This window comes from Ustilaginoidea virens, chromosome 5, assembly GCF_000687475.1.
Source record: "Ustilaginoidea virens chromosome 5, complete sequence".
Taxonomy (NCBI): Eukaryota; Fungi; Ascomycota; class Sordariomycetes; order Hypocreales; family Clavicipitaceae; genus Ustilaginoidea; species Ustilaginoidea virens.
In genome coordinates this window covers 1,646,149-1,718,237 of record NC_057320.1, presented here as the reverse complement: position 1 = coordinate 1,718,237, position 72,089 = coordinate 1,646,149, and the positions used below count along the sequence as shown (strand labels likewise).

At 37.6% G+C, this 72,089-nt stretch overlaps 4 protein-coding genes across 4 annotated transcripts; 2 read left to right on the top strand and 2 right to left on the bottom strand.

Annotated features, from left to right (window-relative positions):
• Positions 1-42,949: 42,949 nt before the first annotated feature.
• UV8b_06354 (uncharacterized protein) lies at positions 42,950-45,510 on the top strand (the record flags this gene model as incomplete). Its single annotated transcript, XM_043143851.1, has 4 exons — positions 42,950-43,119; positions 43,206-43,317; positions 43,376-45,402; positions 45,456-45,510. 4 exons carry the CDS (start codon positions 42,950-42,952, stop codon positions 45,508-45,510), a joined length of 2,364 nt encoding a protein of 787 aa, XP_042999786.1.
• Positions 45,511-45,791: 281 nt separating this feature from the next.
• UV8b_06353 (uncharacterized protein) lies at positions 45,792-46,938 on the bottom strand (the record flags this gene model as incomplete). Its single annotated transcript, XM_043143850.1, has 2 exons — positions 45,792-46,837; positions 46,914-46,938. 2 exons carry the CDS (start codon positions 46,936-46,938, stop codon positions 45,792-45,794), a joined length of 1,071 nt encoding a protein of 356 aa, XP_042999785.1.
• A 645-nt stretch (positions 46,939-47,583) lies between these two features.
• On the top strand, positions 47,584-51,853 carry UV8b_06352 (uncharacterized protein; the record flags this gene model as incomplete). The annotated part of the gene is made up of 8 exons (XM_043143849.1): positions 47,584-47,646; positions 47,703-47,792; positions 47,875-48,083; positions 48,160-48,525; positions 48,637-50,493; positions 50,559-50,983; positions 51,040-51,263; positions 51,413-51,853. 8 exons carry the CDS (start codon positions 47,584-47,586, stop codon positions 51,851-51,853), a joined length of 3,675 nt encoding a protein of 1,224 aa, XP_042999784.1.
• Positions 51,854-52,143: 290 nt separating this feature from the next.
• On the bottom strand, positions 52,144-54,076 carry UV8b_06351 (uncharacterized protein; the record flags this gene model as incomplete). Its single annotated transcript, XM_043143848.1, has 5 exons — positions 52,144-52,577; positions 52,670-53,691; positions 53,785-53,884; positions 53,948-53,992; positions 54,055-54,076. The coding sequence occupies 5 exons, from the start codon at positions 54,074-54,076 to the stop codon at positions 52,144-52,146; spliced, it is 1,623 nt and encodes a 540-aa protein (XP_042999783.1).
• Between the last annotated feature and the right edge of the window lie 18,013 nt (positions 54,077-72,089).

Genomic DNA, 72,089 nt, shown 5'->3' with positions numbered 1-72,089 from the left:
TTTTTTTAGACTTCTATAATACTACTATTCTAGCCTCCTAAAATTAGGCCAGGTAGTACCTAATGCGGTATATTTCGTTAAAGAGGTATATTAAGGTTTAAACGAGTAGAAGGCTATATATTTTAAAGAATCCTGCCGGGAGCCTATCGGGGCCTAATGCTTTCTAGCCTATTATATTATATAATGCGGTATATACCTCTTTATAGGTAAAGGAGTCTATAGAGGGGAATATAGCGGTAGTAAGCTAGGGGAATATTAGATCGGGGATATTATTATAAATAGCCTAAGAGGTAGGGAAGAATTATTAGGCGAGTACTTATGCCTTTTCTTTATGCGTTATTGCCTTTAGGCTTAGACTGCTTTATTTTAGTAGGGGGATCTCTTTTAATTTAGGCGGGAGGCCGCTATATAGGCGAGCCTATTTCTCTAGAGACTATAAGTCGGCATTTTATATAGTTATTTTATTAAGGGCCTTTTGTTATAACTAGCGCTATTCCTTTTAGATAATATAAGATTAGGTCGCTCCTACTTCTTAAGCGGCACTAAGGTTCTCCGGGGTATAGCATACTACCTATTTTCAGTAGGCCTTTTTTACTACTATTTAGGCTATCTTAGCGCGGGAATTCTACTAGGGCTCTATATTAGGAGCTTTAGGTGCCCTTTTTAGTGCTGCGATATCAGTAATACTTTAGAATTAGCTGGTAAGCCATTCGGCGTATATATCTATCTTAGCGGGGGAGCAGAGTAAGGCCTTAGCGTAATAGGTAGTAAGTCGGTTTTTTACTTCAGCTTAAGTAAGGTATTAGTTAAAGGATTTTTAGCCATTCTTTAAGGGGAGAGCTTTTATACAATAGTTATTAGTCTTAATGCATATAAGCTAAAGGATATAATTAGACTTAATAAGGTTAGTATTTTTAAGATATTTAATTATAATATCTAGTATAACTTATGCGTAATCGATAGTACTATTTCTCTTTCCTAGGGCCTTTTTTATTACTTTACTATAGGGAGTAACTAGCCTAAGCTACTATTATATTATAAGTTTAAAGAGAGTATTAATATTAGGCAAGGTCTAGTCTAAACTATTTTAAAGAGGGTAGTATATATTAAAGTCCCTAATAAAGGCATTATAGGGGCGGGGTAGGAGTTTAGTAAGCATAGTAAGGGGGGTTATTTAGTTTAGCTTATAGCCTAGGGAGTAGATAGAATAGATATTAGTACTTAGTAGGGAAATCTTATACTAATTAGTCCCTTTTTCGCTAGACTATATGCCGGGCCTATGCCGCTTATAGATATATATTGCTATTCTCTTACTATATACTACTAATATATATCTTCTAAGGCTAAGGCTTAATAGGGTCTAATTAGGCATAACAGGTTTTTAGATCGCTATAATATTAGGCTCGCGCTAATAATAAAGTGCTAGTCTTATAAGGGTGGTTTTCTTCTATATATTCTAATAAAGGACTATTATTATATAAATAATTGCAAGGGGGTTAATAGCGGCGGTATATTAGAGGTAGCTATAGGTTAGGCATCTAGGGTAAGCGCGGTCGCACTATAGTCTTATATAGGGGCGGCTTAGAGGAAAGCGGTAATACTACTATCGGCCCTAATGTAGGGGGTCTTATTAATACTTTTTACTAGTTAGCCTTATTTCTAGGGGGAGGGCTCGCGCGGGGGAGATCTACTAGCTATATAGCGGCGGCCCCAATCTACGATTAAGATAGTATTAGCGTCTAATACTATATATAAGGCAAAGAGCCTCGGTCTATTACTATAGGAATTTCTAGCTTTTTCCTATTATTCATTCGCTACTTTATAAAGGTAGGACTATACTAAATAGGATCTATAGTAATTAAGGCAGGATTCGCATTAGTTCTATATAATAGTTAGGCAGCTTTAATCGCTATCTAGGTGGCATTTAGATCTATACCGGCTATAGCGGGCTGCTACTGCGAAGTATATAGCGATATAGCCGAATTTAAAGTAATTAAAGCACTAGCGAGGGTATATAGCATCGTTATAGGGTTCGGCTTTAAATATCTCTATTTAGTATATAATGCCAGCTTTATAAAGCTTATTTATAAGGTCGATAGAGTCTATCCCTATAATTAAGGATACCTATATTACAGTCCCCTTAGGGCGATAAAAGGAGACCTTAGTGAAGCCCTCTCTATTAGCCTTAGTTAGGTTCGATTAGATATCCTCTATCGCAGCATTTATAGTATAATAGGTCGGGAAGCTTTTAATAATAATACTAAATAAGCATTAGTTAGGTTCTGCCTTCTAGCTAAAGGCGGGGTATATTTAGGTCGTATCTATAGTATACTTTACTTTTTCCTCTTTAAAGGTGACGATTATATTGCTATTATAGAGCCTATAGGCCGCGACTACTACTCTTTTAGCGGTAGCCCTATTAATTATATTAACGATTTCGATTAGGGTATAATTTTAGAGGATTTTATTAATAGTATTTCCTTTAATAAGGACTTTATAGTAGATATAGGGGGGTACTGTAAGGGGAGCTAAGCTGCATTAGGGTGGTATAGCAGCTATAAGTCCTCATGCGGCAATAGATACCCATATAGTAGGGGCTACAGTAGGTTTTAGGAGATTCTATATAGCCTTATTAACTGCGGTCTCGATCGTCTATATAAGGGTTCCAATAGGGGTATAGATATTACCTAGGTCGGCCTCTTGCTAGGTAGTCTTTACTATAAAGTTTATAGCCTTTCGTATTCTTCCTAGCACCACTAGGGGAATATAGTCCTAAAGCTCTTTTATAAAATCTATAATAATATTGGCTATTAGTCGCTTCCGCCCCTAGGCAGGTTTAGTCTTAATCTAATTATACTATATACTATTCGCAATCGTAGTATTAGGGTTGTAGCGGCTATATACTATACCGCCCTTATTCCCTCTATTAATATCTATTATTTCGTCCGCGCCTATTGCGCTTACTCTTTAGATGCAATGCGCTATAAGTGAGGGGGGTAAACGGATGAGAAAAAGCGATTGGGAATATTAGAATTGATTTTAGAGGCGGTTCTATGCCGCTACCTGGGTGCGGGCGAAATCGCGAAAGTTTTTTTTGTCTTTTATAGTATAGTAATAATTATAATAGGAGACCCTAAAACTAATAATCTTATTAGCTATACGAGTATTAAGCGCCGATTAGAGATATTCTAGTTTAACCTTTTTAGGCTAATTAAGGCCGCTAATAAGCGTAAGTTTTTCCTTAAATTATATAAAAAAAGCGGTAAAAGGCTCCTTTAGGCCTTAGCATAAAGAATATTTATACTTAATAATAGCGCGGTCTTACTAGTGTAAGTCTTTAAAGAGATATTAAAGGTATTTAAAGAACTTTATTATATTATAATTATAAGTTATACTATTCTTAAAGAAGGCGGCGACCTATAATTAGACTATAGACGATAGGGTCTAAAAGATAAATATCTACTAAGTCTTTTCGTCTCTAATAAAATCCCTATCGACCTCGAGCTTATATTATATAAAGGTCTGTTAGGCTATAAATATAGCCTTTTTGCTATTAAAAGGGTCCCCTATCGGGATCGGCTTATACTTTAGCTAGGTATTTTAAGCAATAGGGAGGGGGTCGTTCTATTATATAACCAGGGCCAATTAGGTAGCATTTTAAGAGCTATTTAACTAATTCGCAAAAAGAGTCTATAGCGAGGCGGTAATAGCAGCAAGATGCTACGCATTAGTCTATATTTGCGCCTCTATCTATTATAACCCTATGGCAAGTTACTCCACTCGGGTATATATATTATATTAGGGGCATTATAGTCTCGGGTTATTTAGACTCATTTCTCCAGGTGTACTTATCTCTATATCTTATATAGCCTGCATCATTAGCTCCATAATATAAGGTTATAATAGTAAGGCTGAGAGAGTCTATTTAAATATAAAGGACTAGCTCTAGGGCTACTATAAATAGGCATCGAATAGATATATTAAATAGATTAAGGAGGAAAGAGAGAGGACCCGAATAGGGGCCTCTTAATAATCTATTTAATTGTGCGTTAGTACGGGTCGAGGTCCTGGCGTAGTCCTATAACCCTGTGCCGTTAACTTATATAACCCTACCTAGGCTAGGCACGGGCGTAGCCCGAGTCCTAGCCATATTGTGGCGCGGGCGTAGCCCGAGCCCGTGATATTCTATATTCTTAATAGTAGCATCCCCTTCCTTTATTCTGTTACGGATATAAATAGGATGGGCGTAAAGCTTAATAATATTAATAACCTATTAATCTAAGGGGATACTAAGGTTCTAATTATTAGGAAATAGGGATATCTATAGTAGACTCTCAATACTACGGATACTACAGCCTTCCATCTATCGTTATAGGAAATCTATTAGCTATATTGTCGATTCGGGCACCTATCCATCAATAGGCTTACCAAATTGCTTTAATAAGCCGGGTATAATAACGATATTAACCGCAATATCATCAAGAGGATCATCTATATATGCTATTAATGCTAAATGAACGCAAAGGCACCTAGCCGATTTAAACTCACGCTTAAGGATAACAATACTAGCCAATTTAACTATAAGATTATCGTTAATATCCTTTATATTAATAATCGGCCGGTATTATATATTGTGGATGCCGCTATATGCTTCTAAGCAGCTAGGTTCCTTAACCTATAAAGATAGAAGGCCCGAGATATTTAGAATACCCTTAAGGAATACTAGATCGATATATACCTTAGCCCGCCGGATTGGATAATTCATAATGCCGGACTAAACTTTACTTCTACCGAATTCCGTTATAATGCCCGGCTTTTATCTATTAATATAGATAAAATCCCTGTGAAAGCCCACAATAGTATTAGCAAAGTCGAAAGATATCACGCCCTATTACGCAGAGCCTATACCATTATCAATAATAAAGTAGGCGACCTAATAATAAAGGAACAGAAGTTATAACTTACTATAAAGGCTGTTAACGATTCCGCTAGACCTAACGGTCTAATGCCTACATTATTAGTCTTTAGAGCATATCCTTAACTTACAGATGATTCACCGCCTAGCTTATTAGTATTATAACGCGCCTTAACATTACGAAAGGCTACTAATAAAGCTAGGAAATGCCTCGCTAGGCGCCAAGTCCGCGATACCCTCACCCAACGGAACGGCCTAGATATACAGCCTATCCACCAACTACCCCTATAATCCGACGTATAGGTATAGCGAGAGAAAGGTAGCTGGCACGGCCTATACCGGCTAATTAGCCTCGAAGGTAAGACCTATATCGTATAGATACTATATAGCCCGGTTAAGTTCCGGTTAACGGTCGTTAAGCTATATAACTACGACCCCGACTATAATATTAATCCCGGTGCGGATGATCCCAAAGATATTATCTATACTGAAGGCCCGGCCTGCCCCGGCCGAGTAGAAGTTAGGATACCAGCTACAGCCGCACCTCCAGCCGCAATAATACCTACAGCCAAAATATTATCGACGATACCTATAGCCGCGGCATCATCGATAATACCTATAGCCGCGATATATCTATTGCCAACCACTAGGTCTGATTAAGCTAGGCAACTATCACTATCACCAGTAAGGGTAGTATCTAACGTTATAATCAATAAGGACTAAAAAGAAGCTCTTATTAATGCTATAGCTTCTAATACCGTTATTAACGTCTCTTTTCTAACCGTAAAAAAGTAAGCCGACCTATAGCTTACTAGCTAATTATGCCGGGAAGGAAAGATTATAACCCCTAGAGCCCTTTTCGAGCAGTCTGACTATATAGAGATTAAAACATTATAAGCCCGCGATATATTTAGATTCGTCACCTTTAATATCGGTCAATATAGAACCCAGCGCCTATTTAACTTACGTATAATACGAGAAATCAAAGGCAAAGGCATAGATACCCTATATAAGAAGTCTAGGCTTATTATATAAGGGTATAGTAATAACGAAAAGCGATTAATATTAACTCAGTCCCCTACAATCTAACGGGCTAGTCAACGGTTACTAATATTGTTGCAAAATGGTGATTCAGAACACTGTTGGAAATGTACTGGATACCGATAGTGGCGTATAAGGCGTTGCAGAATAAAACAAAGAGCTGGTTAAAGATTTAAAGCGTACAAGAAGTTGACTAGAGCAAAGATGTCAGGGAAATCTGATTCTAATTGTTAGTGACTATTCTAGCTAGAAAGAAGGAATTTTAGGCATATTTCTACTATCTTGAAAAAGTGGTTGAAAATAATGAAAAACCGCAAAAATAGCGAAAAACCCGACGAAAAGTCGGTCTGCCCAACCGTGCCCAGTCTATGCCCAATATCCTACCCAGTGCCTACCCAACCAAGCCTAATAGCTTATAGCGGTATGCCGGATGCCCTATAATAGCCTGCCGTATGGGCCGGAATCCCTATATCGGTGTGCCGTAAAGGCTCGATATAGCGGGTGACTATATATAGAAGGCCGAAAGTGCTGATTTGCCCATTTAGTAATCCCGTAGAAATGCGCCGCCTGTTGTGGGCCCTATAGCCCACTATAACCGGCCGCTGTGGCCGGATGTGGGTCGCTATGCCGGTGCTGTGACCGGCGCTGTGGCCTACTATAATCGGCGTTATAGGGCGCTGTGCCCCACTATAGCGCCTAGTATAGCCACCGCGATATCTCAACGTAGAGACGTCGTACGGTAGCGAGACCAGTACTAAAATACAGCTAAAAAGGCGCTAATTTTAACACCCCCTCTGATTAGCAATATGGCTAATCCTAGCGTTAAAATAAAAGAAAGAAATCCCGTAAAAAATCAAGAAAAAAAGTTAAGCTATAGGGATTGCAACCCTAATAGCTGCCGAAATATAGGGAATTTCAGGCTTAGAAGTGGTTTAGTTAGTCTATCCGCAGGCATATCTATTGTGGGTAAATATAATATTTTTACCAGGCCATCGTAGGCCTTCTCACGTATATACCAGAATTTAAGCAAGGTGTGCTTAATGCGGGTATACTAATTTAGGTTATTTGCGTTAGAAATAGACCCTTAGTTATCGCAGTATAGTGGTATTGGGCATTAAATATCGACCTAGATTTCTTTAAATAAATTAGATATCTACTCTACTTCGTGAATCGCCTTAAGTATTGCATCAGATTCGGCTTTAAGCGTTAACAAAATTATAGTTGAAGACCGTTTTAACCTCTAGCTGATCGGTCCACTATTTAAGGTAGTAAGATAACCACCAGTAGACTTAGAAGTTAGCCGGCACCTAGCAAAATCGCTATTAGAAAATGCAGCTAATACTATAGTAGCTTTAGCGGCTTAGTAACAAATGGCTGTATTTATCGTACCAGCTAAGTAGCGAAAAGTGCCCTTAGCAGCATTAAGCTGTATAGTAGAAGCCTATTGCATATATCGTGATAGGTATTATATTAGAAAGGCAAGGTTAGGTCTTAATATTATTATTAACCATATCGATATTCCTATTAGCTGCTAGAATAAGTATTAATTATTAGCCTTAGACTTAGCAAGTATACCGGGCTATAGTAGAATTAGATATAGTCGTGCGTCCTTAAGGTTGAATTTCTTAAGGACTTCCGCAATAAATTGCGATTAGTATAGCTATAATAGGCCCTTTTCTCTATCCCTAATAATCTATACTCTTAGAAAGAAAAAGGCAGGTTCTCAATCTTCTATAGTATAGACCTTATAGAACTTGGCCTTAAGCTAGTCAATATAGCTAAGGTCTAGACCGATAATCAAGCAGTCATCTACATAGGTCACAATAAAGGTATACATTCCTTTATTATAGAAGACGGCAGTATTAGAAAGTAATAGCTTAAAACCCTCTTACACTAGAAGGTCTTTTAACTATAACTGCCACTCGCGAGGGCCTTATTTTAACCTATATAAAGCTTTATTTAATAGAATGACCTATAATGCAGAGAGGTTATATCTAACCTTAGTAAGTAAGGCTAAAAGTCGTTAATGCTGCTGGTCAGACTATAAGGCTGGATTAGGTAAAAGTAGGCTTTCTGTAAATTCTAGAAAACCAACTGGAATCTCTATATAAATCGTCTCTAGTAGTTCACTATTTAGAAAGACATTAATAAAGTCGATTTACTCTATTTCCTAGTTATTTATAGCAGTAAGAGCAAGGATGATCCTTTATGTTAATGGGATTAAAGTAGAGGCATAGGTTTCCGTAAAGTCTTACCCAAATACCTGCATAAAGCCTTTAATAACTAATCGTGCTTTATATTTAACTGGATTATTATTCGCATCTTTCTTTATACAAAAAACAGGCCGGTTACATAATATCTTCTTACTAGTAGGAATATTAGTCTTTAGAATAAATTGGAAGATATTTAAATCGATTAATTGCTTAAATTCCGAAAATAAGGCTTTAACCCAGCTATCTTTTTGTGGGTTATATAAGACTTTATTCCAGCTATTAGGCATACCTTCTGGGGCCCATTTTACAGCCTTTACCTTATAGTAGATATTGTGCATTTATTGGTAAAAGGCATAGGAAGGGGGGGAAATCCTATGTGGAAGCCTCTAAAGGGCTGCCTAGGTATTCGAAAATCTAGTCGTTTTTTAGCTGGGTGGGTAGGAAAGCACCCTATTGGTCAGTCTGTGGGTCAGACTATTGGTCAGACTATTAGTCAGTCTGTGGGTTAGACTGTTAGTTAGTCTATAGGTCAAGTGACCTATAGTATCTGTAATTTAGGATACCTTATACGTCTCGTATCTGTGGCTGCATTCTTCCTCGCATTTTACCCCTAGTAGCCCTAACCTGGTATAAGAAAAAAAGCTTATTTTCTGATACTCGAAATATTTCCTCCTACAGTCTCTTATTTAAAGCGATATCTAGACTCTTGAATTTTAGATATTCTAATATAAGCAGCGTTTTACTATAGCAAAATACTGCATTTACTAGAAAGCCGGGCGAAAAGGCAGAATCTATTATATCGGAAAGTCGCAGAAAATCAGTATATATAGGGCTTTAAGATTCGGACCATTGAAAATTTGCTATATGGGGCGAGTTAGAATTTTCATATATATAGGGTATGCCTACTTTTGTAATGGATTCGGAAAATCTCTATAGTTAAGATTCCTAGTGACGAGCGCTTTCTGCATTTCTTAGTATTTACAGCCTTTTTGTATAGGAAAAGGCTGCATTTTCTTTAGCCGGTGAAAAAGGACCGTCTTGCTTAAGCTAAAAAGCTGAGTTAGGCTAAAGTGATTTAGAATCGAAAGACGGCGAATTGCTAGGAAATATTGCAGAGTGCTATAGCGGGCCACTTGGTAGGCCCACTAGTTGTGGTGGATCCGTGTGCTATATTAGGCCTATTAGTTATGGTAGGCCTGTAGGCTGTATTAGATCTGTGGCCTGTAGTAGGCCTATGCCTTCAACTAGGCCTATACCGTCGGTCTTAGACGAAATAGGTATATTTAGGCAAGGCGATTTCTAAATAGGCTCTTCTAAAGCAATTTAGTCGTTATTTACATTAGTATTTACCCCCTCTAAATTAGAAGACGGTTAGAAATTAAAAGTGCCCTCTAGGCCATTTAAAATAGGGCTTATACCTTCATTTTAGTAGGTAAAGGTAATAAAAGAGGTCTTAGTGACGACCCGGCGATATAGAATATAGATGAGGTAGGTGCCGTTACCTAGTATAGCTAATAATCTACCTGATTCGGTCCGGGGGGCTAGCTTATAACTAATGACCTATTTTTCTGGAGGGATTAGTACCTCTATAGCCGCACTAATAGCCCTAAAGCTAGTAAGGTCGGGTAGGTAGTAGTGCGTAATTTCCGGAAAATCCTTCTTTAATTCCTCGAAAGGTAACAAGGAATAGTTTAAGACTGCTATTAGATTTACTAAGGTAGTAATACCAAGAATTACTGCAGACTAAAGGTAAAAAGGTAACCGAGACTAAAGTATAGTAGCTCTAAGTCGGTTAACGATAACCCGTATAGAGCGTTCTACTAACCTATTTTGCTTATAAATATAAGGGGAAGAGGTTAAAAAATCTATACCCTTAAGAGCTAGCTAGGCTATAATAATATCGTTAATTTCCTTACTACTATTATAGTGGAATTATGCAATTCAGCCTCTTTAAGTAGCTTATTATACCTTTTAGCCAACTTTCGCGATTTCGCCCGCACCTAGGTAGTGGCACGGAACCGCCTCTAAAATCAATTCTGATATTTCTAATCGCTTTTTCTCGTCCGTTTACCCCCCTCACTTATAGCACATCGCGTCCAGGGAGTAGGCATAGCGGGCGCAGATAAAGTAATAGATATCGACAGAGGGAATAGGGGCGGTATAGTATATAGCCGCTATAACCCTAATACTATAATCGCGAATAGCACGCAGTATAACCAGACCGAGACCGAACCTGCCTAAGGGTAGAAACGACTAATAGCCGATATTATTATAGATTTTATAAAAGAGCTTTAAGACTATATTCCCCTAGCAGTACTAGGAAAAGTGCAAAAGGCTATAAACTTTATAGCAGAGATTGCCCGGTAAGAGGCCGACCTAGGTAATATTTATACCCCTATCGGAACCCTCATATAGACGATCGAGACCGCAGTTAATAAGGCTATATAGAATCTCCTAAAACCTATTGCAGCCCCTGCTATATAGGTATCTATCGCCGTATAAAGGCTCGCAGCCGCTATACTACCCTAATGCAGCCTAGCTCCCCTTATAGTACCCCCCCGTATCTACCGCAAAATCCTTATTAAAGGAAATACTATAAGCGAAATCCTCTAAAACTATACCCTAATCGAAATCGTTAATATAGTCAATAGGGCTACCGCCGAGGGAGTAGCAATTGCGGCCCGTAGGCTCTATAATAGCAATATAATTATTACCTTTAAAAAAAAAAAAGCAAAGTATACTATAGATATAACCTAGGTATGCCCTGCCTTCAGCTAAGAGGCAGAACCTAATCGATACTTATTTAGTATTATCATTAAAAGCTTCCTAACCTACTATACTATAAATGCCGTAATAAAAGATATTTAGTCGAATCTTATTAAAGCTAATAGAGAGGGCTTTACTAGGGTCTCCTTTTGCCGCCCTAAGGGGACTATAATACAGGTGCCCCTAATTATAAGGGTAGACTCTATCGACCTTATAAATAAGCTTTATAAAGCCGGCATTATATACTAAGCAGAGATATTTAAAGCCGAACCGTATAACGATACTATATACTTTTGCTAGTACTATAATTGCTTTAAATTCGGCTATATCGCTATATACTATATAGCGGCAGCTCGCTATAGCCAGTATAGCTCTAAACGCCACCTAGATAGCGATTAAAGCTGCCTAACTACTATATAGAACTAATGCGAATCCTGCCTTAATTGTTATAAATTACACCCGGTATGGTCCTACCTCTATAAAGTAGCAAACGAATAATAGGAAAAAGCTAGAAATTCCTATAGCGATAGACCGAGGCTCTTCGCCTCATATATAGTATTAGACGCTAATACTATCCTAATTGCAGACCAGGGCCGCCGCCGTATAGCTAGCAGATCTCCCCTATATAAACCCTCCCCCTAGAAATAAGGCCGATCGGTTAAAAGCATTAATAAGACCCCCCGCATTAGGGCTAATAGTAGTATTACCGCCTTCCTCCAAGCCGCCCCTATATAAAACTATAGTGCGACCGTGCTTGCCCTAGACGCCTAACCTATAGCCACCTCTATTATACCGCTACTACTAACCCCCTTATAATTATTTATATAATAATAGTCCTCTACTAGAATATATAGAAGAAAACCACCCTTATAAGACTAATACTCTATTACTAATACGAGCCTAATATTATAGCAATCTAAAAACCCGCCGCGCCTAAATAGACCCTACTAAGCCTTAGCCTTAGAAGATATATATTAGTAGTATATAGCGGGAGAATAACGATATATATCTATAAGCGGCATAAGCCCGGTATATAGTCTAGCGATAAAGGAACCGACTAATATAAGATTTCCCTATTATATACTAATATCTACTCTATCTACTCTTTAGGCTATAAGCTAAATTAGATAACCCCTTTTACCGTATTCGCTAAACTCCTACCCCACCCCTATAGTGCCTTTATTAGGGACTTTAATATATACTACCCTCTTTAAGAAAGCTTAAACCAGACCTCGCCCGGTATTAATACTCTCTTTAAATTTACAATATAATAGCGGCTTAGGCTAATTACTCTTTATAGCGAGGTAATAAGGAGGGCCCTAAGAAAGAGAAGTAGCACTATCGACTATATATAGGTTATACTAAATATTATAATCAAATATTTTAGAAATGCTAACCTTATTAGATCCGACTATATCCCCTAGCTTATATATATTAAGACTAATAACTATTACGTAAAAGCCCCCCCCTTAAAGAATAGCTAAAAGTCCCTCGATTAATACCTCGCTTAAGCTAAAGCAAAAAACTAACTTACTACCTACTATACTAAGGCCCCGCTCTATTCCCCTACTAAAATAAATATATATGCCGAATAGCTTACCGGCTAACTCTAGAGTATCGCCAATATAGCGGCACTAAAGAGGGCACCTAAAGCTCCTAGTATAGAGCCCTAGTAGAACTCCCGCGCTAAAATAGCCTAAATAGCAGCAAAAAAGGCCTACTAAAAATAGGCAGTATACTATACCCCGGAGAACTTTAGCGCCGCCTAAGAAGCGGGAGCGACCTAATCCTATATTATCTAAGAGGAATAGCGCCGATTATAGCAAAAGGCCCTTAATAAAGTAACTATATAGAATGCCGACCTATAGTCTCTAGAGAAATAGGCCTGCCTATATAGTAGCCTCCCGCCCGAATTAAGAGAAATCCCCCTACTAGAATAAAGCGGTCTAGGCCTAAAGGCAATAATATATAAAGAGAAGGCATAAATATTCGCCTAATAGTTCTTCCCTACCTCTTAGGCTATTTATAATAATATCCCTAACCTAATATTCCCTTAGCTTACTACCACTATATTCCCCTCTATAGACTCCTTTATATATAAAGAGGTATGCACTATATTATATAATATAGCAGGCTAAAAAGCACTAGGCCCTAATAGGCTCTTAGTAGGATTCCTTAAAGTATATAGCCCTCTACTCGTTTAAACCCTAATATACCTCTTTAATGAAATATACCGTATTAAGTACTACCCGGCTTAATTCTAAAAGGCTAAAGTAGTAGTACTATAAAAGCCTAAGAAAAGGCCTAAAGAATACTTAAAGGCAGGAGGATAAAGACTAATATTATTACTTAACCTAGTAGGGAAGGTTATAAAAGCTGCGATCGTAAGGCGGCTTACTACCGCCCTTAAGGAGGGTAACCTCCTTCCGGATCTTTAAATAGGTAATAAGGCAAACCGGTTAATTAATATAATACTAAATATACTAATAGAGATTATTCGTATAACCTAGCATTATAATAGGATTACCTCGCTCTTTTAATTAAATATATTAATAGTATTCGATATAATCAATTATACTTGCTTTATCTACCTACTCTTTAATAAAGGGCTCCTGCTATAGCTTATAATATAGGTATATAGCTTTACCGATTTGCAAATAGTATAAATCTATTTTGAAGGATAGCTTATAGAGAAATTGCCGATTACTACCGGGGTACTATAAAGGTCCCCTTTTTCCCCTATCCTCTTCCTTATTTATATTATACTACTTTATAAGAGGCTATAAAAGGTAGCCTTAATTATTACATTAGGCTTTACTGACGATATAAATATTATAGCCTACGGGAGAGATATAGGGGAGATAAAAGCACTATTTAAGAAAGTATAGCTTATCTGCAATAGCTAGTCTAAATAAGCCAGACTTAATTTTAACCCTAGTAAAAGCGAGCTTATCTATTTCACCTATATATATAAGGCAGACAAGATTATAGTATAGCTTAGGACCGTAATAATCTAGCTAAAGTAGTATGCTAGATTCTTAGGAGTCGAAATCTACTATAAGCTAAAATAAAGGGAATACTATATTAAGATTATAAAGAAACTTAAGTAGTAGTAATTCGCGCTTATAATAATAGCAGCCTTAACCTAAGGCTGCTAATACCGGGAAGTATACCTAATCTATATGTAGGTTATCTAGACCTCTATTGCCTTTAGCGCGGGGGTATAGTATACCCCTATTGCCCCTAGAGGGGTAGCGAAAGGCATCGTAAAATCCTTAGCTATAAAATAATTAACCTACCTCTGCATAGTTACTAGGGCCTTTAAGGCTATACCGCTAGATACCCTTAAGACTAAGGCAGCTATACCCCTAATTAACCTCTATCTTAACTATATCTACTAGTAATTCTTTAAAAGAATAGATAAAATAGGTATAACTAATAGGATTAACTGTATATTAGTAGCGGTAGTGGTAATACTCTGATGCTAATAAAGGAAAGGTTACTAAAGACCCCTAGCCTATATACTATTCCTTGATCCCGACCCTAGCTAGCTTTTAGCTAAAAAGCAATTAGCAAAAGATTAGTATAACCAATAGTAGAGTAATTAAGTAGCAATAAGGGCAAAATGCCCCTAGCATAAGACCCTAGCAGCCAAAAGGGCACCAGACTTTTAATCTATAGCGAAAATAACCTAACTATATAAAAGTCTATAGAAGTATAAATCGGCAATACTTACCTAACTCTATATAGAAAAAATCGGCCTTAATTCTTTCTTCTACCTCTAATAAGTTCCCTTAGTGTTATTACCTCTCTATTGCTATAGGGAAGGCCTAGAAGACCTCTACTATATTATCCTCTCCTATCTAAAGTACTATAAATAAAGGTATATACTCCTTAGGTCTAGTCTTAGCCTTAGTTTACTTTACGACCGATATAGTATATTTATTATACTTAATAAACTATACTTCGTATAAACGATTGCTTATTAGATATTTAGTATCGACCGATTCGACTAATTTTAGCTCATTTAATCCTTCTAATATAGTATAGCTAAAGGCGCTACTAAATACCCCTATATAGCCCCTATATAATATTTATAATAATCCTAAAGTGTAAATAAAGAGCCCTAGGAATAAGTAAGTCTCTTAAGCCCTATAGGCTAAAACTAGTCGATGATTATTATTTTAGTATTAGGGGCATCCTCCTTCCCCTCCCCCCCCTTACTCCCCCTATTGCCCTCCCCCCCTTTATCCCTATCGTCCCTATTTTACCCCCCCTCTAAAGCCCCCTCCTCCCCCTCTTAGGCTAAAAAAACCTATAATAATATAGCGATATCCTTTTAGGTATAGGCCTATTATTCTAAAGTAAAGACCTTCCTCTCTTTAAGGTCTAGTATTTTTTAAGTTACCTTAGGAGCGCTAAGGCCCCCTATTGCCGCCGCTGCTACTATTGCCGCCGCCTAACTACGCCCCTAAGAAGTAGATGCCTATTTAGCCCTCTACTAAAGAGCCTTATAATCGTCTACCTAAAAGGCAAAGTTAGTTAGTTGGTAACCCGCACTATATACGAATCTAAAACGCACCTTTATCCCCCTAGTAATAGTCTCTTATACGTTTAAGAGTTCTTATACTAGGACCTGGTTCTTAGGGGTCCTTTCTAAAGGTATATATATTTTGCCTACTAGGGCGTAGGGATAGTAGGCCGCACTAGTCCCTGCTTATATTAGCCTTACTAGAGAGTAAATACGATCCGGTCTATACTTTATTAGCTGTGGTATCTATATTCGGGATCTTCCGAGCGCGTTAGATATAGCCCGTAAGGCTATATGCGTAGTTCGCCGGGCTACTATATAAGGGTCAACTATAGTTCCGCCGCATATAAGATCCGTACTCACCCCTTTATCTAGTATCGCCAACCGCTTAGGTATTATTATTTTTGCTATTATTATTCTTACTATTATTATTATTGCTGCTGCTATTATTACTGCTACTGCTGCCGTTCTGCTAATAGGGTTAGTACCGGCCCTATACCGTAATAAAAGGGTCATTATATATTTTAAAATTAGCGCTATAGAGGAAAAAAAGAAAGGAAGAAAAGGCACCAAATCGGGGGGTATTACTAACCTATATACTGATATAGTGCCTAAGGCTGCCTACTTTAACCTTTAGAATCGGCTTACTTTCTCTTCCGACTAAAAAATTAATATATACCGAGAAGCGCCTAGGCTACTATAGATACGCGCCCGATAAGAATATGCCTATCGCGAGCACGCCGCTAGCCCTACCCCCCCCGGCCTTACCCTCCCCTTACCTCTCACCCAATAAGACTACCGACCTAGACCCGATATTCCGGGACTTCTTACTCGCACTCTTCCTATATAATACCGCCAAATATAGTCCTAAGCGGTTACGCACCCTACTCTCTTACGCACCGGATACCCGCCGCCCCTACTGCGGGGCGACAAAAAGTAGAAATTAAAAACGCAAGAAGGGTTTTCCTCCCGGCTACTAGGTTTTTCCTTTCCGAATTATCTTTATAGAAGTACTAGATAGGTTATTTAGCTCTAAATAGCCTCTAGCGTATTTTAATAATAATAATTATAGTGGAATTTAATAGCTGATTTGCTATAGCGATTCCTAAGACTTTGGAAGAACCCCTATAATACTGGGAATACCATAGGTCCTTCCTTATTAGGTAGTAAATGCACCTAATAGAAGCGTGATTTCCGGTCTACTAAGATGAGGCAAATAGGGCGTTTATTATATAGTAAAGGGTTAATTTAGAAGATATCGCCCTCTATGATATCTAAATAATGCATAAGGTTTAGTATAGCCCCTGATGTAAAACGCCGTACTGACTTTGCCCTTTTATAGGCGATGCAGTTAAAATCAGAATCCTTTACCTTACTAAGGTTAGGTAAGCCGGCTGTAGCGGCGCAAGTCTTCTTGAGAAGTTAGATTCCGATATGCCCTAGCCTAATGTGCTAAAAGCCGGCTAGTAATAGCAGCTTTTAATACTCGATATTAGCTGCTGATATTAGGGCAGGGTTAAGGGCGACCGGGGCCCTCTATAGTGGTTGGGCTGTATTAGGAATAGCAGCCTTTATTGGTACCACCGAAAAACCAGGACTAGCTAGTAGGTCAGCTAGTAGGATTTCTTGCAAATTAGCTGGTGGATATAAAAGGTCCGAGTCAGCTAGTAGGGTAGGTAAATCCTTTGGCAGGGGATATTCCTTATATTCTTCTGGGTTGGCTAGAGCGGGTATTTTGACCGAGATATTATATAAAGCCAGGTGGCTGGTATAGTATAAAAACGGCGAATCTACCCCTTTCTATTATAAAAAAAAGCTATACTTCTTAAAATTAAGAAGCCTAATACACTTATTATTGCTATTAATTAGGCTTTGGCTCTAAATACTGCTACGATTTAGATAGTGTTTAACGCCGCTAAAGATATTAATGTCAAAAGCTGGTATGAAAAGGGCGTTGGTAAGCTCTAAGGTGCCCCACTAAGGTGGGTTAGTACCCTATAGTACGGTAAAATACGCTGTGCCCCACTTACTAGGCTTAATTGGGCCACCACCTATACTAATGATTAGTCTGTTTCCGGTATAGTATTAGAAGTAGGTAAAGTGCTTTTTATCGTTAATGATATGCACCATAGAACTAGTATCGTAGAGCAAAGAATCTATTAGCGTTTTCCTACCGGATTATACACTATAGCTAATAGCTAGAAATTGCATATATTCGTAGTCCTAGAAGGAAGAATAGGCTATCTCACTAGGTATAAGACTTATAGTATTATAATTTCCTAGTATAAAGGAATTAATAGTCTTTTCCTTTTCGTCGGTTTTTTATAGGGTATCTACTTTATTAGCTAAATCTTTCTTTTCTTTATTCTTCTTTTTATTTTCCGGCTTGCCCTATATAGCTAAAAAAAACCCTTATTGGGTAGAAGACCCCTATTTCTTTTTATTAGCATTAGTAGTAGTATTTTTACCACCCTTGCTAGTATTGTTACTAGCTGGCTTACTACTATTATTAGTAGCGGCACCTTTGACCTTTGCGAGGTGAGTGGTAGCCCTTATTACTAATAATCCTTTAATATATTATTCCTCTAGTAAATCGACCATATAAAATTGCAGGTTAATATTTAATATATTTCCCTAAGTATAGGCAATTCTTATTATTATACGGTGCCGTTCTGCCTACTGAAAAAAGACCCTTTCTATAGTATATAAATACTAGCTGATTTGGTCGAAAGGTTATATATAGGAGCCTAAAATTTGCAGCCTAGATAGGTAGCTATTAAAGGAAGCGTTAAAAGATTCTAAGGTACCTTTATAGCCTATAAAATTTAGTTGATAGAAGGCAGAGTATAGGTGGGTCCGCTGTATATCTGATAAGTGAGAATACTATTTGGTGAGTAACGTAAAGGCTGACTCTAGGTTAGTACACTAGTTAATAGCGGCAGCTGGTCCTTCTATACAACTATTTTTAATAAGTAATAGTAAAAGTGCTTGCTTTAAATCGTTGAAATTGCTAGCAATAGAAGGTTCTTCGATAAATTTAGCAATATTAAGTACCCTAAGTTGAATTATAAGGGCCTGTTTCTATTAGTCGAAGTTGGATGCCCCCTCTAGCTTTTAGGATTCCTAGAATCTATTGGCTGTTTTGGCTAGTTTCTTAATAGCTATAGCGCTAACTTGGCTGCTAATACTGGTTAGGACCGGTAGGGGTTACTGCTAGGCTTTAGTTAGTAGCGTATTTCCTTTACCCATAGGGGTTTAGAAGGTATCTATATCCATTATGTCTTATAATAGTAGGCTAGCAATAGGCTTAGCTAGTCTGTCTACTAAAGTGCCTATTTTATCAGCCAAAAAATCGATTTTAAAATTTATTCGATTAAATTTATAGTTGAATTCTTTTCTCATTTCCTATTGTTCATCCCTAAGCTAGGCAATTTCCTAGTTATTATTAGATTCTTCTACCTCTGCCGTATAGCTTGGGTTATCAGTAGGAACATTCTGACTAGCTATTATAAGAAGAGAAAAGGTGCCGGAATATCTTAAAAATGCGAAGAAAATTAAGACTGAAAATCTAGATAAAACTAGAAGAAAGCTGCGTTAAGGAATAACCTTAGAAAATCCTTAGAAAATCCTATTATAAAGGATGTATTGCAGTTTGGTATAATAGCTAGGTTCCTAAATCTGGGATGATTAGTCCCTTACTGCCGATTAGTAATATCATTAGTTAGATTTCTAGAAGGTTAGCTGCTAAATGCATTAAAATCCTAAGTTGTAAAGGACTAGCCCTAGGGCTACTACGATTAGGCGTCGAATGGATATATTAAATAGACTAAAGAGGAAAGAGAGAGGACTTAAATAAAGGCCTCTCGATGGTCTATTTAACCATATATTAGCATAGGTCGAGGTCCTAGCGTAGTCCTATGACCCTATACCGCTAACTTATATGACCCTACCTAGGCTAGGCACAAGCGCAGCCTAAGTCCTAGCCATATTATAACGCAGGCATAGCCTAAGCCCGTAATATATCCCCCTCCTCTACCTCGCAATCGAATTAATTGCATTCCGAAACCTGCCTATCCTCTACATAGGCCTAATCAAGTCGCCTAGGTTATTATCGCAATAACCTTAAGTCTATTCGTCGGGTCTAGTTTATATAAGTAGGGGATATTATAGAGTATCGATTCGGGAAGGTAGTATAGTAGAAATGTATAGAAGGCCGGCATCGCATCGCCAGCTGGAAGCTATTTATAGTAGCTATTAGTATTGTAAAAAATTTTTCGCTAGCTATCGGTAGGTAATCCCCTTAGGTAAAGGTGTGTTTTTTTTCGCGCTTTTTCTATTACCCTTTTTTTTCTTTTCCTCTTCCTTCCTATAGCTAATTTAATTATCATTAGCATCCTACCGTAAGTATTATCCCCTTTGCTTAGGGTCGTAATAAATACTAATATTAATAGACTAATTACCTATATATTCTCCAAAAGGCTATATCCTATCTCTGCCTATATTTAATATATATATCGGTTTAAGCCTAATACGATTCTATATTCCCCTAATTAACCGTATTAAGACCCTAAATATATCCAAGCCGAACCCTAATGGCGGCTAAGCCGTAAGTAATATAATGACCCCTATGGAACTTAATATTATAGAAATCTTACGACCTATAAGCGGTCTAACCGCCCTATCTACTAAACGCTCCGGCCCTTTAAAGCGCAAATATAAGCCGCAATATACCGCAAGCGATTATTTATTAGAGGGTAATTCCTCTAATAAAGAGTATAAATATGCCTACGATAAAGAGTTTTTATATAAGTAATATGACCGAAAATTATAGGCGATTAGTATTCTCCCCATCTATATGCGAAAAGGCAAGAGTAAGAGCTATTTTTACTACTAAGATGCGTATAGCTTATGTATATAGCTCGACTTTAAGCTTACTAGTAATTTTAAACTCTAGTAGATCTACTAGGCGTAGATTAAGGCTTATAAGGAGGGCACCTCTATTATTAAACCTATATATCCTGCGACCGAAATAACTAAAGCTTAGGCTACTATCCTCTCGCCCTATTTTCGGGCCCTTAATAATTAATAGTAGCATACTATAGCCGCCGACTAAATGACTCCTTATATCTTATATCTTACTTTTAGTCTTTATAGTGCTATTAATAAAGCGTTAATCGATATCTCTTAGGCTATAACTCCCTCCTACTATTAAGCTAGGTTAGTCGTTAATCTAGCCCTTATATTAAGTATAATATAAGATATATAACGAGAGGCCTAAGAGTATTACGCCCGGATAGAGTAGTATTTAGCGGCTCCTATTTAGCCCTATCTAGCCCCCCCTTTTGCCTGCCCTTTACTAACCTATTACGCTAAAGAACCGCCTGCCTATAAATAAAGTGTATAGGTTCCCCTAAAGGCCTAATAGTACTATCTGCCGCAAAATACCCTAATGCTATAGCAGCCCTAGCCGGCACTACTACGTCTCCTACTACTACTACTATAAACCCTATGGCGTCCTTAATAGGCCCTATTATAGCCTCCCCTATATTCCCTATATAGTATATCCCTTAGAATGCTATTATGTTAGGGTCGTATAGGCAACTATTTATACTAGGCCTACTCGCCGTATATACGCCCGATCCCCTATAGATACTACTATAGGGGTTATATATAGCCGTCCCTATTACTACCGCCCCTATAGTAGTAGCTGCCGTAAGGGTATATCGATCCTAATAATGCCGAAAAGGGCCTATATAACGATAAGTATAATAGTTATAATATAGGAGAGGGGGGAGGGTAGTACTAGCCTAGGAGAGGGATAGACAAGCTAAGTATTTTTTTTTAATATTTTAAGGGTTTTTTTTTTTTTATAAGTAGGCGTTTTAGCATTATTTATAGGTCGAATTAATTTCATTTTAATAGCCTAGCGGGCCTATTATATATATAAATATTACTTTATTTAATTTCAAATGCCTTTTATGCCACTAAATCTTTAAAGTTTTCTAAAAGTTCTTATATAGGTAAGTTATACCCTATTTATTTAATTAGTATATCGTAATTCCTACCCTAGCCCTAAGCGTTTCTTACTGCTAATATCGCCTTAACCTTATATTCCGTATATAGCTAATTAGAATCTTAAGGAAGAATAAGTAGGGGCCTAAGCCTAATATTAATTATAGTCTATATAAGAAGCGGATTAAAAGCAGCTTATTTAATAAAATCGATATAAAAAACCAGGTAAATACCCTTAGGGATATTAAGCTAGATAGTAAGTAGGGATAGGATGGTAATAATAGTATATTTAGCAGAGACCTAATTAAGCTTCTTATAAGGGCAATTTATCCTAATATTCCTTAGGTTAAGCTATATATAATCCTTAAACTAAAAACGCTCTACTAAATAGTATAAACGGTTTATTGCGTTTTATTATCGTTATTATATAAAAGCGATAGCGGCTTAGGCTAACTCTTTTCCCTCCTAAAGGTTAGCTAAAAAGAATACTACCCGCTCTTTTAGTATCTTTATACTTAGTATTACCTCTAAAGCTAACGTAATAATTAGTATATCGAACCTATTAAGAAGCCGGTTTAGGCTAAACCCTATTACTAATAATGTCTAGTTATTTAGGGCGAGTTAGTATATAGCGAGGTGCTTAGGCTAATCGTATTAGTTAAAGGAGACTATAATATAAAGGACGGCCTAGACCTCTTAGTTTATTTATTTTATATTACTATCGGTTTAGGGGTAGTATACAATCGAGAGGAGTTATTTAGTCCTAACTGCCTTATAAAGTATCGTTTAGAATTATCCTACCTAATCTAAGCCTCTATTACTAATAATCTCATTAGGGAATCTATAAAAGCGCTATTAGTATTATTAGAATCGCTCTATATACTCTTCGGCTGTTATAGAGTATATCGCCTTTAGCTAGATATACTTTAATAAGCAGTCGGTAATTACTATAAGGAAGCATAAGTCGGAAGAGGTATAGGCGGGGAGGTCTATTATAAAGTCTATTAATATTTACAACTAAAAACGGTCCGAAATCGGTAAAAGTTATAATAGACTCTATTATAGCTAGCGGCTCTTATATGCTTTATAGCATTAATAGTTCTAAATAAACCTTACTACCTCAGATGATATATTATCGAAATAATAATCCTATCATAATAATTAGAAGGTAGTATTCTTCCTTAGGTAACCTACTATAGGCGAGTTATAGCACTATTAGATTACTATTATAGTTAGGGGCTTAAACGATAAGAGCTATACCCGCCCCTAGTAGAGTAGCATATTATATGCATTTAGGGTATAGTCTGCAATTTATTCCTATATCGCTACTACTATAGGGAACTATCGCTCTCTATTTACTATAGCCATCTATTATACTTAGTATATACTATCTTTAGATATTATTTAGTCTTAAAAAGCCTAAAGGTAAATATCGGCAAAAATATATAGGCCGTAAAGTAGGGTAATCTCTAAATCTAAGGTTGGGGTCTTAATGTCTTTTATCCTATTTATATTAAATATTAAGATAGATAGCGGTTTTAGGATCTAGCCGATTTATAGCTCTATCATATCTACCTTTTATTCCTATCGAGAAAGTATATTAAGGTATTAGGCTTATAACCCTAGCTTATACCGAAGATAGAAGTTAAAAAGCATTAGAGTTTTAGCCTATTAGGCTTATCGTTCGGATATTTTGCGTAATTAGGTAAAATACTCTAAATTCTTATAATCGGTAAGGATAATAAAGGGGGAGGCTATTAAGCAGAGTTCTACTAATTATACCTTAAGGTAAAAGATAATAATAAAGAATTCCTTATTATATATAATATAGTTTTATTCTATATCTAATAAGCGAGCGGAATAATATGCGACTAGGTAGAATATACTATCCTTTTTAACCTATAATAGATAGCTATTAAGAACTATATTAGAATTATCTACCTTAAGGATCGTCTCCTTATTAAGGTCCTATTAGGCGAAAACTAAAGATAATATAAAATACTATTTAAGCGCCTAGAATGCTGCCTCTTTTTCGTTTAATTATTAAAAAGGGACCCCTTTCTTTATTAACCTAACTAAAGGGTTAATAAAGTATAAAAAATCTAGAATAAAATCGCGGTAGAAGTTAGCGAAGTTAAGGAAACTATAAACGCCTTTTAATTTTATAGGTACTTCCTAGTTTTAGATAGCCTTAATCTTTTTGGGGTCTAAATAGATTTCCTTTCCAGCCATTATAATATATCTTAGGTATTAGACCTCTTTCACTATAAAATCGCACTTATTAAGATTTAAATTTAAGCTAGCCTTTTATAATTATCGAAGGACTTCTTTAACGCGCCCTATATAATCTGCCTTTAATCCCCTAATATAAATCAAAACGTTATTAAGGTAGGCAATTATAAAGTCTCTTAGTATATTCTCTAAGACTTTATTAATATATCTTTAAAAGGTTATAAGGGCCTTAATTAGGCTAAATAATGTAATAAGCTATTCAAATAGTCCGAATCGTATACAGAATATAGTTAAGTATTTATTGCCCTCTATAATATATATCTTATAGAATACTATATATATATTAATTTTAGTAAACTATTTCGCTTAAGATAGGGATTATAAGGTCTCCTTAATTAAAGGGAGGGAGTATTAGTCTTAGATTATAACCTTATTAAGGGCTTAATAGTCGATATAAAAACGCTACTTATTATTCCCCTTTCTGGCTAATAGGACTAATACTACTGCCAATAAGGAGCTTATATAGATCTATCTTTTATCTATTAGGTTAGTTATTTATCTCTAAACCTTAAGTAACTAATCTTATAGTATATTATATAATAGGCCCTAAGGTAGGTCTAACTAGCTCCTATCTATAGTCTTTTTAAGCTGGATATAGTAGTCTAATATACCTTAGTGTAGGGGGAGACTAAAAGCCTTCTCTTTATTAAAGAGGTCGGTAAATTCCTATAATTCTATCGGGAGCACCTATAGCTCCTATAATTATAAGGCAGAGTTTTAATAAGGTGGCAGTATAACGCGGAGGATGTATATTATCTCCTATAAACTTATTGCGATAAAAGAAGTCGACCGATCTTTAAAGCATTTTGCCTATTTTAGTATACCGTAGAAGATTAAGCTAAGGATATTAACCGCTATTAGATCCTATTATTTTTTTATCGATTTTTTCATAATAAAACCGCTTATTAATCCGATCTTTAATTAGCGCCGCTTTACCTATAATATAATATTATAGTACTCTATCTAAGGCATCCTAAGGATAATATCGTAAGTAAAGCCTAAGATAATATAAAGTATAACTATAGACGGCCATCTATCGATATCGATTACTATATAGATAATATAGGTAATAAAGGAATATATTACCTTATATTCTCCTAAACGGCTCTAAATATCTACTACCGTTCTAATTTCCTTATATTATAGTAAGCGGATAAGTTAAAGGCCTAACCGTTATACTATCTTTTCGCTTATAGCGCTATAATAGTTATATCCCGAATCGATTAAGGTATTAATAAAAGTATAAGATTTATATAAAATCGGTACTAAAAAAGGGTATCTATTTATTTATTCTATAATTTCCTTTAATTCCTTTTATAATTAGGTTAGGGTTTATATATATAGCTTAAGCCTTCTAGCGAGATTAAGCTTAAAGGCTATTTTTTCCTTTAATCGTTATTATTACTTTCGACCTCTACAACTTATAAGTCTAGTAAGGCTATTTAGGCTATATTTAGCCGGATTACTAATAGTAAATAGTATACCCTCCTTTAATACTTAGAAGAGCTATATTAGAGATAAAGACCTTTCTTCTTATATTCTTTATATTATTCTATAAAAACTTATATTACTTTAGGCAGATTACTCTTCGAATCTAGCTTATTAATGCCCGATATTTATATATCGCCTTCGGAATCCTAGATATAAATTAATCGGGAATAGGCTAAACCCGGGTAATAGTTAATAGTCAGGCTAGTCTTAATATTAATAGCAATTTATCGATAGTAGTCTACCGCCGAATAGTAATTATAATAGGAGACCCTAAGACTAATAATCTTATTAGCTATATGAGTATTAAGCGCTAATTAGAGATATTCTAGTTTAACCTCCTTAGGCTAACTAAGGCCATTAATAAGTATAAGTTTTTCCTTAAACTATATAAAGAAGGCGGCAAAAGGCTCCTTCGGGCCCTAATATAAAGAGTACTTAAGCTTAATAATAATGCAGTCCTATTAATATAAGTCCTTAAAGAGATATTAAAAGTATTCGAAGAACTTTATTATATTATAATTATAAGCCGTACTATTCTTAAAGAAGGCTGCTGTCACGGACTCGGGCTATGCCCGTGTCATGGATTGACTGAGGCTCGGGCTGCGCCCGTACCTAGTCCGGAACGGATGATATAGGGTAGACGCGCGGGCCTATAGGGCAATATTAGGGCTCTAGCCCGCGCCACACACGGATGTATATAGACTGCGGAAGGGACCCGATTCGGGCTCTTCTCTCTTCCTCCTTAGTTTTATCAATACATCCAATTAATGCCTATTCGCAGTCGCCTTAGGGCCAATCCGTTATAATTAATAAAACTCTTTTAACCCTTATTATTATACTATATACAACTGCCGATAATAGATATAGGGCCCTTACAGAATACTATAGGCTTAGATGATGCCCGACGCGCCTCTGCTTATTAATAGGCCGCTTAATAGGAGTTAATTACTAATACTATAGAAGTCTTTAATATGAGGTTCTAAGAATAGCTATCCTAAAGCCAGGAGAGTGAGCATTAGATGCACGCTTAGGCCGAATAGACCGAGCATTAAATACTGGCCCTTATCGACTAATTGCAATAATAATTATCGCCAGCTCCTATAATAACCTTTAACCGGTCTTAGACTGATTTTATCCTAACCCTAGAGGAAACCCGACCTAAATATAAGCTGATACCGGTTAGGGAACCCTTTAACGGTAAAAAGGCTACATTTACTATATAGAAGACCTTTATAGAGCATAAGTTAGAAATCGATCGGGACTTTATTAGTAATAATAAGACCTAATAGATATTTATCTACTAGAACCTTTCGGCTATAATCTAATCCTAAGTTGCAGCATTCTTTAAGAACGGCATGGCCTTCTATTACCGCCCTATAGCTTTCTTTAACTATTTATAGCGACTCTTTAAGGACCTATATTAAGAGGAATGCGCAATTAGTAAGCTTAAGTATACCCTCTATTAGGCGCTAAAAGAACCCTTTTTTACCTTCTTTATATATTTTAAAGAGAAATTAGTATTAGCGGGGGGGCTTAGGTGGCCTAAGTCGGTTAAGCTAAAAATACTCCGATCTGCCTTTAACCTTTGCATATTGGATAAGATTATCGGCCTAGGGGTCTCCCGTAAGGATTATAAGGCAGCTATCGTATGGTACTATAAAATCGCTATCGACCTAGAGATAAGTCTTACTATAAAGCATTATATAGACCCTTCCTAGGATTACGATAATAATGCCTAGGATCTGCAGATAATTGCTTAGGATAAGGATAATAATACGCCTATAATAGGCGTCTATAAGCTAGGTTCGAAAGGCAAGTAAAGGTTTCCTAATAAAAGGGCGCTATAGGTTTTAAGGGAAGTCCTTAAAAAGCACTACTAAAAATCACTTTACACCCGATATAGGGATGCCAGCTATAAAATACTAAAGTATAAACTAAAGCTAGCCCGGCCCCTATTAGAGATAATAGTAGCTTCTATAGACCTAAAGGCTATAAAAGCCTTGCGAATCGCTAAGCTTAGAGATAGCGATAATAGTAACTCCTAGAGAAAAGACTAGCCCTTAAGCCGAATCTTACGAGAGGGCTTAAAAAATACACCTAGCCCCTAGCCAGGTTACAATAGGAATACTACATAAAGGAGATCGATAATATTAAAGACTATATAAATAAATACCCCTTCTTAGTCCCGATACTATATAATAATTCTATCTTTATTAATACCCTAATTAATTCTAATTGTAACTACTATAGTGCAATAAGCGAAAGAACTATCTAAAGGCTAGGACTCTAGCCTATCTGCCTACTATCTTATAGGAAACTCGGGACTATAGTAGATATAAAGAGTCAATTAGGGGAGCAATAAGCTACCCCTTTAATTACCTATATTGTCTATATCGATATCGATATCGACGGATAGCTATTAGCTATAATACTATATATCGTCCTAGGCCTTACCCATAATATAATTCTAGGGTTACTTTAGATAGAGTATTGCGATATCGAACTATAGGCGAAATAATGCTAATTAAGAATTAAAGCTATTAGTAGCCTCTTTATAAAGGAATTAACCACTCGATCCTCTAGGCCTATTGCAATTAATATCCTTAGATCGGTCTTTTACGGTATATTATAATATATAGTATATACCTAAGATAACTTAACCTCCTTCTTCTCTATAAGCCTATAAGAGCTTATATATATCCTCTGTATTATGCTTCTGCCTTATTAAAATTTAATTCCCCCCCCAGCCTAACTATAGACCCTACCGCCTAAGCTTTAGGACTTTACCAACCTCTTTAATAAGATAAAGGCCTCTAGCCTCCTACTATACCGGGGCATACTTAATTACTATATTAAGCTTAAACCGACCCTAGATAGGGGGCCACCCGACCTCCTATAGGGACCGCTATATAATATACTGTAGGACTAGTTACTTAAGGTTTAGAGATAGGTAACTAACCTTATAGATAAAGGATAAATCTATATAAGCTCCTTATCGGCAGTAGCATTAGTCCTACTCGCGAAAAAAGCGAATAATAGATAGCATTTTTATATAGATTATCAGGCCCTAAATAAAGTTATAGCATAAGATCGGTACCCCCTTCTTTTAATTAAAGAAATACTATATTCCCTATCTTAGGCGATATAGTTTATAAAGGTAGATATCCGCGCCGTATTCTATAAGATCTATATCGCTAAGGGCGATAAATACCTAATTGCGTTTTAGACCCGCTTTAGCCTCTTTAAGTAGTTAGTAACCCCCTTTAGCCTGACTAGGGCCCCCGTAATATTCTAGCGATATATTAATAGGGCCTTAGGGGATTTTACTACTATTTACCTAGATAATATTTTAGTTTATACTAAAGGCTTATAGTAGGAATATATAGACTGCATTAGGGTTATCCTTAGGCGCCTATAAGATACCGGCCTAAATCTAGATCTCGATAAATATAATTTCGCAATAAAGGAGGTATACTACCTTAGCTTTATTATAGTAGTAAAGAAGGAGATCCGATTAGACCCTAAAAAGATTAAAGCAATTTAAAAGTGGGAAGCCCTTACGAAATTATAAGGTATTTAGAGCTTTTTAGGGTTTATAAACTTCTACTACGATTTTATTTTAAACTTTTTTTATCTAGTAGAGCCCTTAATTCGATTAATATAGAAGGGTATCCCCTTTTAATAGCTTAAAGAAGAAGAAAAGGCTTTCTAAGCGCTTAAGTAATATTTTATCTTATATTTAATCCTCGCCTAATAGGACCTTAAGAAGGAAACGATCTTTAAGGCAAATAGCTTTAGTATAGCTTTTAATAGCTACCTCTCTTAGATCGGAAAGGATAAAGCACTCTACCTAATTATATATTATTTAGTATAGCTTATAAAAGCTAAATAGAATTATACTATTCATAATAAAGAGCTACTTACTATTATCTTATATCTTAAGGTATAATCGGTAGAACTTTATTCTATTACTACTCTATTTATAATCCTTATGGACTATAAGAACCTTAAGTACTTCGCTCGACTAAAGGAGATATCGGAATATTAGGCGTAATAGGCTAAGACTTTAGCCTTTTTTAACTTTTATCTTCGATATTAGCCTGGTTTATAAGCCTAATACCCTAATGCCTTCTTACGATAAGAGTAAAAGGCAGATAATATGGCTCTAAGATTTAGCTAAGTCTTTTAATTACTATTTATCTCTATTATAAAGGTAGACCTAATAGAGATTTAGCTAGACCTAGCGGAAAACTAACCGATTATAGACTTAGGTATAATAAAGGATATACTATTAGCAGCTTTATCAATTAGTATCTCCCTATTTAGTAGCTCTTAGGTCTTCGCCGATATATACCTATAGGCGCTTTAGGACTAGGCTATAGCTAAGGATAAACTATATCGGGCCTAGTAGAAGGCTATAGCGAATAGAGAATGATGATTCCTTATAAAGGTAAAGACTAAAGAGTAGATTGCAGATTATACCCTAAATGCCTATAAAGTACTACTCTACTAAAGCCGGATTTAGCTCCCTTTATTCAAGCTATTAATAACTATAGTAATCTAATAATACTATAACTCCCCTACCGTAAGGCACCTAAAGAAAAATATAACCTTTTAACTCTTACAATAGGACTACTACTTTAATAGTATATCATCTAAAGTAGCTTAGTTTATTTAGAATTACTAATACTATAAGGCATATAAGAGTCGCTAATTATAATAGGGCCTACTCTAGCCCTTACCGATTTTAGATTAGTTTTAGTCTTAAATCTCTATTAATTTTATAACTAACCTCTTAGCCTATAATACCTTTAACCTGTATTACCTAATAGTTATTACCGACCGCCTATCTAAGTACGTTTAGCTTAAGGCGATATATTTAATATAAGCAGAAGATTATATAGAATAGTTTCTCGACTACTAGTAGCAATACTATAGGTTCCCCGCCTAGATTATTAGTAATAGAGGTTCGGACTAAGTAGGCTAATTCTAGACTATAATATATAAGGCTATTAGGACCGACTAATTCCTCTCGATTGCATACTACCTATAGACTAATAGTAGTATAGAGTATATAAACCAAGAGGTCTAAGCTATCTTATGCATTAAGGTAGTATTCGATTAGTATAATTAGCCCTAATATCTCGCGACTTATTAATATGCTCTAAATAACCGCACTTCTTTAATTACTAGATATAGTCCGAACCGTCTCTTAAATAGCTTCGACTCTCTTATTATAGTACCTCCCCTTAATATTATACCGAGTTTAACGACCCCTAAGGGGCGTATAATATGCTTCTTAGCTATAATATAAGTGGGGGGTGAACTCGCTTAGGCCGCTATTGCCTTTACTTAATAATGGCAGTAAGACGCAATAAACCGCTCCTAATGCCTAGCGGAATACTACTAAATCGGGGACTAAGTCTAGCTAAGCCTACGGAATATTAAGACTAATTAGCCTTATAAGAAGCTCGACTAAGTATCTACTAAGTATACTATCGTAGCTATTCCGTCCCCGCTTAATATCCGATTTAATATTCCTAATAGTATTTACCTGGTTTTTTATATTGATCTTATAGAATATACCGCTTCTAACCTACTGCCGAGCTAAATACTTGTAGATATTAGGCCTAATCCCTTACTAATCTTACTAAAGGACTCTAATACCCTGCACGAGGAATTTAAGGTTAAGGAGATACTAGCTACTAAAAATACTCAGGGTTATAGCAGCAAATATAATATACTAGTAAAATAGAAGGGGTATAATTCGCCGACTTAAGAACCGCTAGAGAACTTCAAGGATACTATAGCGCGGGAGGCATTTAAGGCTAAATAGGGGGATATTTGGATATATAATAGACCCGGTCGAACCCTATAGCAACCCTAATATAGAACGGATGAAATTTTTCCTGCAGAAGGGGGGTATATCACAGACTCGGGCTATACCTATATTATGGATTGACTAAGGCTTAGGCTGCGCCCGTGCCTAATCTAAAACGGATGATATAGGGTAGACGCGCGGGCCTATAGGGCAATATTAGGGCTCTAGCCCGCGCTATATACGGATGTATATAGACTGCGGAAGGGACCCGATTCGGGCTCTTCTCCCTTCCTCCTTAGTTTTATCAATACATCCGATTAACGCTTATTCGCAGTCGCCCTAAGGCCAGTCCGTCACAGCTGCGACCTATAATTAGACTATAGACGATAGGTTCTAAAAGATAAATATCTATTAGGTCTTCTCGTCTCTAATAAAGTCCCTATCGACCTCAAGCTTATATTATATAAAAGTCCGCTAGGCTATAAATATAGCCTTTTTACTATTAAAAGGGTCCCCTATTAGGATCGGCTTATACTTTAGCTAGGTATCTTAAGTAATAAGGAGGGGGTCGTTCTATTATACGACTAGGGCCGGTAAGGTAGTATTTTAAGAGCTATTTAATTAGTTCGCGAGAAAAGTCTACAGCAAGGCAGTAACAGTAGCAAAATGCTATACATTAGTCTATATTTGCGCCTCTATCTATTATAACCCTATGATAAATTGCTTTACTCGGATATATATATTACGTTGGGGGCGTTATAGTCTCGGGTTGTCTGGACCCGTTTCTCTAGGTGTACTTATCTCGATATTTTATATAGCCTACATTATTAGCTCTATAATATAAGGTTATAACAGTAAGGCTAAGAGAGTCTATTGAAATATAAAGGACTGGCCCTAAGGCTACTACGAATAGGCATCAAATAAATATATTAAATAGACTAAGGAGGAAAAAGAGAAGACTTAAATAGGGGCCTCTTAATAGTTTATTTAATTGTATATTAGTATAGGTTGAGGTCTTAGCGTAATCCTGTGACCTTGTGCTGCTGACTTATATGACCCTACCTAGGCTAGGCATAGGCGCAGCCCGAGTCTTAGCCATATTGTGGCGCGGGCGTAGCCCGAGCCCGTGACATAAGTTAGCATAAAAAAGTCTTAAGTTAGAAGCCTTAAGACACCGGGCTTATAACCTATTGCAAAATAGTGATTTAGAATACTATTGGAAATTGTTGGAGGGAAATTGGCTTGTCTGTAATGTGGATATCGGTCATATCCGAGGTCGGATGTGCCGAGTTCTCCCTAGATTAGTAAGCCCTTAGGGGTACCCCCTATCCCACTATAAATAGCTGGGAATATAAGTCTCTTAGAGAGGACTTGGTTCCTTCAATCAAGCATTTTATCGCATTTTCCCTATGCATTCTGATATGGTAGCAATTGTGTAAATATCACAATAAAACCTTATTGTTATCCCTTACCTTGTGGCCTAGCCTTAAGATCAATTGTTATCTTTATTTTGCTGTAAAAGCCACTGTTTTCTGGATCCTATTTGAGCAAGCTTGGGATTCCCTTTTGAATCCGTCAAAAGTATTATTGCTGATATACTTGTGTGGCCTTGTCAATCAAAAAGGAGGCTATTACGGAAAGTCGCGATATTTCCTTTGATCTAATAAATTGATATCTTGACCGCTATTTTCGTTAGATCAATTCGTGCCTTGAATATCGTTATTAGCGAAAATGGGTATTATTACTGATGATAGCTCTAAACTAGTAGTCAAGCTAATATCCCGATATAATTGGGATATCTGGTATAATTATATTTAAAAGCGTGCTTTAGATAATGATATTTGGATATTTATTGATCTTAAGGGCTCGGAAATGCTGAATATACCCCTTCTGCCGGTATAGGAATTAGATAAACCTATCTATTCTACGTAGGCATTAGCATTAATACCAATATCTGCAGCAATAGTAGATTCATTAATAGAAGCTATAGATCGTGCCCCTTTTGTAAATACTAGAGCTATATCGGCAGCTAGGGCATTATCGGTAGTACTAACGGTAAGAATAAGAATAATCCGGCCGTAGTAAGTCGAAAATATTGAAGAAAACCACTACTTTAAGCCGATATAACGCCCTAGTGGTATTAGTACTACAGAATGGATGAAATAAGCTAATATTTAGTATAACTTTTAGAATGACCGTTATATGATGTTTAGTTAGAATCTTTAAGTATATACGGCGTGGTTTGAATTAATGCTGAGCCCTAGCTATAAGATATTAGTAGTAGGCGATCGGAACATTCGAGGAAAAATTTAATGCCTAATAGAATATATACGGCTGGTTTAGTTTATTATTTGGGAATACCTTAAAGAAAAATTTAAGTAGGCTATACGATATAACCTCGGAAGATGTAATATAGAGGAATAATTTAACGAAATCTCTATATTATATAAGCGATTAGTGCGAATAGACTCGATCCTTATTAATAGGAATATACCTACTAAATAGCTAGCAGAAGCTTTTCGTTAAAAGTATCCTGCCTTTAAGGAAAAAATCCTTAATTGAATAGTGAAAGTATAGGAATAGAATAAATATCTCGATTTTCTAATAACCGTTAAATATATTCGGCAGAAATAGGAGCTAAAAGAGAAGGGGAAGGTTAATAGTAGTTATATAGTATTTATGACTGACGATATTAAACCTTTATTGTAAGCTGCTTCTGGCGATACTTTGGCTTCATCTTCGGCAGAGAAAAAGACCTATAAATACTATGGTAAGCCCTATATAGTAAAGGGGCCTTATTATAAGAATTATTAGATATTAACTCTATTAATAGCTCTGAACTATTTAAAAGATAGGATTAGTAAGAAAAGCTAGGAAGCCGTATATAAAAAGATGAAAAAGGAATCTAAAGAAGTATAAAATACGTTTAAAGCCTTTTAAGATAAATATAAAGGCAAAGGTAAAGGCAAAAGTAACAATAATAATAATAAGGAAGAAGATAGATTAATAAAGAAAGAAAAAGAAGATAAGGTATTTATAATATCTATTCTTTCTATAGGAACTTACCTAGATAATTTAGGCCTTTTGAAGTCTCGTATTATACTCGATAGTGGCGCTTTAACGCATATTTTCAATGATGTAAAGTGGTTTACTAATATCGACTATAATATTAATAAGTATATCATTCGTAATGCTTATAATAGTGTTTCGAAAGTCTTTAGTATTAGCTTTATTCGAATTATATTATAGGATGGAAGGGCCATTACCTTTACCGATATTTTATATAATCCGACGATTATAGCGAATCTTCTTACTATAAAAAAGATAAAAAATAAAGGATTATTTTGAAATAATGAAGTTAACGAAATTTACCTACGGAAAAATAGTTAATAAGAAGTAATCTTTTAAGTTTCTTAGGTGGAAAAAAGGCCCTATATCTTCTACTAAAGTGGTAGAAATGATATGCCTATAGATGAATTTATTATAAGGGCTTAAAATAAAGCCTTAATTATTAATGAAGTCTATTTAACTCGAGGAGATAGCTATTAGCCTAAAACTTCGATAAAAACGCCTTATACTATTTAGTATATGCGTTTTAGGCATTTAGGTCGGGATTCGATAGATCGTATCTTTAAGGATATATTATAGATACCTAAGGAAAAAGAAGCTTCGAATTATAAGGTTTATAGCAGTATAAAAATCGTAAAGTAAATATTACGGTTATCTTATAAGCTCTTAATGCCTTAGGAACTATTTAAAATGGTCTCTTTCGATCTATTTCTATAAGCTACTGCTTTTAATAGTGATAAATATATAGCGTTATTTACCTGCCGATTTATAGGAATAAAGTGCATTTTTACGATATTTAGAAAGACCGACCTATTTAGATACTAGCTAATCTTTGAGAATTAGGTTTTACGCCTATACGATATAGCGATCGCGATAGTTATCTCTAATAATGAAACGGCGCTCTAGACTAGTAATAATCGGGAAAAAGCTAAATAGAAAGGTATTATGATTCGAAATTCGAGCCTTAGTTACTAATATTAGAATGGTTATACTAAATATTTTAGGGGGGTATTAAAGACGAAGATAGCCCTTCTTAATATATAAATAGGCTTTCCTAAGGAGTTATAGCCTATTATAGCCGAAGTAGCAGTATATTTACTAAATTAAAGCCCTAGGAAGTCGGAAAGACCTTACGATAACTAAAAATCACCTCTTTAAATGCTTTAACTTTAGCTCTATAAAAATAAGCCCGCCTAGAAGCACTTACTAGTAGATATTCGTCTATAAATTCACTATCTCTGCGCCTATGGATATAAGGCTTTCGTAATAACTTACGATAGGATATTATAGAAAGGTCTGAAGCTTAATTAAAGAGCTTACATTAGGTATTTAGTAGGCTATATCTCGACCACTTAGTACTTAATTTGGGTGCTTTCGTTAAAAAGAAACTGCTGGTTTAATTCTAGCTATATTACATTCGATGAGACTATATTCTATTAAGATGAATACTATTTACCGATTTTTAAATAATAGAAGGAGGCCCTAAATAGCCTTATCGGTAATATTAAAGAAATACCTATTATTGACGACTTTAAATTTGTGTTATTTAGGAATTCGATTAAAAATATCTTTACTAACGATCCTATTATTAAATAGGTACTAAAGGTATAAAATAAAGCTACTAATAATACCTTTTAACCGATAGAAATTGATCTTAAGGTTATAGATTACCCTAAAGAAGCTATCGCTTAAGTAATACTGCTATCCCTACTATTTTCGCCTAAGCCTAATGATAAATTTAAGCCGATTACTCCCTTTAATAATATATTCTTTATAAAGTTTAAAGGAAATGCTTATGATATATTTGCAGCCTCTATCGCGAAGCCTTTAGCTATAATAGAGGCACTATATATTACGAATATGCCTAAAGAGCTGGCGATATAGAGGGAGCTTAAAAAGCACCCTAAGCGCGAGGAATTTATTACTACCGCGAAAGAAGAATATTCGAAAATTACAAATAGGGAGATTAGGTATATTATTTAATAAAATGATTTATCTATCGACCCTTAGATTAAGCCATTAGACCTAAAGTGGGTGTTTGCCTATAAATGGGACTAAGATGGGTATCTTACTGGTTATAAGGCACGATTATGCGTTCGTAGTGATTAATAACCCTATGATCTTTATGATACCTAGGCAGTAGCGCTTGCGGTATGTATATTTCGGCTTCTTATGGCGTTAATATATTTCTTTAACCTAAAAACACACTAATATGACTTCGTTACGGCCTTTCTTAATACACCACTTAATAAGACTATCTATTGCAAATAACCTAATAGATTCTACGATAGTTTTATATTTATTAGGTTATTATGTGCCCTATATGGGCTTCGAAGGTCTCCGCTACTGTGGTTTAAAGAGTTATTACGATTCCTATTGTAATGAGGCTTTAAATAGGTCTGCGAGGACCCTTATGTCTTTATTAATAGCTTCCTTATTATATTCTTCTACGTTAATAACCTAGTCGTGCTTTATTATAAGTTATGGATAGAGGCATTCGAATCGTTCTATATAGTATTAATAGCGGTATTTAAAATTAAAGATCTCAGCGAGCTATAATAGTTCCTAGTAATTGAGGTTATTCGCAACCGTATGGCCGGAAAGTTGTAGCTTATATAGAGGGCTTACTTCGATAAGCTGGCGATAAAATATAACCTTACTGCGTTTGATAATGTTAAAGACCGCCTTCCGGAGCACCTACTATATGCAGTAAGACTTAAGGCATTTGATAGGATAGCTAAACTATATGATATAAAGCGATACTAATTAATAGTAGGCTTATTGGTATATCCGATTATAATTATAAGGCCTGAACTAGGCTATATTGGATCGCAGCTATTAAGATTCCTTTAAAACCTAGGTCTAGACTATTTATAAGCCGTAAGGAAGGCACTCGACTATGGCTATATGTAGAAGAATACCGCGATAGAGTTCTGGGCTGATATAGTAGAAATAGAGGCATTTTCTGATGCTTCTTATGCCGATAATATTACGACGCAACGAAGCAGTTAGGGCTATATAATTAAGCTCTTTAGCGGCCCTATTATATATAAATCGGGTTAATAGGATACTATTACGATATCGTTAATAGAGGCAGAGCTTTTTGCGATATTTTATACGGCAAAGGAGGTTATCGCCTTTAAGAGATTATGCGAGGAAGTTGGGCTTTAATTATATGCCGATATCCCTATAATTTAATACAATAATATCTAGACTATTCGCCTATTAAAGGAGGAATTCTTTAAGCTTGTGATACGGCTTTATCGCGTAGATATTTATTACTATTAGTTGCGCTAGGAGGTTTAGAAAGGAACAATTAATATTATATGGGTTTTAATAGGCAATATGGTTGCTGACGGTTTCATAAAGCCCCTAATAGGCTAGAAATTTAAAATCTTCTACTGGTAGCTTAGGCTTATTATTTTGAAGGGATCCTATAACGCCGGACCGCAGTCTCACGATATTGATTTTAGTGGTAAAGAAGAGCCTCATAAGGATTAAAAGATGCCCTGAAAAATCAGATTAAAAGGGGCTTTTTAATAGCTGCATTTGTTTCCTATAAAAAATTGGAATCTACGGTTTATTATTATTTTCTTACGCTATATATGTGCTATTAGGCGAATTTACCCCTAAATAGGTAGCCTATTCAATAAGGGTACCGTCATTTTGCGTATATCGTTTTAAGTGGATTGATATTTCTATTTGTTATCTTACATTGCACTAAATTTAGCTATATGGTAGGATATCCTTAGGAAAGTATATCCTGAGGGGGTATATTGGAGGGAAATTGGCTTGTCTGTAATGTGGATATTGGTTATATCCGAGGTCGGATATGCCGAGTTCTCCCTGGATTAGTAAGCCCTTAGGGGTACCCCCTATCCCACTATAAATAGCTGGGAACATAAGTCTCTTAGAGAGGACTTGGTTCCTTCAATTAAGTATTTTATCGCATTTTCCCTGTGCATTCTGACAGAAATGTACTAGATACCGATAGTGGCGTATAAAGCGTTGCAGAATAAAATAAAGAGCTAGTTAAAGATTTAAAGCGTACGAGAGATTAACCAGAGTAAAGATATCAGGGAAATCTGATTCTAATTATTGGTAACTATTCTAGCTAGAAAGAGGGAATTTTGGGTATATTTCTACTATCTTGAAAAAGTAGTTGAAAATAATGAAAAACCGCAAAAATAGCGAAAAACCCGACGAAAAGTCGGTCTGCCTAACCGTGCCCAGTCTGTGCCCAATATCCTACCCAGTGCCCACCCAACCAAGCCCAGTGGCTTATAGCGGTGTGCCGGATGCCCTATAACAGCCTGCCGTACGGGCCGGAAGCCCTATATCGGTCTGCCGTAAAGGCGCGGTATAGCAGGTGACTGTATGTAGAAGGCCGAAAGTGCTGGTATTAGCAGGATTTACCCATTTAGTAATCCCGTAGAAATGCGCCGCCTGTTATGGGCCCTATGGCCCACTATGACCGGCCGCTATGGCCGGATGTGGGTCGCTGTGCCGGTGCCGTGACCGGCGCTGTGGCCCACTGTAATCGGCGTTATGGGGCGCTATGCCCTACCATAGCGCCTGGTATAGCCACCGCGATATCTCAACGTAGAGACGTCGTACGGTAGCGAGACCAGTACCAAAATACAGCTAAAAAGGCGCTGATTACAACAAATATCAATAGCCCCCTTATTGCAACACTCTCACAGCCTATTTCTTTAGATACGGGATATTACGTAAGCTTATATGCAGTTATTAATTACCCTTAACCAATCAATCATTACCAAGCTACCCAAATAGATAGCTCACCAATATCCTAATAATACTATCATAGAAGTGGTTAAGCCACTGTACGGAATAGCTAAGGCAGGCACCTACTGGTGGGCAATATACTTCCGGCACTATCGCGAGAAGTTAGGCATGACCACATCAACCTATGACCCCTATTTGCTGATATCTGCTAATGTTCCTAATTATACTGACATTCCTAGCCGTACTGGTAATGTCATATGCTTCGGTATTATAGGCATATAGACTAATAATACCCTCGGCCTTAGTAACGATGCCTTCTTCCAACGGGAAGAATTAAAGCTTACTAAAGCAGGCTTCAACGCCAAGCCCAAGACGAAGCTATTACTAACTATACCCTTAATATTCAACGGATGTATCCTTACAGTTGATGCGACTAATAGTATAATAACGTTATGCTAGAAAAGCCAAAGCAAAAAGATCGCAACCATCGACAAGAATACGCCTACAGCCTAGCGTAATTATATCGAGCAACGCGCTCGCGGTGCTTATATGGCTACAGTCTGCTAGCCCGAAGCGTCTTTTGACCTATCTATTGCAGCATAATACTAATAGCCTAACCCTAACAATATCGCGAGATTAAATAAGCGCCTTTAATAGCAGCGCGATAACCAGGACTGTAGGTTGCGGTATATCAATCTAGCCCTTGCTACAGCCAAACTCTTTATATTTATTAATAGATCCTTTGCCAATAATAAAGATTTAAGCTCCCAGATTAGCTATATTATTATGCTAGGGAATGAAGAGGATAACCTTATAGATAACGCCTTCCTACTGACCGGTAATATTGTCACTTATAGCTCTACAAAGAGTAAGCATATAATGCGCAGCGCATTCGCTTCAGAGCTGTATAATATAGTGCAAAGGGTCGATATTGCATACGCGATAGGCACGACCCTTAATATAATTACTAGTAGGCTAGGATTGCCGAAGATCCCTACCGTTGTGTATATAGATTTGTTTTCGTTATACAAATGCCTTATTAAGCTAGGCACTACGAAGGAGAAAAGGCTTATAATAGATATCATAGCCCTACGGCAGTTATATAAGCGTCGGGAGATTTATAAGATCCGTTAGATCAATGGAAATAACAATCTCGCCGACGCAATAACTAAGGGAACGCCTAATAAAGCCCTTAAGACCTTCGTCGACCAAAATAAGGCTGTTATACGTATGGAAGGGTGGGTAAAGAGGCCGGTTAATGTCTGACTGCATTTGGGTAGGATTGGTGATATCATGAGTGGCAAGTGTGTGGATTTTCCTATGTTCAATGTTGTGATTTCCCTATGTTCAATACTGTGCTCAATACTGCATTTACTGCTTTTACTGCGTTTACTTTTGCCCCTTTGTTTTAGCTGCGATATTCAATATACCGGCTGTACGGTATGAAGCTATATAAGCCGGCCGCGCGGCGCGACGGCGTTATCGGCGGCACAACCTGCCGAGACCGCGCCGCACTTTCTTTTCTATATGTGCGCCTTACATCCTAGCGATTCCGATGTTTGCTTCTATAAAAAGAGAAGCTGCCAGTATTAGAATCGCTATCGCAAGGTGCCTAATTGGGCACTAATTGGGCATATTGCGACGGATGTGCCGCGCACACCCGTTGCGCACGATGTGGCCACTTTTGCCCCTTTTGCCCTTATGCCCCTGAGCCCGGTAGGGCACGCGGGCAGCCCGGCCCGACCGCGCCAATGCACGTGACTACGGCACGCACAAAAAGGCTACATCGTGTAATTACCCTCTTTTGCTTCCTTTCTTTTCTCTAAGTTAGTCAGTTATAATCAAAAAAGTAATCATACCTTTGACTGGTGACCTTACGGTATACAATACCACGCGCGCGACCCTACGTACAACTGAGTACCCCGAGTTTATATCAACATAAGTAGCGGCATAGAACCGCCTCTAAAATTAATTCTTATAAAGGACTGGCCCTAAAGCGACTGCGAATAGGCGTCAAACGTATATATTAAATAAACTAAGGAGTAAGAAAAGGGACCCGAATAAGAGTCCCTCCAAAGCCTATTTATATCTATATGTAGCGCGGGCTAGAGCCCTAGTATTGCCCTATCGGCCCGCGCGTCTACCTTATATAATCCGTCCTAGGCTAGGCATAGGCGCAGCCCGAGCCCTAGCCAATCTTATAATATAGGCATAGCCCGAGTCTATAATATACCCCCCTTCTCTAGGGAAAATTTTTTTATCCGTTTCTATATCGGGGTTACTATAGGATTCGGCCAGGTCTATTATATATCTAAATATCCCCTTATTTATTCTTAAATGCCTCCCGCACGCTACGGTATCCTTAAAGTTCTTAAAGGGCTCCTAAATTAGTAAATCGTATTCCTTCTATTTTACCAATATATTACATTTTCTACCCTAACTCCAAGCGTTTTTTGTAGCTAATATCTCCTTAACCTTAAATTCTTTATGCGGGGTATTAAAGTCCTCTAGTAGGATTAGTAGAGGACTAGGCCTAATATCTATAAGTACTAAGCTTAGCAGTAGGTTGGAAGCGGTATATTCTATAAGATTAATATAAAAGACTAGGTAAATACCGTTAGGGATATCGAGTTAGATATTAAGCGGGGATAGAATAGCTATAATAATATACTTTATAGATATTTAGTTGAGCTTCTTATAAGGCTAGTTAGTTTTAATATTCTATAGGCTTAGCTAAACTTAGTCCCCGATTTAGTAATACTCTACTAGGCATTAGGAATAGTTTATCGCATCCTACTGCCTCTATTAAATAAAAATAATAGTAGCTTAGGCGAGTTCGCCCCCCTCCTATATTATAGCTAAAAAGCACGCCGCTTGCCCCTTAGAGGTTATAAAACTCGGCAAAATATTAGTGGGAGGGGCTATAATAAGAGAGTTAAAACTATTTAAGAGATAATTCAGGCTATATCTAGTGACTAAGGAAGTATAATTATTATAAATATATTAGTAAATCGCGAGATATTAGGGCTAATTATATTAGTCAAATGCTATCTTTATATATAAGACGGCCAAGACCTCCTAGTTTATATGCTTTATACTACTATTAGTCTATAGGTAGTATATAGTCGAGAGGAGTTATTTGGTCCTAATAGCCCTATATATTATGGTCTAGAATTAGCCTATTTAGTCTAAGCCTTTATCGCTAATAATCTAGGCGGGGAATTTATAGTGCTATTATTAGTAATCTAGAAACTATTCTATATAATTCTCCGCTTATATTAAGTATATCGCCTTAAGCTAGACGTACTTTAATAGGCGGTTGGTAATAACTATTAGATAATACGGGTCGGAAGTATTATAGGCTAGGAGGTTAGTTATAAAATTAATAGAAATTTAAGACTAAAAATGATCTAGGATTAGTAAAGGTTAAAATAGGCTTTGGTGTAATTAGCGGCTCTTATATACCCTATAGTCAAAGAGATACTATTGACTACAGATAGTATATAGGTTTTCCTCCTGATACTCGGGTTTCCTATATAGATTAGACATAGAGGTACTAGCACTAGGCTAGATGGGGACCCATCCCCCCCTAGATAGCTTAGCTAGAGTAATACATATATATATGTATAACGCGTTAAAGATAGCAGCTATAATAAAGTAGATTTTACTTTGCAATAATTTTGCAATTATAGCAGTTTTTTATACTGGCAAAAATTTATAATTCTTCTGACGATTTCCTGATATTTCTTTACCAAAGGCACGATTTCCAGGCATTGTTGTGGGCATATAATAAGCGTTGTAATGTAAAGGGTAAAATTGATTGAGGCGCGAAGACTTTGCGCTGCGCATTTTTGTTGCGGGACTTTTGGATACCTACTGTAGGTACCTGCCTACCACGTACCTAACCTAAAGTAGCCTGGCGCCGCTTTTTTTTTTTTGTGCAAATACTCCGTACATCTATCTTCATTTTCTACCCAACTGACGCCCTGAGTAGACCAGCTCTTTCTCCTCACGAGGAGGAAGCTGGTGCTTTTTAAAGGCCCAGCTTCAGTATGAGAATACCCAGGACAGCCAGATGGCTGAATTCCCATCTTTTGCTTACTGGGCAATGGCAAGCCATCAATTTGCGCCGCCCGGCTCCCTTGGCCGCAAACTCGGAATGCGGACAAGACAGAGCTTTCAGTCAAACTTTTCTGCAAAAATCAAGTGCAGCACAAGAAGCGTATGTCAAAAGCTGTAGATCAAGAATATCCTTGCGTCAATTTTCTCTCGATCAGTGGCAGACTGCTAATTGGTTGCATAATTCAGCCTAAGCAAGACTAAGAACGACGTTGCACGTTTGACCGCCGAACATATGGAGGCCAATATGGCGCCAGAAGAGGTCCAGAGGCTCTCTAGAGTTCGAAACATTGGGATTGCTGTAAAGATTTTCCGGATCATCATGCTCAGAATAGAAGCCAGCTAATTGCGTTTGCTAGGCACATATCGATAGCGGCAAAACGACAGTGACGGAGCGTGTACTCTTCTACACCGGCCGTATCAAAGCTATCCACGAGGTTAGAGGCAAGGATGCTATTGGAGCAAAAATGGACTCCATGGAGCTTGAAAGGGAAAAGGGAATCACCATTCAGTCAGCAGCGACATTTTGCGATTGGAAGAAAGTCGAGAATGGAAAGGAGGAGACCTACCACTTCAATTTAATCGACACTCCAGGCCACATCGACTTCACTATTGAAGTGGAGCGCGCACTTCGTGTTCTCGACGGCGCGGTCTTGGTTTTGTGTGCCGTCAGCGGAGTGCAGTCACAAACCATCACAGTTGATCGTCAAATGAAGCGGTATAATGTTCCCAGAATCTCTTTCGTCAATAAAATGGACCGCATGGGTGCCAACCCTTGGAAAGCTGTGGAGCAAATTAACTCCAAGCTGAAGATGCCTGCGGCCGCCATCCAAATTCCCATTGGGTCTGAAGATGAATTTGAAGGTGTTGTTGATTTGATTGAAATGAAGGCATTGTACTTTGAAGGCCCAAGAGGAACCAAAGTTCGCCAAGCTACGATTATTCCCGACAGCCTTAGAGATTTTGCGGCGGAGAAGCGACAAGCTCTTATTGAGAAGTTGGCCGACGTTGATGACGAGATGGCTGAAATCTTCCTGGAAGAAAGAGAACCCACCACGAAACAGATCAAAGCTGCCATACGACGTGCTACCATTGCCCGCAATTTTTCTCCCGTCTTAATAGGTTCTGCTCTCGCAGACAAGGCGGTCCAACCCATGTTGGATGCTGTTTGTGATTATCTACCAAATCCGTCCGAAATCGAGAATACAGCACTTGACAAGTCCAAGGGGGAGAAACAGGTTAAACTAATTCCTTACAACACTCCAGCGTTTGTTGGACTGGCATTCAAGCTGGAGGAAAATAATTATGGGCAACTCACATACATCCGTGTCTATCAGGGAACACTCACAAAAGGGAGCTACCTTTTCAACTCCAGGACGGACAAAAAGGTTCGAATTCCCCGCATTGTACGCATGCATTCGAATGAAATGGAGGACGTTTCAGAAGTGGGTGCTGGGGAAATTTGCGCTGTTTTCGGCGTCGACTGCGCCTCGGGTGACACTTTTACGGATGGCGGATTGCCATACACCATGTCGTCTATGTTTGTTCCTGATGCGGTTATGTCCTTGTCTATCAGGCCAAAGCGCACTGTAGACGCGGACAACTTTAGTAAGGCTATGAACAGGTTTCAGCGCGAGGATCCGACATTCCGAGTACATGTGGACCCTGAGAGCGAAGAGACAATCATTTCAGGTATGGGAGAATTGCATCTTGAGGTTTATGTCGAGCGATTAAAGCGGGAATACAAAACCGATTGTATTACTGGTCAACCGAGAGTCGCCTACCGAGAAACGATATCAAAGCAAGCTGAATTTGATTATTTGCTTCGACGACAGAGTGGCGGCCCAGGTGATTTCGCCAGGGTTGCCGGATGGATTGAGCCCAACGAAAAGCCAGAGGAAAACAAGTATGAAAGCCGAGTCGTTGGTGGTCATATCCCCGACAAGTTCTTGACCGCCTGTGCTAAGGGATTTGACTTGGCTTGCGAAAATGGGCCACTTTTGGGCCATAGAGTTATCGGGACCAAGATGGTTATTAACGACGGTGCCACCCATGTAACTGATTCGTCTGACTATGCCTTCAGCTTAGCAACGCAAATGGCGTTCAAAAAGGCATTCACAGATGCGGGCGGTCAAGTTTTGGAACCGCTTATGAGAACCACCATCACAGCACCCAACGAATTTCAGGGAAACATTCTCATGCTCATGAATAAGAGGAACGCCACTATCCATGATACGGAAATCGGCAATGAAGAGTTCACCTTAATTTGTGACTGCAGCTTAAATGCCATGTTTGGCTTCAATTCGCAACTGAGAGCTGCAACACAAGGAAAGGGGGAGTTCAGTATGGAATTTAGCCACTACGCTCCAGCCCCCCCTCATCTACAGTAAGTCATGGTAGCAGGTCATGATGAGCGCAAAGAGCTAACCGGGCTATCAGAAAAGAGCTTGTTGCGAAATACGAAGCTGAACTCGAAGCCAAGAGAACCAAGTAACGAACCTCTCCAGCGGCTACGGGGTCCAAATGGAATAGATTTGCCATCAATGGATCAATACTAGCACCACTATTGTGTAACGCAAACTTGTAGAACTAGCGCCATTTTTCAAACAATCGGCATATTGGCTGCATCTTTGCAAGACGTAAATAAAATCTTGTGACGGAGAGGGAAATCGCTGCATGTATGCTCTGCCAGAGTTAAACACTTGTATACTAGTAGTAAAAAAAAAGTTCTCTTTTGTATACAACTATCTAAAGGTATCAAAAGGAAAAGGGGATCTACAATCTGTTGAGGATGTCTTCCACAACTTCGTCTGTGGTTGATAAGCCTCCCAGATCAGGACTGAGCAACTTGCCATGCTCCAAGTTGGCGTCGACTGCAGCATAAATTTTGGCAGCAGCGGCAGGTTCGTGTAGGAACTCCAACATCAAGGCGGCACTTCTCAACGTCGCAATTGGGTTAGCAATTCCTTTCCCCTGAATGTCTGGCGCACTGCCATGGCAGGGTTCTCCAATGGCAAACCCTTCACCAACGTTTGCACTAGGAACCAGGCCAAGGCTTCCAACCAGAGCTGCGGCGCCGTCCGAGAGAATGTCTCCGTAAAGATTAGGTGCAACAATAACATCATAGTGTTCCGGCTGTCGGAAGAGCTTGTACACCATAGAGTCCACAATTTGCTCCTCCACGTTCACAGAAGCATACTTTGGATCTGCTAGGGCTCTCTTGGACGCTTCGCGGAATAAGCCATCTGTTTGAGATAAGACATTGGATTTGTGAGTAATTGTAATCAGTGGCTCGCTGTGAATACTCGCGGCAGAGGACAGTCTGAGCTTCTCACGACGAAGAGCGATTTCACCAGCCATAGAAGCAATTCTGAACGAAGCCTTATCCGATATCCGTTTGATGGCCTCAGCAACCTTGCCTTCAGGCCCATCCATAGTTTTCTCCAGCTTGACGTACAGATCCTCAGTATTCTCGCGCACAATGACCATGTCGATAGGTTTGGGTGTGTTCATGACAGTCTTGACAGGACGCACATTTGCGTAAAGGTCCAGTCGTTTGCGAAGGGCAACAATCGGCGAGGAATACCCCTTGACTGAATGTGTTGGGGAGCTGACAGCACCGAAGAGAGCGCCATCGCACTCATTTCGGAGAATATCGACCGTAGCATCAGGTAAGGCGGTTCCTGTCCGCTGAAACACCTCGAAGCCGGCGTTGAGGTTCACGAAGTCAAACTTCAGGTTCAAGTAGCTAGGAAGAGCTTCGAGGACGCGGCGGCCGGCAGGGATCACTTCCTTGCCAATACCGTCGCCTGGGATAAGGCCTGTAAATAATATCTATTGTAAACGATTTGCCGGATCTGAAGGCTCATTCGCGCAGTTCGATCTATTCGCACATACCGATTCTCAGCGTGCGGACTGACATATCCGAGTTACCTTGTGTAACTTAAGGGGGCGAAATAATAAAGGGCTGATGCCAGTAACGCGCGGATTGTGCGTTGCTTTGGAAAGTGCTTAAAGGGAGTGTAGTGTGACAGGAGCCGATAATCGGAGATTAGTGGTCGCAGAAGAAAGGACAAAAGGACAATGGTTTATAAGGACTCTACAGCAACCGAATTTTGATCGAAGCAGTAGCAACTAAACCTAAAATGGACGGAGTATCTTTTCACATAGATAATTAACATATAAAAATACGTGTCTATGGAACACTCAATATAAAGCGCATAAGTCGTCCCGCATATGTGAATAACATATTTTATTATTATTCACTCTAGGGGAGCTATTTCCTGCTATATAGTCCTTTCTAGTAGTACCTCTACAGGATAACACAGGGAGGAAAAGCCCGAGTGCCGGGTGGAAAACCTTCCCTGCGATGCTGGTTGTTGCCCCCCGATCGGTCCCTAGGATGATTATCACCCTATGGAGTAATCGTTTTTTTATTATAATTTACGGCTTATGCTAGATATTGAAACCTCGGTAGAACAATTATTTCTTATACGCATGTGACCCGACATACGCCGTCTAGTAACGCTTAGCAACTTCCGTCCTGTTTAGAGTATGTAATTTCCTTATGCAGCCACCTTTCTGGCGGCCCTGCGGGACAAGGCTTCTTGCAGGAAGTAATTTTATTAGAGTACGCACATTTATTGACTTTCAGAAACATTCGTTCGCTAATGGCCGGGACTCAAGCATATGCCCCGCCATATTCTTCGTAATCTGGGTTTTGGCGGTGAGCCTGCCCAGGCTGCCCTCTTGTTTCAACAAACTGCAGCCTGGGCGGTAACCGGAAGCAACACGTTATGCAAACGAGGTTACGAGCCATCATTTGGCGCCGTCAAGTGCGGCTTATGGAGTCAATTAGTCAGGGGATGAGGGTTCTGCGTCCATTTCAACGTTTACGGTCGCTGTCATTGATGATTGTACCCAAGACTTTGGGCCTCTTGCCTGCCTACCGACGATCCTTTCCGAAATTCTACAGGTTGCCGCTCTGCTGAACAGGAGAGGCCTAAGAGTCCAAGACTATCCATTATCTGATCCTTCCCCTTTCCTCAAGCTGGAAGAATTAGGACTGTATCGTGCTCGTCCTCACTTCTCATCGACTTCCGTTTCTTTTTTTTTCCTTCTTCCAGCTTTCTATAATTCACAGTATTATTTCATGTGGAGTTCGACATATCGGTGCTCTTTCTTCATTTGCCATATACTGTATTGCCTTTAATACCCTTGTCTTCGCCACCGTCACTGCTACGCCTAATGCAACACGTTCCAAGATTTTAACGCGGCTCATCATCACGTTTCGCTCCAAGTCCTCGCGACATTTCCCAACTTTGCAAGTGCATCAAGTCAAGCGGAATCGAATCAGATACGCGGCGTCGGGCGTACTATTATCTCCTCAAATTTCGTCTGGAACGCAGTCAGCGACATTAGTCAAGCTTACCAACACGTCTCTCAGATCACTTAAGCATCGCATCTGCGCCGTACATCAGGTTGTCTCCTGCTCTTTTCAAGGTGATAAGTACGACTTCGAACCTTGGCCGACTTGACCATTAGTCATACGCATCCATCCATAAGCCATCATTACCCGAAATTCTTTGGCTCATCCATTCCGAATTTGGACTTAAACAAGTGCGGCTTTATGCAAATATGGGATCCTGTGGACGTGGCCGATTATGTCTATCATGACACAACCAGTGTCCTCTTCAGGGGAGAGGATAGGTGTTGCTCAGCAGGCGTCCATGGACCCTGATAAACTTCAAATCCGCATGGTGCCCTATAGCCCTCCTCGAATTAGCTCTGTAGGATCAACCTCCTCGCGGCCGGTCTCTTATGCTGATCCTTCAATTTCTACATCTCTCGTCAGCCAGAGCGAAACTTGGAATGGTGCTCCCTACTTTGCATCCAGACCGAACTTCCGAGTTGAACCTCATCATCGTCACCAAAACCGGCAAACTCCTGACATAACTAGTATATATGGCGCGCATCTAAGTGATCAGGCTCGCCTGACTGAAAGTTGCAGGGCGCGGTCCGTCCTCCCTGCTACGTTGCCATCGCAGAGTCTGGCTTCTCCTCCGTCGCCGCTTCGTCGCCCACAAAGAGTCATAACCGTCAACTCAGACAAAACTTTTTCTCTCAATTCCGAGAAATATGGGGCTTCATCTACGGCAGAATCCTTACGGTCACCATGCAGGTCTTCAACCTTTGCGACTTTGTCAGTAGACAGGAACTTCTCCGAATCTTGTGTCGAAGAGCAATCTAGCCCTCCATTGACGACCCATCAAGAGGATTCTCTTACACCGTTTCCCAAGCGCTCTATTGCGCCGCCAACTACCATCTCTGTCGCTGATCCTTCATCGCCATGGAATTACAACTTAGTTGGTGGATTGCGCTTAGTTCCTGATAGTACTGGGAGGAAGAAAAGGGACTTATCCCAAGTTCCCTCGCTCTCACTTTCCACCAAAAACCAAAGCTGTTCTTCTTCCGGTCCCCTTATACGAGCCACTCAAGTCTCTAGAAAGGAGTCATTCCAATCTTGGCAATCAAACTCAACCTGGTCCGAAAATTCAAATATCGAAGCAATCATCAGCAGATCCCCTTGTCCTTCGCGCACGAATTTTTCGCGACTGTCGTGCGACGCAGATCCACAGAGCCAGTCAACTTCGTCAAGTTACCTGAATTTTGAGGTTATCGGTGAAACTTCTGGCGAGCAGTCTGTGATTTGCGGCTCTCGGCCAAAAACTGGAGAGAGTGATTGCAACTATGTGCTCCACGAAACAAAACCATCTTCTCCCTCGGGCCTGGCAGCTTCTGGATCCCTGTTGAAGTCGGAATTCTCCAGGGAGAGTTTGCTTGTTGCGCCATTGCGGCCTGGGAGGTGCTTCTCCCAGGTCAATTTGTCAAGACAAAAATCGCGAGAGTCAGTTCGAACAGGGTCTTTCACCTCAATCTCTACTGCCTTTATCGAAGAGGCCAGGCGGTCGCTATTTGCTGGTACTGCTATGCTGTCGGTGCCCCCAGGCATAGTTCGACGGAGTTCAGCTCGTAAAACTTTTACACTTTCTGGCCATCGGCAGATGAACCCTGCCGCAGATAATCAGCCAAAAACAACACTGTCAATCCTGCTGTCTGGAAGTGATAGGGATAGCGAAGTACCTACGCGATGTTTCTCCCAGTCTACAGTCGGTCGTCTCTGCTCACTCCCGCATTTGCCTGACGATAGAGGCTACAACAGCACTGCTTGGATAGATTCGCCAGAGTGTGTCCATCATATAGCTTTGAATCGAGAAGCTAATGACAGCAGTTTGCGGCTAATCGAGGATCAAGATGAGCACGGCGACGGGCTGGCAAAACTAGGGGCTCTCCACAGGCACTCGCGCACCAGACATCACAGGCATTTGTCCAGTTTCCCTTCCGATCGCAATCTTTGTTCATCAGGCAGTTCCCGCAGTAACAGCTTCATTCGTACTTACATCCCAACCTGGGCTAAGTAAGCTTCAAGAGTTAATTGCTTTCCGTTGTGTTCTGGTATTTAAATTACTGACGAGTATGTAGACTTTATTACGGCAGCGGTGAAGGTCGTTTTTTGACAATCCAACATTCATCTGATTCTCTGTTTTCCAACTTCAACGCAAGCGTGCAGCGTCGCTCTGTAAGGAGTCGTCCATCAACAGCTGGGTGCCCTCCGCCAATGAATGACGCCCCTCGTCAGGTCTCTCAACACTCGCGCCACGCTAAAACCTCATCAGAAACAGCTTCGAGCACGGGCAATCCACTGCCCAGCTACCGACTTGCCATGGTGGAACGGATCAAGAAACAGACGTCCAGCATTTGGTCTCCACATCTGCGCAGGGATAAACGAGCGCAGGTCTACAGCTTTTGGCGACCACCATTCTCTATGCTTCAGTTCTGCCAGGGCGATTTGAATAGGAACAGAGTGCAGACTGTATGTTTTGTCCTCGGCTTTGTATTTCCTTTTGGTGAGAACTGTTCCTCGGTGTCAAGCAAACACGGTTCTCCGCTGACAAGTTCCCAGCTTGGATGTTCGCAGCGTTTCTGCCACTTCCCTCGCCAACGCGATTAGAAACTCACGACAAAAATTATACCTCAGGCCACCTTGATCCTGAGTATGGTATCACCCATCGTTCTTTAGACGACCCTGTTGCAAGTTTCTATTTTCGAGCCAACTGGTGGCGAAATCTTAACCGGTACATGTCCATCGTTGGCATATTCGTAATTGGCGCCGCTGTTGCTCTTGCTGTTGCCGGCACCCAACAGCGGTGGAAAAAATGAAAGGTGAGCTCGTCATCCCTCTTGCATGCGTGATGGATGCCAGTATATGAAACCCCATAACTATGGAGATATTATTAACCTACTATCACCTGGTTATTCGTTGTTCTGATTCATAGAACATAAAGTGCATTTCCACCACTACCACGGAAGGTCGTCCTTTGAATCATCAACCTGTCCACAAGAGAATCTCATATCTTCGGTCTTCTCATCGAACCACATTCATCGACCTTCATCTCATCCGTTCCTATCCCCTCAATTTCTTTCTCCAGCGAAGACACCTAATTCAATTTCCTGCTTACGACTATCATGACGATAAGATAATCTACGAGACTCAAACAATATTTCAATGCCGGTCAGATTCAATATTTTTCTACGACTTGAATGTGCGCCACCCCGACGACTTCTTGGCCTCTTACATCATACATCGAACACCACCTAGATCCGACTACCGCGTAATAGGCCAGACGTCATATTTTTGTTTCGGCTTTCTATTGACTCATTTTCCTTTGAACCCTATTATAAAGCTGGGAACGAAGCATTACGATCCGGACTTATGACGATAGTGACGACTCACGTCTGTTTTTTCCTCTGTCTTTATTCCCGCTGTCTTGGTTTCTAGATACTATGTAATCAGAATGACCTAATGCGACACATGATTTTGGCTCCGATGATGTGAATATATGAAAGCAACGGAAAAAGCAACTCTGGTATATCAGCGCCAGTGCTTTATAACGAACACGTCAGGTCAATTACGTCAGCGCAACCTCCTTGATAACGCCAGTCGCTAGGTATACGTGTTCAACGACCCACATGAATATTGCCCTTTGTGTCTGCTCGGGACGTCTCCTTAATCCGACTTCTCTCTGTGTCGTGCCCCAACTTCCGCTTTTAGTTCTCCCATGGCCTCAGACATGTCCTGGTCAGGTTCCTTGGAAATACCGAGGATCGGCTCTTTGCCACTCAGGCTGTTAGGGCTCATTGACTGCACGAGTTTTGAACCGGTGGCACGGCCCTGGAGCTTCTCTAGTGCCGCTTTCAATGCAAGCTTGCCTGGTGATGCGAAGAAAATAAGGGAGGCAAGGGTCCACGCTGCACCGTAAAAGTATACGCGCGACCAAGCGCGGACGGAATCGGCAAGGTTTAGTAGAAGGAAAGGAGTTGTTGCGAACGAGAACGTCAATTGCGTGACAATGAAGCTGGTTATGTCGTAGTACTTTTTTCTAGGTGTGGGTTCTCCAGATACAGCATCGAGGAAGAACGGACGAACGATACGACGAAAATCTCAAAGGAAAGTTTAGATGTTAGCACATTTGCATCACATGACATAGAAAATGGGATATATGAACATCCAGGTTTGGGATGAATTAACTCACTTTTCGCAGCTGTCTGGATAAGACTAGCCAGAATGAATGTTAAGTAGTAACCGGGATAAAAACCATGCCAAAGCGCGCTTGTTACGAATGTCATGAGGCTGGCTTGAAACCCAGGACTTTTCCCTCTCGCTGTTACTCGCAAGTATACGTAGTTCCGCAACCAATTGTTCGTGTTCATGTTCCAACCCGCAAGGTAACCGCGAGGATTCTGAGCGGTCTCAACAGCCCAAGGGTCGATGTTTTGTAGGCGATCCCAGAAAACTTTACCGGTGACTGGGTCGAACCCGTTGTAGCCCAGGCCAGCCAAGATGCATGACCCCTCTGTCAGTGTCCAAACGCCGTAGTATTTCAGCCTAGCCACCAAATTCACCACATACATAATCCAGATGCGGCGCCACAGGGCATGTTGCATGTAAGAGTCCAGGAGTAACTGCTCTTGTCCATATTTGGCAGATAAAAATCCGAACAAAGCAATCCAAAAGAGTCCAGTCAATGCCTTGAATGTAGCTGGGGTGCCGCTGCGAGGTATTCTTCTCTTTTTCCTAGAGGGAGGCTTCTTGGATGGATCAACGCAAGATGGTATATCGAACATGGAAGTATCAATCCAACGTCGATACTCGGCATAGTCAAAAGCCGGACCAGCGAAAAGAGAGGGGAAGAACAGGATATAACCTGCATAATCGAGCAGGGATGGAAGTTTCTTGATAGCCCTGTCTCTCTGCAGGTCGGATAACAAATCGTCCGAAAGTTGTCCGTCGGCAACATTCCAGCAGAACGCGCTCAGTTTCATTACCAAGACCATTTGGGCCCCAGAGATGTCAATGGTGGAAGGAGTATTCGCAGCTTGGCGTCGGATGTGGCTAACTGCCATATGAGACATTACGAAAATGAAGCCAATCCATGGCATATATGGGCTCTTTCGCATATACTTTGCAATCAAATAGGCTCCTCCGGCGCTGATGGTAATGGTTAGGAGTCCACGCCAGAGATCGAACAACCCGACTAGATAGAAAACCGATGTCCTAAACGAAGCAGTGCGTAAGCTTGACGGAGCATTCACCCTGCCGACATTAACAACGTGGGTGGGTTGGTGTAAGCGATGTTTAAATAGCTACCCGATGATAAATAGGTTCTTGCGGTACGGCCTTGCATCTGGTACGCGCTTTAGCAAGCCCGCCAGGGGATATGATAACAGGAAAGAAAATATAAGCTTAACTATAATCACGTGCGATTAATTGACATGGTAATTGTTTTTTCAAATTTGCCGGACCAGCTTACGTTCGTCTGGAGAGCCCCCTGATGACTGTGACAGGGCCGCAAAGGCTGTATATCATATCTCATTAGTATTTGATATCATGCATAATTACTTTTATACTGAAACTCACGGCGATGCACAAGACGAAGCATCTTCGTTGTCAGAAGTTAAATCGACACGTAAGAGTGATATCAAAATATACCAGGCTGCAAAGTTTATATGTTATAACTATGGTATAGCAATGTCATCCTCGGCAAGTTTTAACATATTCAATGGATACGATCGATTAGCTAGGTAAGTAGTGTAAAAAGGGGGGGCCATTGTAAATGTCAGAATGCACAGGGAAAATGCGATAATGCTTGATTGAAGGAACCAAGTCCTCTCTAAGAGACTTGTGTTCCCAGCTATTTATAGTGGGATAAGGGGTACCCCTAAGGGCTTACTGATCCAGGGAGAACTCGGCACATCCAACCTCAGACATAACCAATATCCACATTATAGACAAGCCAATTTCCCTCCAATACACCCCCTCAGGATATACTTTCTCTAGGATATCCTACTATATAGCTAAACTCAGTACAAAGCAAGATAATAAGTAGAAATATCAATCCACTCAAAACGATATACGCAAAATGATAGTGCCGTTATTAAACAGGCTACCTATATAGGGGTAAATTGACCCAATAGCACACATACAAAGTAAGAAAACAGTAACAAACCATAGATTCCAATTTTCTATAGGAAATAAGTGCAGCTATTAAAAAGCCCCTTTTAATCTGATTTTTTAGGGCGTCTTTTGATCCTTATGAGGCTCTTCCTTACCACCAAAATTAATATCGTGAGATTGCAGTCTAGCATCATAAGATCCCTTTAAAATAACAAGCCTAAGCTGCCGGCGGAAGATTTCAAATTTCTAGCCTATTAAGGGCTTTATGAAACCGTTAGTAACTATATTGCCCATTAGAACCTATATAATATCGATCGTTCCTTTCTAAACCTCTTAGCGCAACTAATAGTAATAAATATCTATATGATAAAGCCGTATTACGAGCTTAAAGAATTCCTCCTTTAATAGGCGAATAGTCTAGATATTATCGCATTAAATTATAGGGATATCGGCATATAATTAAAGCCTAACTTCCTCGTATAATCTCTTGAAGGCAATAATCTCTTTTGCCGTATAAGATATCGCAAAAAGTTTTACCTCTATTAATAATATCGTAATAGTATCCTATTAACCCGATTTATATACAATTAGGCCGCTAAAAAGCTTAATTATATAGCCCTAACTGCTTCATCGCGTTATAATATTGTCGGCATAGGAAGCATTAAAAAATACCTCTATTTCTGCTATATCAGCCTAGAACTCTATCGCGGTATTCTTCCACATATAGCTATAGTCGAGTGCCTTCCTTACGGCTTATAAATAGTCTAGACCTAGGTTTTAAAGGAATCTTAATAGCTGCGATCCAATATAGCCTAATTCAGGCCTTATAATTATAATTAGATATACCAACAAGCCTACTATTGATTAGTATCGCTTCGTATTATATAGTTCAGCTATCCTATTAAATGCCTTAAGTCTTACTGCGTATAGCAGGTGCTCCGGAAGGTAGTCCTTAGTATCGTTAAATGCGGTATAATTATATTTTATCGCCAGCTTATCGAAGTAAGCCTTCTATATAAGCTACAACTTTCTAGCTATATAATTGCAAATAACCTTAATTGCTAGGAACCACTATAGCTCGCCGAGATCTTTAATTTTAAATGCCGCTATTAATACCGTATAGAACGATTCGAATGCCTCCATCTATAACTTATAATAAAGCACGACTAGGTTATTAACGTAGAAGAATATAATAAGGAAGCTATTAATAAAGATATAGGGGTCCTCGCAGACCTATTTAAAGCCTTATTACAATAGGAATCGTAATAACTCTTTAAACCATAATAACAGAGACCTTCGAAGCCTATATAGGGCATACAATAACCTAATAAATATAAAACTATCATAGAATCTATCGGGTTATTTGCAATAAATAGTCTCGTTAAATAGTATATTAAGAAAGGCTATAACGAAATTATATTAGTGCGTTTTTAGGTCAAAAAAGCATATTAATACTATAAAAAGCCGAAATATATATACCGTAAGTGCCACTGCCTAGGTATTATAAAGATTATAAGGTTATTAATTACTACGAATATATAATTATGCCTTATAACCGGTAAGATACCTATTTTAGTCCCATTTATAGGCAAACACCTACTTTAGGTCTAATAGCTTAATCTAAGGGTCGATAGATAAATTATTTCGTTAAATAATATACCTAATCTCCTTATTTATGACTTTCGAATATTCTTCTTTCGTAGCAGTAATAAATTCCTCGCGCTTAGGGTGCTTTCTAAGCTCCCTCTATATTGCTAGCTCTTTAGGCATATTCGTAATATATAGTGCCTCTATTATAGCTAAAGGCTTCGCAATAGAAGCTGCGAATATATCGTAAGTATTTCCTTTAAGCTTTATAAGGAATATATTATCGAAGGGAGTAAACAGCTTAAGTTTATCGTCAGGCTTAGGCGAAAATAGTAGGAACGGTAGTATCGCTTAAGCGATAGCTTCTTTAGGGTAATCTATAACCTTAAGATTAATTTCTATTAGTTAAGGGGTATTATTAGTAGCTTTATTTTATACCTTTAGTGCCTATTTAATAATAGGATCGTTAATAAAGATATTTTCAATCGAATTCCTAGATAATACAAATTTAAAGTCGTTAATAATAGGTATTTCTTTAATATTACTAATAAGGCTATTTAGGGCCTCCTTCTATTATTTAAAAATCGGTAAGTAGCGTTTATTTTAATAAAAAACGGTCTTATCGAATATAATATAGCTAGAATTAAACTAGTAGCTTCTTTTTAACGAAGGCACCTAAATTAGGTATTAAGTAGTCGAGATATAGCCTGCTAAATACCCAATATAAGCTCTTTAATTAAGCTTCGGACCTTTCTGCAATATCTTATCGTAGGTTATTACAAAAGCCTTACATCTATAGGCGCAGAGGTGGTAAATTTATAGACGAATATCTGCCGGTAAGTGCTTTTAGGCGGGCTTATTTTTATAGAGCTAAAGTTAAAGTATTTAAAGAGGTGACTTCTAGTTATTATAAGGTCTTTCCGACTTTTTAGGGCTTCGATTTAGTAAATATACCACTACTTCAGCTATAATAGGCTATAACTCCTTAGAAAAGCCTGCTTATATATTAAGAAGGGCTATCTTTATCTTTAATACCCCCCTAGAATATTTAGTATAACCGTTCTAATATTAGTAATTAAGGCTCGAATTTCGAATTATAATACCTTTCTATTTAGCTTCTTCTCGACTATTACTAATCTAAAGCATTATTTCGTTATTAGAGATAACTATCGCGATCGCCATATCGTATAGGCGTAAAACCCGATTCTTAAAGATTAGCTAGTATTTAGGTAGGTCGGTCTTTCTAAGTATCGTAAAAATATACTTTATTCCTATAAATCGGTAGGTGAATAATGCTATATATTTATTACCGTTAAAAGCAGTAGCTTATGGAAATAGATCGAAAGAGACCACTTTAAAGGGTTCTTAAGGCATTAAGAGCTTATAAGATAATTATAATATTTACTTTACGATTTTCATACTACTATAAACCTTATAATTTAAAGCTTCTTTTTCCTTAGGCATCTATAATATATCCTTAAAGATACGATCTATCGAATCCCGATCTAAATACCCAAAACGTATATACTAGATAATATAAGGCGTTTTTATCGAAGTTTTAGGCTAATAGCTATCTCCTCAAGCCAAATAGGCTTTATTAATAATTAAGGCTTTATTTTAAGCCCTTATAATAAATTTATCTATAGGCATATCGTTTCCACTACTTTAGTAGAGGATATAAGGCCTTTCTTCCACCTAAGAAACTTAAAAGATCACTTCTTATTAACTATTTTTCTATAGGTAAATTTCGTCGATTTCGTTATTCTAGAATAATCCTTTATTTCTTATTTTTTTTATAGCGAGAAGATTCATTATAATCGTCAGATTATATAGAATATTAGTAAAGGTAATAGCCCTTTTATCCTATAATATAATTCGAATAGAGCTAATACTAAGAACTTTTAAAATACTATTATAAATATTACAAATAAGGTGCTTATCGATATTATAATCGATATTAGTAAACTACTTTATATCGTTGAAAATATACATTAAAGTGCTACTATCGAGTATAATACGAGACTTTAAAAGGCCTAAATTATCTAGGTAAGTTCCTATAGAAAGAATAGATATTATAAATACTTTATCTTCCTTTTCTTTCTCTATTAATCTATCTTCTTCCTTATTATTATCGTTATTGCTTTTACCTTTACCTTTACTTTTGTATTTATCTTAAAAGGCTTTAAATGCATTTTGCACCTCTTTAGATTCCTTTTTTATTTTTTTATATGCAGCTTCCTAGCTTTTCTTATTGATCTTATCTTTTAAGTAGTTTAGAGCTATCAATAGAGTTAATATCTAATAATTCTTATAATAAGGCCCCTTTACTATATAAGGCTTACTATAGTATTTATAGGTCTTTTTCTCTGCCGAAGATAAAGCTAAAGTATCGCTAGAAGCGGCTTATAACGAAGGTTTAGTATCGTTAGTTATAAATGCTATATAACTACTATTAACCTTCCCTTTCTCTTTTAGCTCCTATTTCTACTAAATATATTTAACGGTTATAAGAAAATCGAGATATTTATTCCGTTCCTATACTTTCATTATTTAATTAAGGATTTTTTCCTTAAAGGCAGGATACTTTTAACGAAAAGCTTCTGCTAGCTATTTAATAGGCATATTCCCGTTGATAAGGATTAAGTCTATTCGCACTAATCGCTTATATAACATAGAGATTTCATTAAACTATTCCTCTATATTATATCTTCTAAGGTTATATCGTATAGCCTGCTTAAATTTTTCTTTGAGGTATTCCCGGATAATAAGCTGAACCGGTTGCATACGTTCTATTAGGCATTAAATTTTTCCTTAAATATTCCGATTGCCTGCCACTAATATCTTATAGCTAGGGCTCAGTATTGATTTAAACCACGCCGTATATGCTCGAAGATTCCGACTAAATATTATATAACGGTTGTTCTAAAAGTTATACTAAATGTTAGCTTATTTCATCCATTCTGCAGTACTAATACCACCAAAGCATTATATCGGCTTAAAGTGGTGGTTTTCTTTAATATTCTCGACTTACTGCGGCTAGATTGTTCTTATTCTTACTATTAATGCTGCTAATAATGCCCTAGCTGCCGATGCAGCTCTAGTATTTGCAGAAGGGGTATGATCTATAGTTTCTGTTGATGAATCGGCTATTGCTGCCGATATAGGTGTTGATGCTAATACTTGCGTAGAATAGATAGGTTTATCTAATTCTTACGCCGGCAGAAGAGGCATATTTAGTATCGCCGAGCCCTTAGGGTCAACGAATATCTAAATATCATCCTCTAGAGCACGCTTTTAAATATAATTATACTAGATATCCTAGTTATATCGGGATATCAGCTTGACTATTGGTTTGGAGCTATTATCAGTAATAGTACCCATTTTCGCTAATAATAATATTTAGGGTATGAATTGATCTAACGAAAATAGCGGTTAAGATGTCGATTTGTTAGATTAAAGGAAATATCGCGACTTTCCGAATAAATAGCCTCCTTTTTTTAATTGATGAGGCTATACGAGTATATCAGTAATAATGCTTTTGACGGATTTAAAGGGGAATCCCGAGCTTACTTAAATAGGATCCGGAAAACAGTAGCTTTTACAGCAAAATAAAGATAATAGTTGATCTTAAGGCTGGGCCATAAGGTAAGGGATAACAATAAGGTTTTATTGTAATATTTACGCAATTGCTACCATATTAGAATGCATAGGGAAAATGCGATAATGCTTGATTGAAGGAACCAAGTCCTCTCTAAGAGACTTATGTTCCCAGCTATTTATAGTGGGATAGGGGGTACCCCTAAGGGCTTACTAATCCAGGGAGAACTCGGCACATCCGACCTCGGATATAACCGATATCCATATTATAGATAAGCCAATTTCCCTCCAACAGTAAAACTATAAAGGACTACTCGTGCCACGCCCCACCTAAAGGCGATGCTTATCACTAAGGCGGGTTATCGCACTATATCAGTGGCACTACCAACGCTCCACTAAAGCTAGTCCACTTATTTATATAATGCGTAGCAAAGGCCATATAAGTCTTATGCATAAGTCTGTACTAGATAGGCCTTAGCTTAGCTCTCTTTTATCTCATATACACTATAATATATATATGCGCCTATAAAGGACTGGCCCTAACGCGGCTGCGAATAGGCGTTAATAATATATATTAAATAGACTAAAGAGGAAAGGAAAAGGATCTAAATAGGAACCTTCTATCTAGTCTATTTATAGCCCGATTATAATACGTATTAGATTCCTAATATAGTCCCGTAACTCCGTCTATTGCCCTTTTTAGGCTAGATATAGGCGCAGCCTGAGTCCTAGCTATATTATTGCGCGGGTATAGCCTAAGCCTATAATATACTCCCCTCCTCCTCCTTAGAGTTAGAAGAATAAACCATCTAAAGTCATCCACTTTATATATTGCCCCTTAATTAAAATCTCTTATAGCCCTTTAAAATAACTTTAATTAAATATATAGGATATTAATCAGGTGCATAGATATGCTAATATATAACCAATATAAATATAGTAGGGGCTAGAATCGATATACTTTAGGCAGATATAGTAGAATCTTATCAAAGCCGGTTATAGTACTATTAGCTAAGAGGAACCGTATTATAGCTATCGTAAAGTAGAAAAATTTTATTACTAGCTATCGGTTAGGAATCTATTTATACTAAGGCTTCTTCCTTTATTTGCTTCTCTTTTATACTTTTTCCCCTTCTCTATCTTTATGCCTACTATTACTAAGGCTATCATTCCTAATAGTAAGTCTATAATATTACTACTATTATAAGAATTATCTCTACTAATAAAATTATACTATTGAAAGTTCCTAGATTGTTTATATCGGGTCCCTATAGTGAATAGTCTAGTACTAATAGGTATCTAGGTCCCCCCTATTTGCTATTATATTAGATTCGTCGCTATATCGTCTAAAGAACTAATAGATAGAAGTATACCTATCGGCTAGAACCTTTTTATAATCCTATTAGGTCTATCCTAAGTATCTACTAAAGACTCTAGAAATACTAAGCGTAAAAAAGGTTTTCAGCTAGAAATGCTATTATATCCGCTATAGTCTATATCCTCTTTAGGATAGACTTATATTTCCCCTTTTAGCTCTAAGCTTATTATTATTTCTAATAATAATAAGAGTTTAGTAGAGTCCTTATCGCTTGATCTAAAGGCTTTATTGTCCCTTTTATATCCTAAAGGTTTTTTTATCCCCTTTCGTCTAAAGGTCCTATTATCGCCCCCTTATATATTATTATTAACTAAGGTAACCCTAATAAAGGCTTTCTTTTCGATAGTTATTACCCTAAAGACCCTATTAGAAGCACTTTTAGCTCCCTCTTTATTAGCTATTATACTTTAGACCCCTTTATACGCTAGGAAAATACCGCCCTTACCTATTACTAGATTATTATATTAATAGTCACAAAAGAAACGCATTATAGGAGAGTTTCTTATCTAAAGAGATTTTAAAGGATTAAGTGCTAATAATATTAAAGAGGTTAAATATACTTATATCGCCTACACACAGTATACTATAGATATTAGAGAATATATTATCTATATATACTTTAATTACTCCTAGGCTTATATTCAATACTGTTAAACATATAAGACTATAAAGGACTAGCCCTAGGGCAGCTGCGAATAGGCATCAATAATATATATTAAATAGACTAAAGAGGAGGGAAAAGGATCCAAATAGGAACCTTCTATCTAGTCTATTTATATCCCGATTATAATATATATTAGAGTCCTAGTATAGTCCCATGACTCCGTCTATTGCCCTTCTTAGGCTAGACGCAGGTATAGCCCGAGTCCTAGCCATATTATAGCATAGGCATAGCCCGAGCCTATAATATACCCCCCTCCTCCTCCTTAGAGGCAGAAGAATAAACCATCCAATATTATCCCCTATATATATCGCTCCCTAATTAAAACCTCTTATAGCCCTCGAAAATAACCTCAATTAGATATATAGGATAATAATCGGGCGTATAGATATACCAATATATAACCGATATAAATATAGCGGGGGCTAGAATCGATATACTTTAGGCAGATATAATAGAATCCTATTAAAGCCGGTCGTAGTACTATTAGCTAGAAAGAGCCGTATTATAGTTATTATAGAGTAGAAAAATTTTATCGCTAGCCGTTAGTCAAAAATCTATTTATATTAAGGCTTCTTCCTTTATCTACTTCTCTTTTATACTTTTTTCTCCCTCTCTCTATCCCTATACCTACTATCACTAAGGCCATTATTCCTAATAGTAAGTCTATAGTATTACTACTATTATAAGAATCGTCCCTACTAATAGAGTTGCACTATCGAAAGTTCCTAGATTGTTCGTATTAGGTCTGCATAGTAAATAGTCTGGTATTAATAGGTATTTAGGTCCCCCCCCCTATTTACTATTATATTGGATTTATTGCTATATCATCTAAAGGACTAATAGATAGGAATACACCTATTACCTAAGACCCTCCTATAACCCTATTAGGTCTATCCTAAGTATCTACTAAAGGCTCTAGAGGTGCTAAGCGTAGAAAAAGTTCCTAGCTAAAAACACTATTGCGGCTACTATAATCTATACCTTTTTTAGGACGGTTATATATTTCCCCCCTTAGCTCTAAGCTTATTATTATTTCTAACGATAATAAAAGTCTAATAGAGCCCTTATTGCCTAATATAGGAGCTTTATTATCGCCCTTGCATTCTCCCGCCCTTTTTTATATAAAAGTCCTATTATCGATAGAAGTAATATTAATAAAAGCTTCTTCTTTAATAGCTATTACCTCTAAGACCCTATCTAGAGCACTATTAACTTCCTCCTTGTCTACTATTACGCCCTAAATACCTTCGCATACTAAGAAAATATTACCCTCGCCTACTATTAGATCGTTATATCGGTAGTTATAAAAGAAGTATGCTATAAAAGAGTTCTTTATCTAGGGGGATTCTAAGGGATTAAATGCTAATAATATCGAGGAGGTAGAATATACCTATATCGCTTATACGCAGCATACTATAGATACTAGAGAATATATTATCTGCATACCATCGGGTCGCTCCTAGGCTTATATTCAATACTATCAGAAATATAAGATATATATCTAGTGCGAGTATATAATATTAATAAATCCCTAACTGCGATAGATAATAAAGCGTATCGTCCGTATAGTATAAAAGAAATAAAGTATTAAGGAGGCCGCTTATCTAAAGGTAGGAGATATCTTAGGCCGAAAGGCCTATCTTTACCCTAAATTTAATATATTATATTATTAATAGGATAAACTATAGGCTATAGCATAAGAGTATACTATAATAGCCCTTTCCGTATATACCCTGGCTGCTAATATCGGCGGGTCGACTCTTATTACGCCTATAATAATTATTATTCCCTCTACTTTAACTACCGGGTCCTAATAGGCTAGCAGTAATTTTATAGCGCCTATTATATAACTACTTGCGGAGTAATAATAAAATATGCGGATTATAGCGGAAGCAATAACTAGCTTCGCGTATTAGATTACCCCTATTATACCTATGCCTTATATCCTGCCTGCTTCCCTTTAGTTAGCATCCTCCCTATATACCGGTATAGCCTTGTCTTAGGCCCCTATATTAATGATTATACTATTAGCTAAGGCCGGTTCTATTACTACCGGCCTAGCATTATAAGTATATCCCCTTAGACTTATTATGCCTTATTATAGGTACCTAAGCTATACTATGCCGAATTAGTATCCGCTAACTATGCCGCTAATGCTGCCGCCACCTTTCCTACCCTATTATCCTATAATCCCCCCCCTTCCCCTATATGCCCCTCTACTAAATCCTATAGGGGGGTAAAGGAATGCCAATAAGGGTAAAAATAGTAAAAGCAATAGGAATTAAAAATATAAAAATAGGGCCAGAATTACTAAAAAATAAAAGATAAATACTAAAACTTACTAGATTACTTTACTAAAAAAAAAAGATTAGTTTTTTTTTTTTTATATTATTAGACGATATTAAGGTTATAGGTCTAAAATCCAATCCTAAAGCTATATAGGTCTATTATATATCTAAATATCCCCCTATTTAACTTTAAATACCTTTTATACCGCTATCTCTAAGAAGTTCTCTAAAGGTTCCTATATAGGTAAATTATATCTTTTCTATTTAATAAGCATATTACGGTTCCGCCCCTAACCTTAAGTATTCTTCGCAATTAAAATTTCTTCTATTTTATATTCCTTATATAGTCGATTAAAATTCTAAGGTAGTATAAATAGAGGACCAGATTATATATCGGTTAGCTCCTAATTTAGAAATAGATTAAAGGCCGCTTATTTAATTAAATTAATATAGAAAACTAGGTAAATATCCTATAAGATATTAAATCAAATATTAAGCAGAGATAGTATAGCTATAACTATATATTTTGCCGAGACCTAGTTAAGCTTCTTATAAGGCCGGTTTATCTTAATATTATATAAGGTAAGCTATATCCGATCCTCGATTTAAAAATATTCTATTAAGTAGCATAAACGATTAATTACGTCCTACTATCGCTATTATATAAAGGCGATAGCGGCTTAGGCTACTTCCTATCCTTTATAAAGGTTAACTAAAAAAAAAGCGGCTTACCCTTTTGGGGTTATTAAATTTAATATTATATCTAGAGGCGATATAACTATTAGAATATTAAATCTATTAAAGAGCCAATTAAGACTAAAACCAGTTACTAATAATATCTAATTATTTAACGCTAGTTAGTATACCATAAGGTATTTTAGCCAATTATATTAATTAAAAGAGACTATAATATATAAGATAGCCTAGACCTCTTAGTTTATCTATTCTATACTGCTATTAGTCTAAAGGTAATATATAATTAAAAGGAGTTATTTAGTCCTAACTAAATTGTAAAATATAGTCTAAAATTATTCTACCTAATTAGACCTTCGGTTGCTAATAATTTCTTTAGGGAATCTATAGAAACGCTATTAGTATTATTAAAACCATTCTATATAATTTTCTACTTTTATAAAATATATCGCCTCGAGCTAGATATACTTTAATAGGCGATTAGTAATAACTATAAGGAATTGCGGGTTAAATATATTACATATAGGAAGATCTATTATAAAGTCGATAGAAATTTATAATTAAAATCGGTTTAGAATAGGCAATAGCTATAGTAGGCCTTAGTGCAATTATCGGCTCTTATATGCCTCGTAGCATTAGTAATTTTAGATATATCTTACTACTACTAAAGATATATTATCGAAGTAATAATCGCGATATAATAACTAGAATATAGTATTCTTCCCTAGATAGCCTGCAGTAAGTAATTTATAGTAGTGCTATATAACTATAGTAGTTAGGGGTTTAAAAGAAGGGAGCTATATCTACCTCTGGTAGAGAAACGTGCTATATATATTTAGGGCGTAATCTATAATCTATTCCTTTATTAAAGCCTTAGTTAGGAAATATCTCTCGCCTATTGCTATTACTACCTAATATACCTAATATATTTTATCTTTAGTAATAGCCTAATCCTAGAGTGCCTAAAGGTAGGAGTCGGCGAAAATACATAAGCTATTAGGTAAACTTAACCCTAAAGGTATAGCTATAGGAACCGGTTTAGTAGTTAAATCTAGGTAGAGTACTAAAATCGATAGCAGTTTTAAGATCTAGCTAATTTTTAGTATTATACTACTAGCTTTTTATTCCTATCGAGATAGGGTATTAAAGTATTAAGCCTATAACCCTAGCCTATACTAAAGATAAAAATTAAAAAGCGCTAATATTTCGGCCTATTTAGCCTACCATTCTAATATCTCACAGGGTTAAATAAAATACTCTAGATTCTTATAGTCTATAAGAATAGTAAATAGAAAGGCTACTAATCAGAGTTCAGCCGACCATACCTTTAGATAAGAGATAATAGTAAGAAGCTCTTTATCGTAAATTATATAGTTCTATTCAGTATCTATAAAGTATATAGAGTAGTATATAATAAGGTAGAAGACTTTATCCTCCCTAATTTAAGAAAGGCAGCTATTAAAAGTAGTATTAGAGCTATCTACTTTAAGAATTATCTCCTTATTAGGGTCCTATTAAGTAAGAACTAAATATAAGATAAAGTAATATTTAAGCGCTTAAAATACTACCTTTTCCTTATCTAACTATTAAAAAGGAACCCTTTTTTTTATTAACTTAATTAAGGGTTCGGCGAATCGGAAGAAGTTAAGGATAAAATCGTAATAAAAATTTATAAAGCTAAAGAAGCTCTAAACCCCCTTTAGTTTTATAGGGGCTTCCTAGTTCTAAATAGCTTTAATCTTTTCGGGGTTTAAGTAAATCTCTTTTCCTACCGTTATAATATAACCTAAATAATATACTAGCCCTAGAATAACTCTTCGCGATTTCGCCCGCACCTAGGTAGCGGCACGGAACCGCCTCTAAAATCAATTCTGATAATCCTAATCGCTTCCTCTCGTCCGTTTACCCCCCTCGCCTATAGCGTATCGCGTCTAAAGAGTGGGCGTAGCAGGCGCGAATAAAGTAATAGATATCGATAGAGGGAATAAAGGCGGTATTGCATATAGCCGCTATAACCCTATTACTACGATTGCAAATAGTATATAGTATAACTAAACCGAAACCGAGCCTGCCTAAAAGCGGAAGCGACCTACTGCTATTATAATTAAAGAATCGATAAAAGAGCTCTAGGATTATATCCCCCTAGTAGTACTAGGACGAGTGCGAGAAATTATAGAAACCGTAGCTAATACGGCCTACGGTAAGGCCACCTTAGACCCTATCGGCACCCTTACTAATATAATTTCGAAGACTATCGAAAAAGCCATTAAATCGGCCCTCTAAGATATCCCGAAATAGGCGCCAGCTACTACCTAGGCAAATATTACGGCACGAGGATATGCCGCTATTACTATACTACCCTAATATACTATCGCTCCCCTTCTAGTCCCGCCATATATCTATAGGGAAATTTTGATTAAAGGCAATAGTATTAGCGAGGTTCTATACAACTGAATACCGGTCGAAATTATAGATGCCGTTAATAAAGCTACCACTAGGAATGCCGCAATCGCGGCATATAGGCTATATAGTAGCGATACTATTATTACCTTTACAGAAGAAGCAGCAAAAAGTCTTATTACCGATACGACCTAGGTCTGACCCGCCTTCGGGTAGGAGGCAGAATTAAACTAATGCTTATTTAGTCTTATTATTAAGAATTTCCCTATTAGCTATATAGCGAATATCGTAACTGAAGAAATCTGCTGAAACCTTATTAAAGCGAATGGAGAAGGCTTTATTAAAGCCTCCCCCCGCCGCTTATATAGGACTGCTATATATACGCCCCTAATTATAGGCGTAAACTCTATTGACCTCGCTAATAAGCTCTATAAGTCTAATATTATCTATTAGGTAAAAATATTCGAAGCTGAACCTTATAATAACGCCTTATACCCTAAATAGTGCTATAACTGCTTTAAGTTTAGATATATCGCGGCCTACTATATAACGGCCCTATAGTGTAGCCGATATAGCATAAAAAGGCACCTAAAAGGGGAGTAGGCCTACCTAATAGTCTCCTATAGATAAAGGGAGTTATACCTTAACTATAAAAGCCTGTACTTAGTGTAGTCTTACCTCTATAGAACCTCGAATAAGTAATAAGAGTTAGCTAGGAATTTTTATACTAGCCGACCTAGGCTCTTTATAGTGCCTTTTGCAATATCTATAAATGCTATTCTTATTATAGAATAGAACCGATGTAAAATAGCTAGCACTTTACCCCTAAGGGAACCGATTAAGCGTATTATCTTAAGAGGATCCTCCCTATATAAATATAGCCGCCGTTCTAGCTGAAGGGGCTCTATCTCTAGAGGAATATTTAATACTAGACTAAATTATACCTTTACTGCATTCTTATAACCGGTCCTAATGCTAGGATAGATTAGGACCCTATCGGCCCTAGAGCCTATACCTACCTTAGCCCTAACCTCTGCCTCTGCTGTAACTACCGATATACCGCTGCTACCGACCCTTATGCACTTATCCGTATAATATTAGTCCTTTACTAAAATATATAGAAGAAAACCTCCCTTATACGAATAATACTCTACTACTAAAGCGAACCCAATATTATAGCGATCTAAAAACCTATTATGCCTGGCCACGCCCCGCTAAGCCTAAGCCTCGGCAAATATATATTAGCAGCCTATAGCGGATAAGCGGCGATATATATCTATAAGCAGTATAGTCCCGGCATATAGACTACCGAGAAAGGACCTAATTAGTATAAGGTCTGCCTTTTTAAAACCGATATTTACTCTATCTACTCCCTAGGCTATAAATATAATTAGACTACCCCCCTTATAGACCTTATAAGGCTCCCGCCCCGACCCTAAAATATATTCGTCAGGGACTTTAATATATACTATCCCTTATAGGATAGCCTAAATAGAACTTTATCTAATATTAATACCCTCTTTAACCTTATGATATAATAGAAACTTAGCCTAGCGACCCCCTATAGCGAAATTATACAGTAAGCGCTAAGTAAAAGAAATAGCACTATAGACTATATCTAGGTTATATAAGACCTTACTATTGAGTACCTCGGCAATATAGACCTCGCTAGGTCTAATTATATCCTATAGCTTATCTGTATTAATACTAGCAACCTATAAGCCGCTAAAGCCTACCCGAAAAATAGCTAGAAATCCCTCGACCGATACCTCGCTTAGGCAGAAGCTAAAAACCACTTTATATTTACTACTATTACGGCCCCGCTTAGCTCTCCTAAAGAAATAGATATATATACCGAATAGCTTATTTACTAACTTTAAGAAATTATAGATATTATAGCCCTAAAGAAAACCCCTAGAGCCCCTACTATAGAACTATAGTAGAATAACCGTATAAAAATAGCCGCTATTGCCGTAAAGAAAGCATACTAGAAGTAAATAGTATACTATACCCCTAAAAACTATAGGGCCGCCTAAGATGCAGGAGCTATTTAAACCTAGGTCGTATAAAAAGAGCGATAATACTCCTAGAGAGAAATATTAAGGAAAGCTATAGTATAGAATATAAACCTCTAGTCCCTAGAACGATAGGCCAGACTATATAATAGCCTCCCCCCTAAATCTAAAGAGATCCTACCACTCGAATACGCTAGCCCTAGCTATCCTTTAGCAACTATATATAACGAAAAAGTATAGGTTTTCGCTTAATGTTTCTTCCCCTAATCTTATATAATATTTAAAGATATATTAGACCCGACCTTCCCCTAATTTGCTAATATAGAGTTCCCGCTATATAAGAGATTTATATATAAAGAGGTCTATACCGCCCTTTACTATATAGCTAGCTAGAAGGCCCCTAGACTAAATAGGCTACCTATAGGATTCCTTAAGGCATATAGCCCCCCCTTAATTATAGCTTTTACCTATTTTCTTAATAAGTCTTACCGTACTAGGTATTACCCGGCTTAATTCTAAGAAGCCCGTATAGTTATACTAAGAAAGCTAGGAAAGAAACTAAAGGAATACTCTAAAGCAAGAGGCTAGAGACCGATATCCTTATTTAACCTAATTAGTAAAATCCTAAAAGCTGCGGTAGTATACTGGCTTACTATTGCCCTTAAGGAGGGCAACCTACTCCTAGACCTTTAGATAGGAAATAGAGCTAATCGTTCTATAAATATAGCCTTTAGTACTCTTATAGAAATAGTTCGTACGGTGTAGCATTATAGTGGGATTGCCTTACTCCTCTAGCTTAATATATCTATAGCCTTTAATATAGTAAACTATATTCGATTTACCTACCTACTTTTAGAAAAAGGATTATTACTATAGATTATAGTATAAGTCTGCGGCTTTACTAACTCTTATATAGTGCGAATTTACTTTAAGGGGAAATTAACTAATAACCTACTTATTACTGCTAGGGTCCTATAAAGGTCCCCCCTCTCCCTTATCCTCTTCCTAATCTATATTATACCGCTCTATAAGAGGCTTAAAGAAATAGCCTTTACTATTACTTTAGGGTTCGCAGATAATACTAATATTATAGCGTATAAAAGGAGCATAGGGGAGACCTAAACCTTACTCGAAAAGGTATAGATAATCTATAAAGAGTAGTCTAAATAAGCTAGGCTTAATTTCAACCTAAGGAAGAGTAAGCTTATCTATTTTATATGCGCTTATAAGGCGGATAAAACGCTAGTCCGACTTAGGACTATAATAATTTAGCTAAAGTAGTATGCCTATTTCCTAAGGGTCGAAATCTACCGAAAACTTTAGTAGTGTGAATACTACGCAAAAATAGCTAAAAAGCTCGAGCGGTAGTAACTCGCCCTTACAGCAATAATAGCCTCTATATAGGGATATTAATATAGAGAGGCCCGATTAGTCTATATATAGGTTATTCGCACTATTATCGCCTTTAGCGCAGGAGTTTAGTATATCCCTACCGCCCCTAGTAGGGTAGCGAAAGGTATCGCAAAATTACTAATTATAGAATAATTATCTTGCCTTTAAACTATTATTAGGGCCTTTAAGGCTATACTAATAAATATCCTTAAGACTAAGGCGGCTATACTATCTATCGATTTATACTTAAACTATATTTACTAGTAATTCTTAGAAAGGATAGTAAAGATTAGGATAGCTAAGCGAATTAACCGCGCCTCTACCGCAGTAGTAGTGATATTCTAATATTATCGGTAGAGCGACTATAAAGGACCCTAGATATATATCCTATTCTTAGAACTTAATCTATAATAGCTAATAGCTGAGGAATGCCTAGCAAAAGAGTAGCTTACTAAGTAGTCTAAATACTAAGCCGCTGTAAGAGCAAAATAGCGGTAGTATGGGCCTATAGCGGTAGAGAGGGCCTTAGACTTTTAATCTATAGCTATAATAATTCAGCTCTATAATAGCCTCTTTAAATATAAATCGGCTATACTTACCTAGCTTTATATAGAAAAGATTAGACTAAATTCCTTCCTCTACTAGCGCTAAGTCTTTATTATACTTTCGCTTTTCTACTAATGCGGGGAGGCCCCTAAAGACTATTATTACCTAATCCTCTTTTGCCTAAAATATAAATAATAGTACTAATAGCTATACGAGACTAGCCTAAGCCTCTTTTAAGACTATTAAAGGATCTCTATTGCCTTTAATAAGCTAAGCTTTGCCTACCGATTTATACGCTAAATCCTTAGCCTTAACTGCCTTAATTAATTCTAGCTCGCTTAATCGCTCTAATAACCCGCCCCTATAGAGGCATTAGGCCGACCCTAACCGCCTGATACCGCCCTTAATATCTAATAATAATATCCTAATGCGGGAGAGAGGAGATATAGTAGGCGGATAAATGTGATTAATTCTTAGCTATTTTAAAGCTATAATATTAATATTAGAGCCCCCTTTTCCCCCCCCCTCCTTTTCCCCTGCCGGCCCCTATAGTAGCCCTCCCTCTCTCTCCCCTTTTTCCCCCTCCCTTTCTACCGCCCTCTTTTACCCCTAAAAGATGAGCAGCTTTAATACGGCCTAAATGCCCTCTAATGCTTCTACCTTATGCTCCTTAAGGTCTAGTGCCTCCTAGGTCACCTTAGGAGCGATATTCCCCCTTATTATTATTACTACTGCTACTACCTTTCCCTTACTATAGGCAGTCGATGCCTACTATGCCTTTAACTAAAGGGTATAGTAGTTATCGACCTATCTATATTAGTACTTATCTTATATAGTCCCCGCACCTTATATATACCTCCCCCCCTATGGTTAGCACCTCTTAGGTATTTAGGAGGGTATAAATAGACTCCCGGTTCTTAGGAGTCTATTTAAAGGGT